The 70,229-nt window shown below is 51.4% G+C and overlaps 1 protein-coding gene and 2 long non-coding RNA genes across 4 annotated transcripts; 1 reads left to right on the top strand and 2 right to left on the bottom strand.

The window, feature by feature from the left end:
• Positions 1 to 2,672: 2,672 nt before the first annotated feature.
• On the bottom strand, positions 2,673 to 9,640 carry LOC128778266 (uncharacterized). The gene is made up of 2 exons (XR_008423750.1): positions 9,188 to 9,640; positions 2,673 to 3,433 (listed from the first exon to the last, which is right to left on the bottom strand). It is a non-coding gene; the product is annotated as an uncharacterized LOC128778266 (long non-coding RNA).
• A 5,509-nt stretch (positions 9,641 to 15,149) lies between these two features.
• NEURL1B (neuralized E3 ubiquitin protein ligase 1B) lies at positions 15,150 to 53,956 on the bottom strand. Of its 2 annotated transcripts, XM_053907099.1 has the most exons (6): positions 53,760 to 53,956; positions 43,911 to 44,030; positions 35,425 to 35,970; positions 22,791 to 23,510; positions 20,512 to 20,637; positions 15,150 to 20,126 (listed from the first exon to the last, which is right to left on the bottom strand). In XM_053907099.1, exons 1-6 carry the CDS (start codon positions 53,788 to 53,790, stop codon positions 19,882 to 19,884), a joined length of 1,788 nt encoding a protein of 595 aa, XP_053763074.1. In that variant the 5' UTR covers positions 53,791 to 53,956; the 3' UTR covers positions 15,150 to 19,881. The 2 variants fall into 2 exon arrangements, with proteins under 2 accessions (XP_053763074.1, XP_053763073.1); XM_053907098.1 differs by lacking the exon at positions 43,911 to 44,030 and having other exon boundaries at positions 53,760 to 53,955.
• Positions 24,590 to 29,979, top strand: LOC109267506 (uncharacterized). Its single transcript, XR_002080135.2, has 2 exons — positions 24,590 to 25,590; positions 26,017 to 29,979. It is a non-coding gene; the product is annotated as an uncharacterized LOC109267506 (long non-coding RNA).
• Positions 53,957 to 70,229: the final 16,273 nt, after the last annotated feature.

The raw sequence follows: 70,229 nt of genomic DNA, 5'->3' as shown, positions 1-70,229 counted from the left end.
AGGGCAGACTTGTCTGCAGGGCCATTTCTCAGGTTATGGCGCCCTCTAGTGGTCCGCGTGCAAAGACGAGGAAGGCCTAGAAAGGAGAGGCTTGAACAGGCATTAACTAAGAGAAGGGGGTAGGGCTGGAGGTGGGCATCTGGTGGAGTTTTAGGCGGAAGGCAGGGTGTATGCAAAGGTCTTGAGTTGGGAAGCAAGCCTGGTGCGTGAGCCGGCTGGATCTGGGCTGAGTGGGGCAGATGGGAGGGGGACAGTGATGGGAGACTCTGGAAGGGGCAGGCCCAACCTCACAGGACCTCCTGGGTCTCAGTGGGAAATTTGCTCATTTCCTCCAGTGCATCAGGTGTCAGGGTTAAGGTGTGGGCTCTGGCAACAGGCCTATGTGGATTTGAATCCTGTCTCTGTGTTATGCCAGCTGTGTGGCCTCTGGCAAGTTGCTGAAGCCCTTTGTGTCTCAGTTTCCTTCCTTGGGTGATTGGGATCTTAATGAGCTGCCCCTGTAGGGCCCCCGTGAGGAGTGAGTCTGCACAGGTAACAGAACGGGAACAGTGCAGGGCCCTTGGGCGTGCCTGTGACTGCTGGCCGATACTATGCTGCTGTTCTAGTTCTTGGAGAGTTCTGGGCGGAATCCCAGTGGCAGAAGGACTGTGGCCTCTGAGGAGGATGGCTTGAAGGAGAGCAAGGAGAGCAGGGAGGGGCTGTTGTAGCCCATCTGCGGAGAGATGACGGGCACAAGGACCAGGGTGCTGGTGGGGAGGAGAGGACACGTTCCGCGTAAAGTGAGGAGGTGAAATCAGCGGGGCTTGGTTGATGGATTGGATATGGTGGGGTGGGGGGTGTGAGGGAGAGAGCGGGTCCCCCATGACTCCCGAGACCCAGCCCTGCACCGCTGGGTGGAACTCGAGACCCGGGGGTTGTTATTTGATCAACTGGGATTGAGTAAGTGACTGGTGGGGGGAGAGCTGGAGTATGCAGGAGGTCCGGGGTTCGTTTGCAATCCGGGGTTGGGTGATGGCCCTGAGGAGCTTTCTGGAAGAGGATGGCTGTAAGCACAGCACTCCAGGTGAGAAAGGGATTCTGGATCACCTGCCCCAAGGCCGTCATTGAAGCCAAAGTCGGGGAGGCCATGATGAGGGAGAGGACGCAGATGTGAAGGAGGCCAGGCCTGGTTCTGAGCACCAAGGAGAGCCCACCGGCAATGGCTGGTTAGGGAAGGGTGAGCTGGAGAAGACTCCTGGACCTACCGGCAACTGGCCCAGGAAGGCACATCTCTGTCTGCCAGGCCTGAGCTCCATCCGCCATGTGCATCCTCCCTGTTTCTTTCAAATGCCCCTCCCCTGCTCCCTGTCCTGCACCACGAGGTCATTCCAGGAATGCTTTCTACTCCCTTGCCTCCCCCTCTCTTTCCATACCCGTCCTCTGTGCGGCCCCAACAGCCCACATAGTGAGGGTCTCACCAAATGCCCTCACGCTCAGCTCCTCTCATTGCTTCCCATTGTCATTTCAGTCATTTTTCTTTTTCTTGAAAAAACATTTTTTTAATGTCTATTTATTTTTGAGAGAGAGAGAGAGAGTGTGTGTGTGTGTGTGTGTCAAGCGAGGGAGGGGCGGAGAGAGGGAGACACAGAAACTAAGGCAGGCTCCAGACTCTGAGCTGTCAGCACAGAGTCTGATGCGGGGCTCGAACTCACAAACCGTAAGATTATGACCCCAGCCGAAGTTGGACGCCTAACCGACTGAGCCACCCAGGCGCCCCTTCGGGTTATTTTTCTACAGTGTGCTCGGTGAGTTTTTATTTGGATTTGGTTAGCTTGGAGGTTGTTAGCATTTCTTAAAACTGTGTCTGGAGGTCTTTCATAACCTTTGTAACATTTTTAGCCACCATCCCTTTGAACATTGCTTCCACTTTTCTCAGTATTCTCTCCTTTTCGAGAACAGATCTCATGTATGTGCTGAACTGTGCCCCTCTCTCACAGATTCATAGGGGGAGTCCTAACCCTGAGTACCTCAGAATGGGACTGTGTTTGGAGAGAGAGCCTTTAGAGAAGAAACTAAGGTAACTTGAGGTCCATAAATGGAGATTCTGCCTTCCTGGGGCCCCCCAGGCAGGTTCCCAGATAACTCCCAAGCAGAAGCAAGAATGGGGATGGTATACAGTAAGTGCTCAGTAAATGGTTACTGGGCAAGTGGTGACAGGCAGCAGAGGGAGCATTGGGGAGGGGGGCGTGTAACAATCACCTTGAAAGGTAAAGTGAGATGTGTACTTCAAGAGTTTTTTTTTTTTTTTGTAACGTTTATTTATTATTGAGAGATAGAGAGACACAGAGCGTGAGCAGGGGAGGAGCAGAGAGAGGGGGAGACACAGAATCTGAAGCAGGCTCCAGGCTCCGAGCTGTCAGCACAGAGCCAGGTGCTGGGCTCAAACTCACAAACCACGAGATCATGACCTGAGCCCAAGTCAGACGCTTAACCGACTGAGCCACCCAGGCACCCCGAGACGTGTACTTCAAGAGTTTAAGCGAAATAAATTCTAGATGACTCTATTACCCAAATGTTTGTTACAACCACATAAATGTCCTAGAAAATAACAGGTGGACACTTATATAATCTTTGGATTGAAAAGTTATTTTAAAGATTCACACCAAAGGCAAAAAAACAAAGGAAAGGATTGATAGCTTTGGCTAACAAATTATAATTTTTCTCTTTACCTATGAAACATCCAAATAAAATTGAAAGTCAAATCATAAAGTAGGAGAAATATTTTCAACATATCTGGCCAACAAAAGATTGTCATTTTTACTAGCATTCTTACGATGTGGCAATAACTCCTGTCAAAAAATCAGCAAAGGACAAGGAAAAGCAATTCACAATAAGATAGGCAATACTCAAACAATAAAATGTAGTGGTTGCCAATAATAAGAAACGGTAATTGCGACATCAGTGAGATGCCTTATATTTTAAGTATCCCACGGATTGAAGATGAAAAGTAAATCATACCCAGGGTTAGGTTATAGGGAAGTAGATATTCCCACGTTGCTGGGGAAGTTGTAAATTGTTTCAGTGTTTTTGGAGAGCCGTTTGGCAGCAGAAGTCTAAAGCCTTAGATCTTTGCATATTTTTTGACTTAACTTTCCTCTTTAAGGAATTTCTTCTATAGAAATTGTGAGATGAGCAAAAAGAGCTTCAAGGATTGCATGATAGTGCTGTTAATAACTGGGAAATTTTGCATACAATTAACATGTTTATTAATAAGGGAACGATGGAGGCGCCTGGGTGGCTCAGTCAGTTAAGCTTCCAACTCCTTGATATCTGCTCAGGTCATGATCCTGGGGTCATGGGATCGAACCCCGCGGTGGGCTCTGTGCTGAGTGTGGAGCCTGCTTGGGATTCTCTCTCTCCCTTCCTCTGCCACTCTTCTTCATTTGTGCTCTCTCTAAAATAAAAAAAAAGGGGGGGGGGAGGTGAATAAATTGTGGATCATCCAATCAACGGAATACTGTTCCATTCTTAGAATTGCTGATAAAAATACATGGTAGCAATTCAGAAAACGGCAAAACGTGGTATGAACCCTGGGTAGCAATTGGCCTAGAGGCCACCACTCAGCTGAGGGAGCCTCAGGGCCACAGGAGCTGAGCAGGGTGACCGCCCATCTCCCTGTCAGACCTTCGGTGATCCCGCCATGCTTCCCAGCCCTCCCTCCCAGCCTTCCGGGCCTTCCTTCTGCTTCCAGACTTTCACTGGGGCCTGTAGCACCAGTAAAACCCCTCAGCTGGCCCGATCCTGCCCACCCCCCTCTTCTCTCTCCTTCCCTCCCTGCCCCCTGTCGCTCGCACAACACACACTCCCGCCTCCACTCACCCACCCACACACCAACCCTCTCTTGCACACCTCACACTCACCCACCCACATTCACATACTCAACACTCCCAGAACCTCACGCCCACAAACACATTCACGCTCACACGCAGGGACACTCAGCTACCCATATATTCAAACGCACTCGCACACTAACATGCACACGCACTTTCGTGCCCGCACTCAGCACATCCTTACACCACCCATACACACGCACATCACTCCCACCCACATAGTTGCACACTCACACTCACCCCCCCACATATTCGCACATGCTCACACTAATGCCCTTTCACATACGCTCCTGCACTCACGCTGGACACAGGCACTCACGTGCACACTCACGCACCTCCCAGCCCCCGTTCTGTTCTATCTGAGATCAGGGGCTGCTGCTCTGAGCAGTTGCTTCCTCTTCTCCCTGCACTGGAGCCGGGATGCCCCTGAGGACACGCTCCTACTTTTCCACACTTCCACCGGGTTCCCGGGGGGCCAGGGATGGGATGGATCTGTAGATTCCCAGCAGGTGCCCCCCTCTCCTTGAGATTCTGTCATCTGGCTACACTGCCGTCTCTCCCACCTCACGGCTGCCATCTGCCACTCCCCTGGATGCCCCCTAATTCACAGAAGACGGGACCTCACGTGGGGGGACTTGGAGGCTCGCGGGAGTGGCTCACCCAGGCCCTGAGCGTCACCACCCCCCACCTCCCTTCTCTTCCTCTGCCCCTCAGCCGCCTGACCCCACTGCACTGTAGGGACCCTGTTGTCCTCAGACACTGCTGCCTTGCAATCCTCCCGTGGTTCTCTAGGTTTTCTGTCCAGTTCTGAGAACACAGTTTCCTCCTAGCTGTCTTTTCTCAAGCCCGACTTCTTTCCTCGCAGCTGATGATCTCAGCTCATTCTTCGTGGAGTAAAAGAGGTCTCTAGGGGCAAAGCACACATTCCCACCACCAAACCTACCACCTTCCCTCATCGTAGACACCTTCTCGCTCCTGCCACACAGTAGATGTCCTTCTCCCCACCACGGCCGCCTTGCCTTTTGGGCTCTGGATCCCCTCTGGCTTTCTCGGGAGTCTTGCTTATTTGATTTTTCCTCCATTCAACATCATTGACGTCTTCCTTTTTGGCCGATCCACCCACAGCATGGTGGGGCAGGGGGCCACCAACTGTGACCCATGGGCCAAATCTGGCCTGCCAACCTCTGGAGTGCAGACCACCGCCATTTTTGCCCTGGACCCCTGCGGTGGCCGGGCACATCTGCCTGGCCTCTCCCCAGCCCCAGGTCATTGCCCACAGCTTCTCCAAAGATCGATTGAGCTCTTACTGTGTGCCAGGTGCTGGGGATAAAAAGTGAGGACGGTAGACCCGTCTCTGCTTCCGCCCAGCATCCAATGGGGTGAGAGAGAAAGCAAACCGACAAAAGGTGATAAATGCTCTGAGCAACATGTGCTGAAACAGACATCTGCAGAGTGTGGTCTTGAAGGGTATTTCTAAGTAAGTGACATTTACGCTGAAACTTCGACGTGGCAAGGCCTTGCGGGCCCTGGTGAGGAACTTTGGGCTGGATGGCAGACTCTCTGGAGGGTTTTAAGCAGAGGGATTCTATAATTTGGTTAATGTTTCGAGAAAGTCCCTGCAGCTGCTGTGTGGATGATGGAGGAGGTGGGGGGAGGTCAGGAGAGGTGGGAAGCACTGATTGGCCAGGCCGGGTGCACAGCTCGCAGCCAAGGGAATGAGACCAGCTGGCAGGATCCACAGGGGTGGAACTGGGTAGGATTTTTTCCCCCCGAGGAAAATTGAGGTGCTGTTTCCAAAAGAAGGGGAATGAAGCCTAGACCAGAAAAAATAATAACTGTCCGAAGTCAGCAACCAGAGTGGAATGGATCAAAGGGAATATCATGGACGTGAAAAGCATAAGGAAGTAAAGGGCCGTTTACACCTGGGACGTGTGGAGGCTCAGTAAAAGTTTATTGAATGAAGAGTTAACATAGGTAGAAAACAGGGAGGGCCGTGCACTCTGGAAGGAGAGATCTCTTTTCCCTGCTGCTGATTCAGGTGGAGATGGCAGAAGGCTTAGCAACATTCTATGCGGTTTCTTGAGGGTGATCAACCTTATAAAGGTCCACCAGGTCCAGTCTGAGGGAAGCCAATCTCGGCAGCTATCAGAAATAACTCCCTCTTGGACCCCTTCGCCCCGTCTGTCTTCCTCACCCACCGGGTAGTCATGTCTTTAAGTGGAGAGACATCTGGGGGTGCCTATGAAGAGGTGGGCACCGCTCTGGGCACCAGGGATACGAGAGTGGATTCGATCCCATCCCTGCCCTTGAGGAGCTAATGGTTCACCAAAGGAGGCAGAGACGTCAGCAAATTAGTACAGATTAACCCAGCCTGGCAGTGCAGGGGGGAGGGGTGGGGTCTGCCAGGGAAGGCTTTCTGGGGCAGGTCAGGTGGAAACTGTGAGGTTTGAATGGAGAGCAGGCGAATAGGCATGACCCAGGTGCAATGTGTGTGAGTGGATGTGCGTGGAGTGGGGGCGGGGGGACCATTCCAGTGGGGGAGGGAAGCTTGTATACAGTGGGCATGAATCCCAATCCGTAAACCCAAGCGAGCATGAAATGAGCTTATTTTCCTCACAACTTCATTTCTGTTTTGAGACCCCATTCCACTGGGGTGCTATCCCTTTCCCCCAAAGTCATGGCCAAGTGGCAGGGGCTGGTATCATGCCAAGATGTGGATGCGGGGTGGGCGTAGGACTCAGGAGCCGTCCACACAGTGACCCAGACTGGCCCTAGAGCATCTGTTACATGCTGACTGCTTGCACCCTATCTGCTTTTCGCCCTGTGACATCTTTCCAGTGAGTACGGAGGGGAGGGGAGGAGAGGTCCCAGGTAAGGGAGGGAAGTGCCAGGGGTCAGGGAGACTCAGTTAATATTTAAAACCTAAGTAAGAGCCTTCCACTTTTGTAAAGGTGGCTTACTCTGGCTGGGGCACAGAGTGCCCCAAAGTGCAGAGTGGGAGTGATGAGGGTGGGAATTGTAGGGGGACAACAGAGGGGCAGAATTGGGGTGGACCCACATATCCTCTCTCTTTTCTCTATGAAGGAGGAGTGGCCTGAGCCTGATAGGGTTACTGTTCTCTCTAGCAGAGGTGGGTGGGTTCTCGAAGGCCACCGGTGGGGGGGGGGGGGGGGTTCATAGTTTCACTCTTCCCAGATCCTGCAGTGAGAGGTCTAGGTGGTTTGGGGCTATTGCATGACTATTATGTTACTATAGAAACCAAGGGTAACAAGTGCCAATCACTTTGTTGGGGTCATGGAGTTAACAGAGGCCACATCTCAGCCCCCACCCAGAACACAACTCCCTTTTCCCTTGCAAACCAGTAGAGAATGATAAACAGCCCTTGCAGACTCACTGTCCTGATTTAATCTGATTTAACTGCTTAGCAGTAGTTGGGCAGTTTTGCAATTTATCAGTTTTGCAACTGCCACTCTGGGGAGGTGCTTAACAGGTGAATCAGGGCTTCGGTGTTTTCTATTTTATGTAAAGGAAGAAGGAAAAATAGCAAGGATTATTTAAAAAGAAATATTCAAAAGCTATCCTCAAGGTGGAGAATATATCCTCTCCAAACCAGCTCCTTGATGTACTTTTTTTGTTGTTGTTATTATTAGCCTAATGAGTCACCGAGGCCGGAATTAAGCTGCCTCAGGGCCTTTGCACCCACTGTTCCAGCTACCTAGAAAACCTTTCTTTTTCTGCTCCACCCAGAGACCATCTACTCCCCCTTCAAGATGCTCCTCAGGAGTTGCCTCCTCCCAGAAACTTCCCTTGATTCTCTCAGTCTAGATCAGGGTGCCCACATTGTCCTGGGTTTACCCTGGCCCCTCTCTTGTAACATCAACATCCATTTCTGCCCCATTCCCTGGTGGCAAGTTTGGTGAAGCAGAGAGCGTGCGGTGTTAGATAAACTTGCTCCCTGGACTGGGCTCTCCTTGGCCAACTCTCTAGACGGCCACCTTGCCTTGTCAGATCTCTTTTCCCACTCTCCAGCCCCTTCCTGCATTAAACAATAATAACGATATTTCCAGGATTCGTATGTTGAAATTCTGATCCCTTAGTGTGACTGCATTTGGAAATGGGCCTTCGGGGAGATAATTTAGGTTAAATGAGGTCATAAGGGGGAGCTCATCAAGTAGGACTGCCGTCCTCACAAGAAGAAGAGACACCTGAGATCACTCGCTCTGCGTGTGCACGGTGGTAAGGCCACACCAGGACACGATGCCAAGGCAGGAAGAGAGTCACCACCCACCCGCCCTGCCAGCACCCTAACTTTGGACTTGCAGCCTCCAGAACTGTGAGAGGATACGTTTCTGTTGTTTAAGCCCCCCAGTCTGTCGTATTGTATGGTGGCCCCAGCAGACTGGGACACAAGTGTATGGGAGTCACCCCCCGATGGCCACAGAGGAAGTTTTAGCAGTACTCCCATTCCTCTTCTATATTTGGGGATTTTTTTCCAATTAAAAAAAAATTATGGTAAAACACGCATTAACCATTTTTGAGTTGTACAGGTTTGTGGCATGAAGTACATCTTCATTGTGCAGCCATCATGACCATCCATCTCCTGAACATTTTTCATCTTCCCAGACAGAAACTCTGTGCCCGTTAAACTCTAACTGCCCCCTCCCTCGGCCCCCCGTAGCTTCCATTTGGCTTTCTCTCTCTATGAATTTGTTTTTTTTTTTTTAATTTTTTTTTAACGTTTATTTATTTTTGAGACAGAGAGAGACAGAGCATGAACAGGGGAGGGTCAGAGAGAGGGAGACACAGAATCCGAAACAGGCTCCAGGCTCTGAGATGTCAGCACAGAGCCCGACGCAGGGCTCGAACTCACGGACCGCAAGATCATGACCTGAGCCGAAGTCGGCCGCTTAACCGACTGAGCCACCCAGACGCCCCTTTCTCTCTATGAATTTGACTGCTCTAGAGACTGCATGTAAGTGGAATCGTATGGTAGTTGTCTTTTGTGACTGGCTTATTTCACTTAGCATAATGTCTTGAGGGTTCCTTTTTATTGCATTTCCCCCTACTTGTTTAATTTCAGTGTGCCTGACACACGGTTTTGTGTAGGGCTTAGACTGGGCCAGTCAGCTCAGTGGCCTGAGATGTGGACCAGAGTTAGGGGCCAGCTAGCACCCTCCTAGGACTGCAGGGTCTGGGGGAGAAACTTGTCAGGGTCCCAGCCCCAGTCCATCCCCACCAAAGCTTCAGCCCAACCACAGGCTCTGATGTAACCTCAGCCGGGCCGCAGTGTCACCCTAGCTTGTCCTCCTCAAGCTTACCTGGATCCACAAGGCCATTCGCAGGAGTCTGGATTCTCAGGTCATCTGGTGACATCTCAAGGATCTGCTAAAGGTGGGGTGAGGGCAGCAGGCTTAACCAGCGCTTGAACCTTGACGGCCTGTCTGGCAGTTTCTTTCTCTTCAAGTCTTTGCACCCTCTCCCAAGACCACTAGAGGACGACAGTGCTCCATCTTCTGCAAAGAAACTGCCAGACCCTCCCAAGGAGGAGCCCAGGGAGCCCTCTTCTCTGGACCTGGGGACTTGGGCCTTAAGGTGAGAATAGGGAAATGTTAGTCCCAACGGAATGGGGCCCTCACAAGATCATCCTGCTTCCTGACCCTCTGCCCAGGCAACTCCACTGCCCTGTGCCCTATCTGGGGCTCCGGAGTAAGCCTGCCTAGGGGTCACTACCCAGCAGAGTCCTGGGAACCTCTTGGGGGAAAAGAGGTTGGTTGTAGCAGAAGGAAAATGTCTCCTGGGGACCTCTGCCCGGGGCCCTGGTCTGCTTTTCCAGCACAACTGCCCTGAATCCTCTGTGTTGGGGCAGCTCCCTTCTGCAGACTGTGCTTGGGCCGGTCTCTGCTGGCCGACTGCTATCCACCCCCCAAGGCCCAGTTCTCGTGTGACCTCCTCAGGGAAGCCTTGTTCAGTAGCCTGGCCTCTGTTAAGAACAACTCCAACTGAACCCCTCCCAGGGTGGAAAGAAAGACTTGGCCAGGAGGGATGGCCCTGGAGTCAAATCTAGATGGCCCTGGGACTACCTGGGACCATCTCTCAGAGAGGGCAGAAACTGAAGGAAGATTAGAATTGCTCAGAATAATGGAGAGGGTTCTTTTTTTTTTTTTTTTTTTTTTTGAAGGTTGGGGGTGGGGGGAGGTGGCACCAGAAAAGGGAGAAGAGCGTTAGCTAGTAAGGGAGACCGGGGTGGATGGGGAAGGCCAGAGACATCGCACCGGGAAATTTCTTACATTTCTGTCCTGGGGTGGCAGGGGGCATCTTCTATGCCCCACCCCCTTCCTCCAATCCTCCCTTGTGGGGCAGATCCCCCTGGGGGGTATGGACGTGGGCATGGTCAGTGCTGAGGCTATGAGCGTGGCCAGGCTGCAGGCAGCTCCCCACTCAGCTTAGCTAGGGCAAGGCCTGGCCCTTCCCACGCCCCTCCTGGAATGTAGGGCTGCTCCTGGGAGTTGAGCAAAAGTGTGACTTTCCCTCTGGAGTCCGAGGTCAGTCAGCCTCCCAGGCCTGGGCCAGCATTCTTGATGGGGAGCCAAAACAAGCAAGGGGCGAGGGGCCGGGGCAAGCTCAGGGGCCTGGCAAGCCCCCGCCATCTGATTGCCCCTTGCTTTCATTCCTTGTGGGAAGGAGGTGTGCTAACGCCAGAAATTGCACCCTGGGGGCGGGGGATATAAATACCGCGGTTCTACTATTTGGTAGACCCTGTGCTGGTCACCTGTAGATGCTGCTGACAGTGTCGCGGGGCCACCTCCTGAGGCAGTACAGGACCTGAAGGAACACCCAGCCGGGGTGGGGGTGGGTAATGGGATGAGGAAGCGAAATGGCCTCTAACACTGGTAACAACAATAACCACCATTACTGAGCACCCCCTAAGTGCCAGTCACTTTCTGACTCAGTTGGTTCATCTTGACAAGCCACGAGGGGGCTGAGATCCTCTCAACTCAGAGATCCAGAAACTGAGGCTTAGAGAGGGTCAGTGACTTGCTCGTGATTCCACGGAAGAGGCAGGCCTGGACCCCAGGCTTGTCTGTCTTCTGTGCTGTACCTCATCCCCTCACTTCCACCCCACCTCCCTGTTAGGCACCAACACACTGGAAACAGCTGCTCCAAGCTGGGATGCCAGGATGCTGCCTCCCTGGGCGAAGGTCCCCAGGGGACATTTTCTTTCTGCCACAATCAGCCGCTCTTCCTCCCTCTGCGGGCTTGAGGGGATAGTCCTGCAGGCCCCACCTAGAGGCAGGGAAGTGAGACCTACGGGAGGTAGCTCCTCATTGCACAACTCCAGGGGCCACATCCACACAAGCTTTGGGATGAACAGCACCTCTGGAGGCCCCTTGGGGAGGCCAAGTGGCCTTGCTTGTTGGGGCAGAGTGTGGACATGAACTCAGGCCTGTCCTGCGGGCTCCGAAGCAGGCCCTTTGGATTCCTCAGAGGATGGCTAAAGCCTTTCCCCTGGCAGCTGGGAAGAGGCAGGAGAGGGCAGTCTGAGGCTCTCTACCCAGGAAGAAAGGTTTACACCTGGGCAGGCCCCAGCCAGGAGGGGAGAGGGCTGAGGACAGAAGACTAGGCTGCCCCAGGCACTTTGTATTGATGTAGCAGCCCCTGGGCTTCTGGAAGCTTCCCCTGGGTGCATTTAACAGCCAAGGTCGGGGCTCTGTTCCTATTGTGGATGCCTGGAATAGTCATGTTTTCCACGTCCTTGTGTGGGAGCCAAAACCAGTTTCCAAGAGCCAGGAGAATTGAGCCTGAAGGGAGAGGGGAAGATTCCCTGGCCCTAGAATTAGACTAATGGTCATTATGTAAGTCAAGGACCCTGATGGGCGGCTTTCTCTCTTTGTCCTTCTAGACACACAGCCTGATTCCCTCCCCCCCTCCCAACCTTTCATCTCTTTTCTCCTCCCCCTCCTCTTACTCCTTCCCCCCACAGCCTCCTTCTGACAATTTACCCACAAACAGTGATGCTGTGGAAAGCGTCAGACCTGGTCAAATTCTGACTCCACAGCTCACACCTGTGTGATTTGGGGCAGGTCACTGCCCTCTCTGAGCCTCTTTCCTCTTGTCTGTAAAATGGGACTATAATATCTACCTCACGGGCGGTCTGTGGGATCAACGAAATCACAGTGCCTATGTTCCGGGACCCTTTGTCCCTGGAAACCACTGGGTCTCGATCCTGGGAACTAAGAACAAAAAGAAAGAGACGAAATCCTTTTGTGTTTGAGAGGCCATATGGAATGGCATGAAGTTGCCTAATCTGAAGTCTTGGTTTCCCCTCCTGCAAGATGGAAGTAATGATACTTCAAAGAGCTGTCGTGAGGATTCAGAGATGTAATGGAAGTCCTCACCACATAGTATGTGCTCATCAGATGATATTATCTCTGTGGAGGATTGCTTGTCTGCAGGAACCCAGGGAAAGGGGGAAAGAAAAGTCTCCGTACAGAACTCCTCTGAGGCTGGCTGTGCTTCAGGCAGCAGGATGGCAACGGTCAGGTGGTGGTGAGGGTCAGGGCACAGGCTTCGTACATTGAAACCTTAGAGAAATATGATGTGCCAGGAAGCATGACCCAGGCATCAGTGAAAGCCTGAACAGCCAGGAGAAAGAAGGATGCTTAAATTATATCCCTGAATGATCTACAGCCTTTATGTCTTGAATTTGATCTGTCCTGGCAGCCTCAGAACCACACGGGTCTGAGCACTCTGTTTATGAGTGTTCCCCTCTGGATTGGTTGGTCTTTGAGGGCAAGGGTCATGTCATACTTGGTTTTGTGTCAAGCGTGCATATGTGACAGAAAGTGATTTAGGGGTTGGGCTTTTGATTCAAGGGGTCAAAAGAAAGACACCCTGGGACTTTTCCTGAAAGGTTTTTAAAGGGTCACTAAGCTGGTATGATATGAGTGAGGAGCCACTGGAGACCATCTTGGTTCACAAAGGAAGAGCCTGCCTGAGAGTGATGTCAACTCAGAGGAAAGCAGAACTGAGACAGAGGCAGATGCCTGATGATATCATGTGGACACCTAGATCCAGCCATTCCTGAAGCCAGAAGTTGACCTGTTTAGTTGTGTGAATTGTTTCTTAAGATGCCTTTTTAAAAAAATTTTTAAAAAATGTTTATTTATTTTTGAGAGAGACAGAGACAGGATACAAGTGGGTTAGGGGCAGAGAGAGAGAGGGAGACACAGAATCTGAAGCAGGCTCCAGGTTCTGAGCTGTCAGCACAGAGCCTGACGTGGGGCTTGAACTCACGAGCTGTGAGATCGTGACCTGAGCCGAAGCTGGACGCTCAACCGACTCAGCCACCCAGGCGCCCCAAGATGTCCTTCTTGAGTTGAGTTTCAGTCTCTTACAACCCAAAGTCTAGATTAGTATGGCCTTTCCCCCCCTTTATTAAAAAGAAATCTTGATGGCACCTATGAAAATGTCCCCTGGCCTAGTAGAAATGGGTGAGATCTTTCAGAGGCACATTTTGCCTTAGCTCTGGAACGGGCCCACCTAGGGTCCAATCCTTCTTTCACCTTGGAGGGACCCTGGTTCCCTCACCTATAAAATGAGAGGAGACTGACATTGTTGTGAAGATTCATTGAGAGAAGTACGAACATCCTGGTTTCTTCTGCTTCATAAATGCAACTTAATTTCTCTTACCCCATTGCTCCCAAAACTCAGTGTCACCAACCCAGGCTGTTTTGGCAAGCCGGGAAAAGCAGATCTGGGCAGCTCCACCTTCTCCCTCCCCCTCCCCCCCCCCCCCCCCCCCCCCCCCACATGCCCCAATCCTGATATCACTGCAAGGCTCCACCTCCAGAAATCTGGGCCCTGCAGCCCCGCCTGGAGGAAGCCCAACCAAACTGGTCAGCCTGGCCTGGCCTCCACTGGAAGCTTGTAGGCCTTTATCTCCACTGTGACTAAATTTGGATCTCAAACTCCAGACAATCAGCCTGGGAATTCCTGAAGAATTCCAGCAAGGGCTAGCTGTTTTCATCGGTTTTTGCAGAGAAGGGAGATAATTTTTCCGGGTAACAAGTTTAAATTAAAAGTCATAATTTGTCGTTAGAGAGAATTTAGAAAACCCGGTGGGGGAAAGTCAAATAATACCATTATCCAGACACAGCCCCCCTGGAGATTTTGCTTCTTTCCTGTTGGTCATTCTAATGCACAGTCAGGTTTGGGGGCTGTTGGTTCTTGTTTTTAATTCCATGAGATCAGAGTGTATGCACAACTTTATATCTTGATTTTCCCACCATATTTTGACATAACACGTTCCCGTGTTACAAACTCCTTGCCGAGTGCCAGATGCTGTGCCTAGCATATCACCAGCGTGATCTCAATAGCTCACACCCATCCTCAAATCAGGAGCTCTTCTTATTCTTGCTTTGCAGATAAGGAAACTGAGGCACAGAGACCTTAAGTGTCTTGCCCAATGTCATGGTGAGGACGAGGCTGTCTAGCTGCACATGTATACTAGTAACTGGATCCACGTGTGTATCATGGTTCATTCAACGTTTCTCAGAGAAAAGCTGGGTTGTTCCTGCCTGCCCCACACTCAGTCCTCACTGTGCAAATTTCCCACAGAGACTGCGATTCCCAATTCAGTTCTAGGGTAGCAGCAAGGGAGTTGAGCGCATGTCCTAGGTGGCCAATCAGACCGCTGTATTTCCCTGGCCTCTGTGATTGGCTCAGGAAGGGACATGTGATCCAGGTGGGCCCACGCAGGGGAGGATAGGGACTGCGTCAGCGCTGTGGCTAGCTGCGTAGAGAGCCTGCCTGAGAGTGGCTCTGGAGGGCAGAGCGAGAAGGGGGAGAGACCTGCTCCGGCGTTTTAGATTCTGGATCCAGTTGTACCTGAAGTGGGTTCTTGGGTTCATGATACTGGACTTTTGAGTTAGCTGAGCTTTTTAATCCCTTTAAACCAGTTCGAGTTTGGGTTTTGTCACTTGCAACCAAGAGTTCTGGCGAGTTCACTCTGGCTGTTGGAAGTTAGGGTGGCTTATGTAATTTTTTATCATTATAAATACTGCTGCAATGAGTATCTTTACATACAGAGCTTATCCTTGATTAGAATTCTTTCCTTGTGATATTTTCACAAAATTAGGTGGCAAAAGGATCAAACATTTTCAGGACTCTATGGGCATTGTGCAAGATGTTTCCTCAAGGTTGGCAATGCTTTGTATCCCTCACCTTCACTCCCCAACGGTATGTGCAGTTGTGATTTTTAAAATTGAGTACTGAAGAACCTTTCTTTTTTAACAAGCCAAAGTTGTATTTGTTTTTTAAACAGAAAAATTATGTTAATATAAAACAGATAAAAATAGACAAAAACCAAAACACACAACAGGCAAAGCACAACACACAGGACCAGTGCAAACCCTTTCCCAACCACACCCCCAAGTTTTAAAACCTTTATTACAGATTCCCAAAGATTAGATTGTATTGGAGAAGTCACAGTATTGAATCAGAAAAATAAGAATAAGAGACATTTTTAAAAAGGCCTGTACACAGGTAGTGGGGGGATGGGATGAGAGACGTATACTTTATCACTCCTACATCAAAAACATAATGCAGAAGGGTTTAAGTGATTAGCACATATTTCTAGAACACTACCATGTATGCTAGTCCCTTGCCCACTTTTTAACGTTGCTTTTAAAAAGGATAAAAAGTGCACAGACACTTTCATAAGGCACAGACAGATTGTTGTACAAGTCATTTCATTAGGGCTTGGAAAAGACACACAGTTAAATACTGAGAAATGCCAGGAGGCCACGTGTTCCTGAGCGGGCGTCCCTCTGCCAAAACTGGGGCAGAGATGGGATCGAGCAGGGGGAGGTTATTGCCTCTCATTCTCCACGATTTTGTGCAAGCCCATTCTCAACTGGAACTGACGGGGTTGTCTGGGGACTCGGGGATTGATTCCAGCATCCCGTCCCGCCTGAAAGGAGCAGGTAGGCCTCTCCCCACATGTCTCCCTGGTGGGACTTGAAGGTAATCATCAAGCAGTGGAACCTTTGAGGGTTCTGCCCAAGGCCATTTTGGCGGCAGCTCACTGACTGCAAGGTGCCTGGCATTTCTAATGCGGAGGAGGCTTCTGGAAGCATGCAGGAGGCTCTGGGTCAGGAGAGCAGTCGTGGGCACTCACCAGGATAAATCCCCAAAGGCAACAGAATGGCCAAGAAACCCCAAAGGATTGTGTCCCGTGTCTTATTATCCTGTTAATGCCTCTCCTTCTGAAGGTAGAGCTAGGGCTATCCTCTCAGCTCTTCATTCCCAGCACCCCACACCTCGTAGGCGCTCAGCAGATGTTTGTTGAATGACTGTGTGTGTATGTGTGAGTGTGATGTTTTACCAACCCCCTGAGCACTCATAACTTGATTTCTGATTCCTTCAGTAACCTTTAATGAGTACCTACTACGTGCTAGTATAGGCCCCAACACCAGAGGGATCAAATAAAAGTTTACACATCTGTCCATCTCCTGCTCTAGACAATCTGCTTCCTGCAGGCTTTGTCTTTAGTCCCAATTCCCAACACTGTGTCCAGAAGAGGCCATGCTGATGAGTGGGTGTTGAGCAAAGTGTTGCTGCACTTAGGGGAGCAGCTGCCCTGTGAGGCTAAATCCCAGAAGACTCCCAGTTCTGGGAATGGACTAGAAAAAGGAGGTTGTTTTGACTTGGAAATGGCCCAGCTTCTCTGATGGCTCAAAATAGGCACAAGACCACAACAAAGGAGTGTCTTCTGGTCTCCCCCTTCTTACCCCTGGAATCCCTGCTTGAGGGGGTGGTGGTGCTGAGGCCCAGGAAGGTGGCGGAACAAGGCGCTCGTTTGCTCCCCCAAGCTGCCTCATGTGTGCGCTCCTGTGTAACAAAAGGAGGCCTTCAGGTTGGACTCGGGACCTCACGGAGCTCAGCTCTGCCAGCAAAAGGTGGGCAGTGGGAAGATGAGCCTGAAAGGAAGGACATGTGTCCTTCCAGAGTATGGGTGGCAGAGGGACCACAGCCTAGAGCTGGAACTCTCCATACAGGTGCGGGTGCCCGGGCTCTCCCCAGGAACTGCCCAGAGAAGTTTCAAAAAAGAAAACTCAAGGCAGTCTCAAGCTTTCGGGGGCTGGGGCCAGGCAGTGGAGAGTGTGGGAGTCAGCACCAGATACTCCTATGTTTGAGTCCCAGCCCCACCACCTAGTGAGTTTGATCCTAAGTCACTTCATTCATAGGGCCTTGGCTCCCTTACCCATCAGGTGGGCATAACCCCGCGTTTCATCAGTCCTAAGTTGCACGGTTTTTCCACATTTCAAGTCTCTGATTAGAATGAATTGTATAGCTGTGATATCTTGCAGTTAGAATTGGCAGCCTTTTTTTTTTCCCTTAGCAGTACATAAAATGGTGTATTTTATAAACAGTGGTGTTTTGGATATGCCTCAATGGGGTAACAAGACCTGCCTCACAGAATTAGCGCATGAAGATGCCTCGCTAGCCCAATGCCAAGGCACATAATGATGTGAAAGAAAAAAGTGGGGTTCCCTTTCCTCTTTCTTCTGCCATGTGAGGGCCATGTGAGCAGCTAGTTCCTTTATAGCACTGAATAAAACAGTTTAGAGCATCAGGAAATGTCTGGTTTTTAGAAGATAAACACCCCCTTAATTCCTCTTGGAAACAGGGAGTCTATTTATAGCAGCTGCAGAGCAAGTTAAACAGGCCACTAGCTCTCCTTTTGTTCCAGGTAACAGGTCACCAGGAGCATGGCCTGCTCCACCTCAGGTCCAGGCCCTCGGTCACTGGTTTCCTGACGGTGGCTGTACATGACCCTGGCTGGAACCCAGGGGAGATAGTCAGGAAAGGCAAGTGGCAGGAAAGACAAGCTGCCTCCTGCTAGCTTCTGAGACCACCAGAGCTTGTGAATGGCTCAATCCAGTCAGGGGCACTGCTGCCTGGAGAACCAGTCCCGTAGGGGAGGTCATGAGTCCTCTCCCACATGGCCTGTGCCCACATCACCCATGGGGGAAATGGAAGGCTCCTGCAGGCCAAATTCAGCTGGGCATTGAGTGCTGCCTAGTCTTCCCAGCTCTTACACTGGCAAACTCTGGGGTTCCAGTAGCTCCCCCAAAACTTTCATCACAAAAGTAAAATGTGGGCATGTTTCCCAGACTCACTAGGGGAAGATAACCAATTAGGGGTTCTTGCAGGAGTAAGAGTGGGCGTTCTGAAGTTGAGATCAGGTCAGAACACTATGACCACTTCTGGGCAGAGAAGCAGGGGGCCCAAGACCTAGAGCATCACGGAGACCACCTGGGCTTATAGGATTTGATTTGACAAGGGCCCAACTGGGGTGGGCTCTGGGTCCCCAGAGGCCCAGCAAACATGTGTCATATGAATGCAAAAACTCTCTGGATGTTCTTTCCCAGCCATCATCTGTTCAGCAGATGAACAGATTAGGAATTGTCATAAAAATGATACCCATTCTTTGCAGGGTGTCTTGGACTTTTTACATGTTATACTGGGCCTCCCAGGGGTTCTGCAGTGGGCAGGTACTGGGCTTCATCTTGGACGGATCGGTAACTGAGAATCAGAGACGCCCAGGGGCTTCCTAAAAGATACAGCACGAGACTGGGCAGAGGTTGGGCCCAGAACTGGGGACAAAAAGGGAAGAGAGGGCTCGGGCCGGCCCATCAGCCCAGAGATGGTCTGGGAGTCTGCAGAGATGGGCCTAGGCAGGGTGAGGAGGGTGGGGGACAGGGGAAATGCCTGCAAAGAGTCCTGGGAAGGGGGAAGAGTCTCGATGTCAGCATTTCAATATCTAAGCTATTAGTTAACATCTTAATGGTCAACTAACATCTTAGTAATCAGCAGCAAAAGAGAAGCTGAGAGTCAGAACCGGTTGCAAGTCTTTTCCTCCTCCCACTTCACCAGCAGGTTGCCCTGGTGATGCCAACAGCTGCTGGTGAATGCCAGGCCCGGGGAATCACAGCAGGAAATGTGGAGAGCCGTCTGGGAGATGGAGTGGCCTTTCCAATTCCAGGTGAGTCCTCTGCCTCCAGGATTCTTTCCCTCCCCCAGGCAAAGAGAACCTGCTGCTTGTCTTCTCCTTGGTGACAGCAAGGGGTGGACCAGGTGAAAAGCATCTAGGGACCAAGTCAAGGTGCACTGTGCTTATTATTAGGCTGTCCGGGGTGAAGGGGGTGAAGAGGGTGAAAAGGCTTCTGGGGATGACACCACCCGGAGCTCTCAGTGGGCCGTAGCACCCATCAAAACTCCCCTCCAGGACTGAGGAAGAAACTAAAAAAGCAAATTGTTCTTTTATGTTCTTCACCCACCTTCCCCCCTAGGCGTTGCTGCTTTGGAGCTGTAAACAATGAGCTATTTTTGCCTTCCTTTAGAAAATCTGAGTGTCCCTTTTCTATACCATCCAAGGGAGTTCTGTTTAGGTGCAGGCTTCATACATTCAAAACCAGCTGACGTGACAGCCCCAGAAAGTGAACAATTTCTAGTCACGCTACTGTCTGGGCTCTGGATTGCACATTCCTTAGTGTTAAATAACCTCCTAAAGCCAGGATCCCTGGATAAATACCTACGCGTTCTCTCTCACTCATTCTCTCACACATCCCTCTCTTCTCTGTCCACTCCCTCCCCTCACCCTCTCTCACACACACTCAGCCCAACCCCAGCAAAAAGCATTGCACAGAGAATGCTGCTTCCCAGCTGAGAGGTCACCGAGGGACAGGGTGGTCTGCTAGGCAGTTCCTGAGCTTGCTCTTGGGACGGCCTTTTTGGGGGCAAAGCACTTTTGAGCCAGAAGCAGCCCTTGCCTGGGCTCAGACCCCCAGGGCCTCATCTCCATGACTGTCACGCCTTGCCCACTATTGGAGAGTGGCAGACGGGATGGCCACTGCCCTTGGATTCCTTGGCGGCCATGGTGGTTGCCTGGCCCAGGGGCCTTCAGAAAGGTGACCTTGCTCTGGCCAAGGCCCACTGGCAGGCCAGGCTACGGCCTGTAGATCTTAATGACATCCTTGATGGGCCTCCGGCAGATGGGACAGCAGGCCCGGGCCTGCCTCTTGAGCCGCAGGCCGCAGCTGTGGCATAGGCACATATGTCCACACGTGTAGATGACTGTGTCCACTTCACCGTCAAAGCACACTGTGCATTCGCCATTCTTGCTGCCTGCCGGCTCTGGTGGGGAGAACACGGGAGACACTGGGGGGCTCAGCGGGGAGCTGGGTGCCGTCACTGTAGAAAGGGAGAACAAGACAGACCTCAATAATGTGGTTTTCAGGTGGGCTCTGCTGGGGTAACCCCAGGAAGGCAGCGCTTATATGGCCGAACTTGTGGGGAAACAATTTTGTGAGACACCAATTTGGGGTTTTTCTTCTGGGCTTTGTTCCCATTCCTTCCTTCCTTCCCCCAGGAAGCAAGCCCCATCATTAGCCTTTGGGATACCAGAGCTCGATTTCTCCTCCCTCCAGGTGAATGTACAGCTGAGACAGGAGAGGATGCAGGGAAGAGGAGGGGGAAAGGTGGCCATCCTTGCTTAGCCTCAAGAAGGCTCTGGCCCAGCTGAAGGAGCTGGGCCGGCTGCCAGCCCCTACCCCCTCTAGGGCTTATACCTCCTTACCCAGGGATGACTCAGATGCTGAGGAGGACTGGTTGACACTGAAGGCCATATCAGAATCACTATCATCCTGGGAGCCGCTGAGGGACCCTGATGGAGACGTGGTCGCAGGGCTGGACTGCAGGGTGCCTGAGACCAAAGAGACTCCATCAGGGGCAGTGTGTGTGTGGGGGGTGGTGAGCCCTGTTCTGCTAGTCCCCGGCTCCTCACTCTTGCACCTTACCTTCCCCATCTGTCTAATGGGGGGATAAGAGTTACCTCCCAGGGTTCTGCTAAGGACTAATGGAATCATACATGTGTGGTGGACATCTGTTCTTTGCCTGCCCAGCCTCCATTCCTGTCTATTTCAGAAACAATACCAGGATTTTATTTTGAAGCACTTACTTCACCCTCACTCACATGATTCAGGCCAGGCCAATAAGATCTTCCACCCCTGCGTCTCAATGATGGTTCAGTTAAGGCTACCTAATCCAACTAAGGTCAAAGAGGCCTTCACTAAAACACTACAGGTGTTGGGAAGGAAGGCACCCACCCATTGGGAGGTAAGCCTGGCACTGTAGAGAGCCTGCCTGAGAGTGAAGCCAAGAGAGGAAAGTGAGCTTTGGGATGGGATCCCGATTACATGCTTTCAACACCTACATCCGGCTGTTCCTGAATCCATCCAATACATTCCCAGACTTTTGAGGTATGTGTAACCATACATTTCCCTTCTGGTACAGGGCACATTGGGGTTTTGTCACTTGCAACTACAAGATTTCTGCCTAGTAGTGTTCGACACAAATGAGTTTTCTTCCTTGCATTCACAGCTATTGAATGCAATAGCTATTATTCAGATAATAATGGGTTATTTTTTAGGTGAGACAGATGTTCCTTCCCTTACCCTGAGGATGAATGGACAGATAATGCAGTGCTGGGGCTGCTGTCAGGTAGAAATCAGGAGGGCAAATCCCTGGCCTCCAAAAGCAGTTGCCTCCATTCTACCTTCTCTTCCTGACCACTCAGGGGCTCATCCTGGTTCCTCTGGAGGTGCTGGGGAGGAGGGCAAGAAAGACTGACTCTAGGCTTAGTTCTTGCCAAAGCCCCAGTGGGAACTTAGGCAAACTCATCTCAGGGTAAATGATGACTATGGTCATCCCTTAAACCAACAAATGATGACCACTGTTTCCTCATTCTTCCTCTTCCTGCAAACAGCAGTCATTGTTAATACAACTTATTAAACATGCTGTAGGTGGCAGGCACCTGCTGAAAGCATTATATACAACTCATCATTTCATCCTCATGACAATGCCAGGATGCAGGTAACTACTCCCTCCCTACACAGAAGGAAATCGAGGCTCAGAGAGGGTCTGTGATTTGCCCAACATCTTCATGGCTGACCAACTATGTGCCTGGGAGAGTCAGTTAATCTCTTTGTGCTTCAATTTTCTTATCTGGAGATGGGATAATGATATTGGTTTCATAGAAGCATCAGGAGTGTAAAACTGTACGAGATGACACGAAATGTTCACCGTTTCTGTACCCTTTGGACCTACTTCTTGAATCATGAAAACGGAGCTGTGCTCTCTGGGAACCTTCCCTTGGCCACCACCCGTTTCACCAAGTGGGAGAAAAGCCACTCAGCGGTGGCACACATCACACAGTGCAGCTCTCCATTCAGCTGTGTCTCTAAGCTCCTCCTATGCATGGCCTGCGTCCTGTCCTCTGCCATGCCCCATCCTGGAGCCCAGGGCCTGGCCCACAGCTGGTGGGTGCTCGGTGTCCATTTGTGGCATGAATGAAGGCAAGAATCATTTTAAAATAAGATGGCTCAAGCCTCCATTCCATTTTCTGTGGGCAGTGTTATTCTTATATCCCCTTTTAAGTATAGTTGTATTCACTTTTTCTCCTACACTTAATACGCATTACATATTAATTTTATGTAATTGTAAAAGACAAATAAGTGATATAATAGAACAACAGAAATAAAAATTGTACCGGTCATTTACCGACTGCACAAAGCCTTCCAGGCCCTGACCCCAGCGGGAACTTAGGTCGGTGGGGGCAGAGTGGGGACTGGGGCCGGGGGGGGGGGGGGGGGGGGGGGAGGGCAGCCACATGGACATCCCTGGCGCACTGTCAGAACCACATTTCGGGGCCGCCCTACTGAATCAAGAGACTAGGTGGAGGCAAGAGGGCGCTAATGCGCGCTCCAGTCTGGGCTCCTGCGGTGGCTAGAGCTGCCCAGCGATACCCTCGGGCTCCCGGGGAAACCCCGCGCACGCGCGGTCGGTCGGGAAACTCACCGAGGAGGCGCAGCTGGCCCGCGGCGCCGCCGCGCACAGCGAAGAAGGCCCAGAGCGCCTGCGTGGTGTCGACGCACAGCAGGCGGCCGCGCGGGCGCCCGTTGACGCCCAGGAGCACGTCGCCGCCGGGCCGCAGCGTGAAGCTGAGTGCGTCGCCACCGTTCGGTACGGGCCCGGCGCGCGCCACGACCCAGTACTCCTTTCGGTCGAGCAGCGCGTCGGGGTCGGCCGGCAGCTCGGCGGGCCGGAGCCCGCCCGGGTCGCACGACGTGATGCCGAAGGCTACCGCGCCGGGCGCCGCCAGCCCCGGGCGGCCCACCTCCACGAAGAGGCTCTCGCCGGGTCGCAGCGGGCGCTCGGAGAAGACGAGCGTGCGGCCGCCGTCGGGCCGCGGGGCGCAGGCCACTTTGCGGTCGGCGGACAGGCTCACGTCGGGTCCGCGCGTCGCGTGGAAGCGCAGGTCAGCCTCGAGCAGCGCCGGCGACGACGCGGGCCGCGGGCGCTCGCGGGGCCCGCACGGGATGGCGGCGGCCGAGGCGTCGGCGGGCGGCGGGCCCGGGGCGCGGCCCAGCGCCAGGTGGCCCAGCTTGGCCACCACTTGGTTGTTCTCGAGCTCGTTGTTGTCGAAGTTGGCGGCGTCGTGGCTGCTGGGCGGCAGGCAGGCGCTGAAGCGGGCCTGGCTGAGGCGCGCGGGCGTCAGCGTGTCGGCGAATGCGCTCTCTGCGCCGGGGCGGAAGGGGGGCGGTGAGGGTGCGGGCAGTCAGCGGGGGAGTCTCCCCCCCCCCCCACGCCGCCCACAGGCCTCGGTCCCCTTCCCCCCCCCCTCCCGCACAGCCCCTCACTTTTCTAGTTCACGTGTGTACTGACTTAACAACCGCAGGTGCACGGAATCTGATTAAGCATAACCCTTTTGACTTTGGGATGGGCAGATACAGCCCTTCCTCCGTTTTTCCCTTCTTTCCTCCTCCCTTTTTTCTCCCTCCCTTCTTCGCTCTTTTTTATTCCTCCCTCCTTCCTTGCCGCATTCCAGAGGTTTTCACGTTTTGGAAAATCTGAAAACCCTGTATTGTCGGCCTCCCCAACTAGAACATAAGCTCCAAGAAAAAGTGAATGCTTTTGCTCTTTATTTGTGGCCTTTTGTGACAGGTGCTACTTTAAGCTCCTTTCATGTGTTATCTCAGTCCTCATACAGCCTGTGAGGTATGTTCCGTTATTACCAGCCATCTAGCAAAGAAGGGAGGTGAGGCACAGAGGGGTTAAGGAATGTGACCAAGGGTCACACAGCAACTGTGGCAAAGCCACAACAAAGAACCCTGGCTCTTCAGCACATGCTGACTCTGAAAGAAGGCAGCGCGGAGCCCAATGCCTAGGTGGTGCACAAACATGGAATGTGTAAGAGATGGCCTCATTTTATAGGACAGAAAACTTAAGAGTTTTAAGTCCAAGTCCTGAAAATATTTTTGAATAATTTTTAGTGATAGGGAAAAATGTTCACGATACTACATATTATATAGTTAAGTAAAAGGAACAAAAGTAGTGTTTCATTTAGGTAATACAGGTCTTTATACTTTGGTAAATTACTTGTTGATTGTCTCCCCAACTAGAATGGGAGCCCTTGCCTGTCCACCAACACGTTGTCAGGACTTAGCAGATTGCTGGGCAAAGAACCTTCACTGTTTATTGGATGAATGAATGAATGAGGTCTCTGAAAGACACTGATGACCACTCTGAATAACAAATCAGGAGAAGAAAGAGTCATTAAAGTATTGTGAAGTTCTTGTTTTAGAACTTCATATTTAGAAAAATATTCTCATTAACCATAATAGGTAAAGCAAGAAAAAGTGTTTTTCAAACTTCTCTAACCAGCCCCCTCTAAGATTTGTTAAATGTTACCATTTTGTAGTTTATATCATGGAAAAAAGGATTTCTTTCTCTTTAGTTTTCCAAATATAAAATTAAGTCATAATAATGAAGATGATTTTTCAAAAAGCATGCCATAGCCCCTAGTGAGAATCTGTTATGTTACTCCCTACCCCACCTGTAAAAATCTACAGGTTTTATAAACTAGCCATCCAAGTTCAGACCATGGTTCATAGACCTGTCTGTGTAGCCTACTGGTGTGTTAACTGATACTTCTACGATAAATATGTATACCACAAAGTCTTATCACCAGAAAACCTATATTTTAAAAAATCGTTTTCAATTATTAATGTGGCAAAACACCCATTATATAACATTAAGTGAACAAAAGAAGATCTAAAAGTGAATATATTATTTGATTCTAACTGTGTGGGAAATGTATGTATAGGGTGCATAGAAAAAGTACAGAAAGCATATACATAACAATCTGATGCTGGTTATCTCTGGATGGAAATTTGCTTTTTATAAAGTTTTTAGATTTTTCATTTTTCTCTAATGAACATGTATTGGTTTTGTAATCAGTAAAACAAAGGCATGTGTGAAAATCTAAAGTATTTTTTTGAAAAGGTATTTTAGATAGTGGATGTTTCTGGTGTAGACGTCAACTTCTGGCAAGAGCCTCTGGGTGTGGGATGTGATACGCTTTCCCAGGACTCTGCCCCACCCATCCTGCTAGGCTAAGCCTAAAGGCATTGGCTGTGGCAGGCCCTGGGCCTGTGTCCTTGCCAGTGTTTGCTTCGTCCTCCACTCCAGTGCTCCTCCTCCTTGCCCCTGACAGCTCCACATAGGAGCCCATCCTTCAGTGCAGTATGATTAAGAGCATGGCCTGTGGAGATGGTTCAAGTCCTGGCTTCAGCCTTTCCTGGCTATGTGACTTGAGGTAAGTCACAACCTCTCAGAGCCTCAGCTTCTTCATTTTAAAATGGATTAATCCTGGTCTCTGTTGTTACAGAGATTAAAGCAGATGCTTTTATAAGGAGTGTAGCACAGGGGCGCCTGGGTGGCTCAGTCGGTTAAGCAGCCGACTTCGGCTCAGGTCATGATCTCACAGTTTGTGGGTTCGAGCCCTGGGTTGGGCTCTGTGCTGCCAGCTCAGAGCCTGGAGCCTGCTTCGGACTCTGTGTTTCATTCTCTCTCTGCCTCTCTCCTGCTTGTACCCTCAGTCTGTGTCTCAAAAAAATGAATAAACATTAAAAAAAATTTTTTTAAATAAAGGGTGTAGCACAGAACATGGCACAAAGTAAGTGCTCAAAACATGTTAATTATTATCATTATTTCTTCAACATTTTTTGATCAAAACGTATAGAGTACTTGCCATGTGCCAGATGCTGTGCTGGGCACTGAGTGAAGAGCAGTGAAGAAGCAGACATGGCTCCTGTGCCGGTGGAGCTGCTAGTCCAGTGGGAGAGACAGACTTTAGGCACGAAACCGTGTAAGTACAAACTGTGATGAATGCTACTAAGAGCCACTGTCCTCCATGGCTCTGTAAAATGGGCATGTTTCAGTGGGGGAAAGTCAGACTCTGAGATGCAGAGTGAGCTCCCCCACGTCATGCAACCAGGGAGTGTCAGAACTGGGGTTCTTTGAGACTGTGTAAAAGGTGGACTTGATCAGAAGTGAGGCCTGAGAAAGGGTCAGAACAGGCCTCCCTGACGGTGACGATGGAGTGAAGGTCTGAAGGCCAAGGAAGTGGTGCCTAGGAAGTGGGGTGTAGCCATTGCAGACAGAAGGAATAGATTGTGTGAAGGAACAGCATCTCTGAGGTGAAAGCTTAGTCTGTGAGGCTGGGGTGACAACATACGTGACAGCATTCAGCCTGGTACCTGGCACACAGCAGCCCTTCAGAAAAGGTTGGGTCTCCTCACTGTATGCAAGGAGCTTTGTCCCCACGAGGCGTCTCTGAGTGAGACAGTCCCAAGATAGCACAGTGCTGGCCTAGGCCTGACACTTGACAATCCATCTCTCAAGAGATTCTCTGTGGAGAACCAGCTGGTGACAGGCAGAAATGCCACGATATCTAAAGGCCACCAAGGGAGCTTATCAAGATTTCTAACCTGTGACCCGCTCTCTGGGCCTGATGAAAATACACACAGCCATTTTTTTGAGACACAATCTACCAGATGCAACTCCATGCATTATCCTCATCAATCCTCCCCATTATCCCACACAGCTCTATAAGATGGGCACTTTTCACAGTTGGAGGCTCTGAGAGGTGGAGTGAATTAGTCAAGGTCACACAGCCAGGGGTGATCCCAATAATGAGATTCCCTCTCAGGCTACGTGACTCCAAAACCGACCCCACGACCACTAGCAGTACTGCTTCCAAAGTTCAGCTGTCCTTGTTTAGCTCTTTGAGCTGCCAGCATGTGGACTCAGCCTCAGGACAAGTGGCTCTTGGAGTTGCAGTCCCCAGGGGGCCTAATGTGACCCCCGAGGGGAAGAGTCCAACCATTCTGCCCCTTCCCCAAACATCTACGGAGCAGCAGTCCCAGGCCAGGCACAGGGAGACTGGGGTGACTCGGATTGGCTCCCCAACCTCCCACTCTCCCTGGACCTGGGAGAAAGCTGGGTTCTTGCCTTTCTTTTCTTTCCCTAGCTCTCTCAGGTCAAATATGTCTGGGGCTGGACGTAAAGCAGAATTTATGTCCCAAGAGAAACCCCATCTTTGTGTGAAGATGAAAATGAAGGAAGGCTAGAAGAGTTAAGAGACAGAAGGAACCATCCATCAGTCACTTCATTGTCTCCAAAGGACTGATTCAGGACATGCACTAGAGGCAGAAGAGCCAGGACATGCTGACAGAATGGATGCAGGGCAAGGAAAAGAGGAATCAAGGATGACTCATGAGGTTTTGGACCAATCAACCGAGTGGGTGGTGCCCTTCACTGACAGTGGGGATGGCTGCCTGAATGTGTTGTGTGGGATGCCTTTTGGATGCCAGGAGGAGATGTGAGTAGGTAGAAGGAAGTCCGGACTTCAGGGGAGGCGTCAGGACTGGGAATATGGACCTGGGCACCAGCAGCCTAAAGACGGGATTCAAGGCCCCAGTGATGGGCTCGGATCATTGGAGAAAGAGGGTAGGTGGAGAAATGGTCTTGCTTTAGGATGGTTTGTTAAACTCCACAGACGTTTTGTACACTTTTCTACATGCGTGTTGTATTACATGATGGAGAAGAAAGCTGATGATAGAACCCTGGGGCTCTCAGCATATGGAGACAAGCAAGGAAGGAGCCAGAAAGGAAGCCAAGGAGGAGCAGCCAGGGAGGCAGGAGTAAAACTGGGGGCTTGTGAAGCCAGGAGGCACAAGCAGGTGAGAGAGGCTGGGAGAGATCACCTGTGCTGAAAGTGAAAGGCCGGGAAAGAGGACGGGGCTGAGCTGTGGATCTGGCAGCGTGGAGCCGTCAGAGAGCTTGCAGGCTGAAGTGTGGTGAAATGGTGAGGACAGCTTGGTAGCAGCCAGATTTCAGTGCATGAGGGAGGAATTGGATAAAATCGTTGTGAGGTGGTACCTGAGCACCAGCCACCCCACTTGCCACTGTTACAGTTGGGAGCAACCTTCTTCAAAGTGTCTGGTGGTGAACTTAACCCAGAAGATGACATTGAAGGACTAAAATGCTGACAGAGATACTGGTCATCAAGGTGGAGTCCTGCCAGATTGGGTGATTGCTGACTGCATTGGTAACTGGTAGAGACCAAATTTTGAACCTCCTCAGCATCGACTTTTTTCCTGTACCTATTAGAGCCTGCAGAACCTAAGTTGGTTTTGGTTCAACTTCAAGAGAAAGCCTTGTTTGCAGTGCCTAAAAATTACAAGCTGGTAGCTGTACCATCGTCTGAATTGTATGACAGTGCATCAGGCTATCGACCCATCATTTCTTGTCTCCTTCAGCTTCTGATTGGTTCAGTTTTATACACAACTGAATTCTGTGCAGTGGAGAAGTGAGCACACAGCCATACACAGCGTAGAATAAACATGGTATAAAAGTCTTTCTGAGGTTTATCCCTTTCATACTTCCTAAATTGCTACCCACTTTCTATTGTTTGAATAGTAAAGTTAATGTGGAAAACTCTATTATATCTGACCATATGTATATATGTAAATGGTGTAAACAAATGTATAATTTACTACTGGTTCTCCTCATACTTTGTACATTAAAGAAAGTGGACCTCTATTTGCATTTTAAATTTCACCCTAAACCTTTAAAATTAAATACAGATCACTGGGATGAGCTGAAGAGGGAAGTGGAGAGGGTGGCATATAGATATTTTTAAGAAAATTTTGCTCTGAAGAGCAATGAGAAAGTAGCTGGTGGAAGAGAGTGTCAAGGGCGTTTTTTTGTTTTGTTTTTAATGGAAACTACTGGACCTCTTTTGTGTGCTCATGGGAATAATCCTGTGGCGAGAGAGAAAGTGAGGCTGGAGAAAGGGAGAAATGATAGGAGCAATGTCCCCAAACAGGCAGGAGGATACAGGAGCAGAGCTCTTTCAGTCTTGGCCACAGGAGGGCAGGCAGCAAGGCAGGGGTGTTGGGGTTTAACAAAAAAGGGTGTGAATGCCAGGTGTGTGGGCCATTGAACTCATGCTTTTCCAAGCAAAGAAGACTGAACCAGGAGAGACAGACCTGTTGGACCCTGGCCAGTCCTGGATGTGACCTCAGTTTCCATCTGCAATGTAAGGACCCTCACCCCTGTCTCATAGACCTGTGGGGAAAGTTAATGGTAGATCTGTGGTATAACAGTGTTCTTGGCACTGTGCCTGGCACAGAGTAGACTTTCAGGAGTCCCTAATAGGATATGCCAGTGGCCACAGACTGAAGATCTCACCCCAGACTTGGAAAGGAGACAATCCTTCAGGCCACCTTGCCAGGCAAATGCCTTACTATTGGGGCAGGGAGGTGGGTGCTGGCCTGGACTGTTTGGAAAGAAAATATTAACTGTAAAAGCCAATTACTTTGTGCTGTTCCCCAGTGAGGCTCTGGATGTAGCCACCTGTAGCCATTCCCCCTCTGCATGATGTGGGGTGCTCACAGGTCCCGTGCTGAGGCAACTCCCAGGGTCTTGAGCCCAACCCCCTTCCCTATCATGACCACTTATCAGCCGGGTGACCTCAGGCAAGTCCCTGCCTCTCTCTAGGCCTCAGTTTCCTCACTTGAAGCATGGGGTGGTACAGTTGATCTCTAGGCCCTGCATCTGGATCCATAAATGCAAGTCCTTGTCAAACACTTTGTTCATAACACTAATACACAATAAACACCAACTCTAGTACCACCAACTGTTAGGTGACATTAGCCAAATTATCCATCCATGCTGATCTGCAAATGGGGGGTGATGCTATTTCCTGCCTCATACTGTTCTTATGAGGACTGGAAGATAACACCCAGGTAAAGCTGGCAGACGGGGCTCAAGGCTTTCAAGGGTAAATTACTCCCCTGCAAGGCCTATACAGAGCTGTTGTTTCTGGTTGCATGGCATCTGACCCCTTTTCTGGTTCCAGCACCCAGCTTTTCTTCTGAGGGAACTGCCTCACACCCACCTCCCACTTCCACAGATTACCTTGAGAAGGAGGCCTTGGCCACTCTATCCCATCCTTCTGGCAATGGAGAGCAAGGAGTCTAAACCTTGAACTTTAGCTAGACCTTGTGGGAGAGCAGCTCTCTTGCTGGATTTATTATGGTGGGACATGGTACTGAAGCTGCTGGTGTCCTGCCCATCCCCCCCCCCTCCCCCCTCCGGTCCCCAAAGGAGAGCTCAGCTGAGAATGATGCTAACAAAGATGATAGGAGGGTAAGAAAGGCAGGTCAGTATTTCAGGTGCTGTTCATTGGGTTCCTGCATCAAGCCAGACTTACAGGCAGGTGTTCCCCTGCATTTTCAGTCATGAGACATCTTGTTTTCCTTAAGCAAGATTGAACCGGTTTTTGCCACTTACAACTAAGGTTTCTGACAACACAGCCTTCAATGCCATGGCTTTAGACTGGTGTTGCTTATTTGGTCTGCCACAGCCTTCCACCACTGGGCAGAGGAAGGACAAAGGGGCTGTGACAGTGACCACTACTGAGGTGTCTAAAAGAGGGACAGAGCTGCCTCAGGACAGCATGGGGCCTAATTCCAGAGCTCCAGGAAAGAGCTTCTCAGAGGAGCCAGGGAAGGGAGGGGGAAACCTGGCCAAACCTTCCTCTCATGGGTCTAAGAACTACTAAATTCAACAGAAAGTCACTTGCCTGGGCTCAGCCCCTTCTCTTTGGCTCGGAGGAGTAGAGAAATCACAGGTTCTCAGGATGGGACTGCTCCAGGTCCAGCAAGGCCATCCTGGTCTGTCCCCCGGGGAATTTTGGTAAACGCTAGGGCCACAATGCAGCCCTGTGGGAGAAGGCACTGCAGTGTAGTTTGCTTGGGGGTGGGGAGGGATGCGGGTACCTGGTGGCACCTAGTCCATTAGTGTGGAAGCTGCTAGGGAACAAGGGACCAGACAGATACACAGCAGCACAGATAAATCTGAAAATGGGGCAAGTGGAAAAAAAAAGAGTAAGATTCTTAGTACAGTCCCATCCATATATACATATGAAACTATACATATTTTTTAAAGGTACATCCAAGGACTTATACTGAACACCAGAGTGGTGCCTATCTGGGCAGGGGATGGGGTGAACGGGAGTATAGAATGGCAGCTGGGCATGAAGCAGAAAAGAAACGAGAAGGGGCTTTCGTGGTCCAGTGATGACACCATGCCTTGAACTGGCATGTCTGAAGAACTCAGCTTGGCACCCAGCCGGGAAGAGGAATAGGCACCAGTGCAAAGGGGACTCTCGTGATCACAACCAGAGCCTTAAGAAATCTAGATGCCTGGGGGCCACTCCCACAGGTTCTGATTGAACTGGTCTGGTGCACGCTGATAGGTGGGGTTTTCAGAGTGCCCCTGGTGATCACCATGTGCAGCCACAGCTGAGAACCCCTGAACCACAGAGATGGATGCACCTGGGTTCTAATCCTGGCTCTGCTACTCACAAGCTTGGTTGTTTTAGGCAAGTCACTTCCCTTCTCTGAGTCCTGAATTCTTTATCTAAAAGAACTAAATCACCCTCCTTTGAGGAAAGAGAATGTCAAGAGAGTAGGCACACCAGGGTCTGGTCACATAGATGTAGCTTTTCTCTGCTGCAGTTGGACCCTCCCCGCTCCCCACCCCCCATCCTTGCAGGAGGAAGCTGGGCTAGGAACATAATTCCATCAAGTAAGAGAACTATGTGAAGCCTATGAAGGTTTTTATTTCTCAGACTTCACATTAGGTCAAGTTCCAGGGCAAATAAAGGGTCCTCCTACCTCACAAGACCGGGAGGATGCTTCTCAGATGAGGGCTGCCAGATAAAATACAGGATGCCCAGGGACATTCAAATTTCAGAAAAACATTCTTTTTAAAGTATATCCCAAATATTGCACGGGACATACTTGCACTAAAAAATTATTGTTCTGAAATTCAAATGTAATGAGGTGTCCTGTATTTTTATTTGCTCAATTTGACAACCTTACTCAGTGACACTTTCATTTGTTGGTTTTCAATCTTGTGAGGGAGGGGTGAGGGGATCTCTATTCTGGAGTTTTACAGCTGACAGTCTCTAAAGGAACTATGTCACCTCCTTATTCCTTGTGAGGAAAAGGAAATCAGAGAGTTCTGGATTACACAAACACTGGCTCCCTTGTGTTTATCTACTTGTTACCTTAGACACCACCATTAGAAAGCTCAGTTCACCCAAGAATTGGGAGAGGGAGATCCCATTTATGGTGGAATTTCTGTGGTTCTCATGCTGCCTTTCCTCATGCTGGCAACAGTAGGGTACCTGTTGCCTGAGCTCAAGCCATAAAAAATCATGAAAGCTTAGCTTATTTTCATTATAACTTTTTTTTTCTGATCATGAATCATTGGTAACTTTGGTGGTGGTGGGGGGAGGGAATCACCCATAATCCCTTTACCCAGATGTACCCAATGTCAATTTGCTCTTCCCCTGGGAAGGAAACATTCAGCCTTGATCACATGCTAGAAACTTCCCCATTATCTCCTATAACCTTCCGAAAGAAAAAGAACTTTATTTCCCTTTCTGATTGTAAAAGCACCATAAGCTCTTCACACACGTATATATATATTTTTAAAGGTAATTCATAGAGGTATAAAGACATGAAATCCACCTGGACTCCTATCACTCAGAGATGGAATTCCTTTGAATCTCACTTGTGAACCTGGTCCTGGGGCACCTGTACTACAGGTGCTTCCTATCAACCAGCACATCTCAGGCCCTACCTGAAGATAAGGAAACTGACTCACGTCTGCCACATTATACCAGTGTTCCAGGGGGGGCTCTCTCCTTTTCCTCCATGGGGCTTGAGGCATTGGAGGGGCTCAATAAAAGTTTGCTAGGCGAATGGGGGAAGAGTCCATGACTCCTCACAGGTTTATTCAGATTCACTAAGTCACCAAAGGCTGCTTCCAGTTTGTATTTTCAAAAAACCCCAAGCCATTTGCATTGGTTATTGGGTGACTGTGATTTCTTGGCTGTTACCTCAACACATGGGCTATGTGAGGGAGCAGGTGAATGAGGAGTGATTGTTTCTCTGCTCTGTAGGAATAAAGAACTCCAAAAAAGAGTGACAGGAGATCTAGGAGGCTTTAGAAGTCTACATCTCCTGGAGGTGAAATGCAGAACCTTCCATGGAAAAGAGTGTGGGGGAATATGGTTAAAATGCCCAAGTAAGGTCCCAGCTTACAGGGTGGTTAGCTATTCATAGTCTGGTCTGCCTAAGCATGGAATTCAGACATGTGCTTCCTCCTACATGCAAATGGGCAGAGATTCTGATTTCTTAGATGTTATTTCTTAAGTATCTTCTATGTGCCAGGCACTGAGCTGTATCCCTTTCATATATCGTGTCACCCTGCCAACAATGCCATGAGGTGGTGCTACCATGAACCCATTTTATGGATGAAACTGAGGTACATAGAGGTTCAGTCACTTGGCCAAGCCCACACAGCTGGCAAGTTGAGAGCCAGGTATAAAACAGAGGTCTGTGTGACTCCCAACCCTCTCTTTTTTTTTTTTTTCCTTTAAGGTTATTTATTTTGAGAGAGAGAAAGAGCGCTCATGCACACACAAGCAGGTGAAGAGCAGAGAGAGAGAGAATCCCAAGCAGACTCCTTGCTATCAGCAGAGCCCGATGTGGGGCTTCATCTCACGAACCATGAGATCATGACCTGAGCTGAAATCAATGGTCGGACACAACCAACTGAGCCACCCAGGTACCCCTCAACCCTATCCTCAGAAGTTCTGCTGCCTTCCTTCTTCTTTGGAAGGAGGGCACAGCCGGGATGCATGCATTTTCCCTCCTTGCCCAGTGGTGGTATGGGTGGCAGTGGTGGCCAAGGAGCCCGGGCTGGAGTGTTCGTTCCTTCAAGGTGCAAGGCAGAAAACCCAGAAACAGCCCAGACATTCAGATATACCAACCAGGGTACATCTATACCCCAGAATACTACTCAGCACTTAAAAAGGAACAAACTACTGATTTACATGGCAACAACATAGATGATTCTCAAAAATACTGTGCTTTGATGAAGAAGCCAGGCAGAAATGCATATATACTGTATGATTCCATTTATATGAAGTTCCAGAATAAGTGCAACTAATCTGTGGTAAAAAATCAGAACACAGGCTGCTTCCAAAAGAGGGGAACTTTCTTGGGTTATGGGCAGGTGTATAAGTCTCTCAAAACTCAAACTTGAGATCTGTGTATTCCCTGCAAGTAAATGACACATAGGGCTACGTCCAGATTCTCTGAGCAAACTGATCTCCCTTTACTGCCCCAGAAATCCAGGCTGGGCTGGCTCACATGTAACCTGTGAGTTCAAGAGCTGAGGTCACAAATAGCAGGTCAGTGGTCTCCAGGGGCTGGAGGTAGGGGAGAATGAGGATATGGGTCTCCTTTGGGGTGATGAAAATGTTTTGGAACTAGAGGTGATGGTTACCAACTGAATGCCACTGAATTGTACACTTTAAAATGGTTACTTTGACATTATGTGACTTTTAAATCATTTTAAAAGAAAAAAAAAAAGTTTCAAGGTAAGGATTTCTACGCCCAGGAATTCTCACCACCAGATTTCAGCATTAGTGGCTGCCTCCTCTGTTAGAGTCAGGCCTAGCCTGTCTTGTCTGCCTGCCTCCCGGGTGGACCTTGAGCCCCTGGCAGTGGACACTGTAGATGTGCGAGGACTGGGCCATAAATTTGATTGCTGAGTAAGTGGATGTGTTAATGACTGAATGCATGAGTGAGCGAGCAAACACATGCATAAGTGAGTGAATGACTGAGTGAGCAAATGAACAGGGAGAGAAGGAATCAGCAAAGGAATGGGTAAAAAAAAAAAAATGAGTAAATGCGCAAGTACCTAATGAAGGGGTCTGAATGAACCTGGGCCAGGACGTGGACTCTGGACCCAACCCGTGTGGGTTCCAGTCCTGGCTTTGCAACTCAAGTTATTTAACCTCTCCGTGCCTCAGTTTTCCCATATGTAAAATGAGGATGGTGGGTTGTGGTAAAAAAAATAAAAGTAAAAAAAATAAGAGTGAAAATGCGTCAACCGGTTAGAACAAGGCTTGGCAAAGTAAGCCCTTCCTGTTTGTGAGTATGAAAGAAATACACATCCATGCACACAGAATTACTGCTTGGTCCAGACCGTGACCTACCGAGGAGCTGCACCTCATCCGTGATGCCATAGACGTCGATGAGCGCCCAGAGCGGGCCGCCCACGGCCACGCCACAGTGGAAGAGCACCGGCTCACCGTCGTTGACGCTGTAGAACACGCGGCCGTGACGGTCTGCCCAGTAGGCCAGCACGGTGTCACGCAGCGCCAGGTTCTCGGGCAGTGCCTTGGCCCAGTAGCCAGGTCGCGTGACAAGGTCGGGGCAGGCGTACTTGGGGATGTCCTGGGCGCTCATGAGCGACGGGTCGTGCGCCGTGAAGCCAAAGCGCAGTGCACCGCTCCAACCCGGGCGCACTGCCACCAGGCGCAGCCGCACCTGCTCATACAGTCGGATGGGCCGCTGCGTGAACGTGACGCCGTTGCAGAAGCTGTTACGCCGGGTGGCCCGCCGCGAGTGGCCATCTAGTCGCACGTTCTTGCCCTTGGCCTGCGCGTGGAAGCGCGGCGCTTCGCCTAGGACCGGGCGCCGTTCCGGCCCTGGGCCACAGCATGGGCGGGTGGCCAGGAGGCGTGCCGGCGGGCTCGGGTCTGCGGGAAGAGACAGGCAGCAGGGTTAGGGCCTCTCAGAACTTTCACGGCCCCAATTCTACTTTTAATAATCATTGCCATTTTAAAGTCTATCTTCATTAGACTGGTAATTGATAAACTTTGGGAAGGTTCCAGCTACCGCCAGCCTACCTATGACTATCACACAATGTCACAATACCCACTCCACAGATGAGCAAACTGAGGCTTAGTGTGTGTGTGTGTGTGTGTGTGTGTGTGTGTGTGTGTGTGTGTGTAGTGAAAACCTTTTCAGAGCTGTTTCATTCCCAGTAGGGCCAACACCAATGAATTTGTCACAACAACCAGACTGGGGTCAAGTGACTTCTCTGTCCCTATCAAATCTCCAAATCTAGAAGCTTCCTCCAAGGGCCACTTTTGGGCTGTAGAGTCCTTCCAAAGGCAACTGGGGCCTTGGGTTCTTAGGGGAGTAGTGGGGGTCTGGCTGATTTTCTCTGTGCAAATTTTGTTCAAAAGCAAGGCAGAAAAGGCAATAGAAAGAAGGCAGTCTTGGGATCATTCCCCTGACAATAGAATAAAAGGCAATACAGAGTGCAGCCTGGAATCCCAGCTCTCTAAGCACTTCCTGGCTGTGTGACATGCACTAGATCTTGTCACTTCTTTAGCCTGTTTCCTTGCCTGTAAAATGGGAACATTGTTTAACCCACACAGCTGCTAAAAGGTCATGAGGATGAAGTTCCTAGAATACTGCCTGGCACAGTGTGATAATATGATCAGAATACTGAGGTTCCAAAGGAAACCCAAGCCAGGATGCTGTGACTTCCCCTCCCATTCACCCACAGAAAATGAAGGCATTCTTTATAAACAAGGTTAGCTTTTCTAGAACATGCACCTTTCAAGATTCATCTCTAAGGGAATTTTGCCCAGGGGACCTGGAGAATCTTGGGAAGGTCTCTTTTCAAAGGAGCTGGTTGCTGGCCACAGACCCAGGTGGCTTAGTATTGAGGTGGGAGCTTCATCCCTCCCACCTGTCCTCCATCCCAGGGGCAGTTCCTGCGAGGCTCTGGAAGCCTGGGAGATGGTGGGGTGGGTAATTACTGCACGAGTCTCTGCTTCTCATTCACAACAGCAGCTGAGTACAATTTTCATGGCAAGTGCTTATAAATTGCAGGCAACCCATAGCACACAATGGTCTGTAGACGTGGGAGAAGAACAGCCATTCCGGGGAACGAGAATCCACTGCAGGGACTAGTCGTCCCACACCCACCCACGGGGTTCACTGTGCTCTGGGCACGTTGCTGGGCTTTCATTAATGTTGAGCCTAGTGGGAGTGAGGACTGGGGAAAATGAAGAGGGAGAGGCGATGATGAGGCAGGCAAGCCGTGGCTCCCCTCCCCAAGCCTGTGGGGAGGGACGCCCCAGTCACGGAGGTAGACAGCCATGCTGGGAAGCTGGAGGCCCCCCTCCAAACAGAAGCCACAGATCCACAGAAGAAAGTATAAGAAATGAAGCCAAGGTCCTGCATAAGGAAAAAAAAAAAACTTAAGGGACTTAAATCATTCATTCACTCAACAAATGTTCAGTGAGCACCTCGTATATGCTAGGCACTGGAAATACAACCAGTTACCATGGGGGATGAGGCTCCCACTCTGATGGAATGGGCATTCCAGGGGCGGGGGGGGGGGGGGAAGCAAAGTTAGGCAACAAGGAAAACCTACTCTACCTGGTAGGATGCATTACAGAGAAAAACGTAGTCAAAGAAGCAGGGAAGAACGAAGCATTAGCACTTCCACGGAGGGCCTCTTTGATGAGTGACTTCTGAGTCGAGGCGAAGGGAGTGAGCCACAAGGGTATCTCGTTCCAGGCAGGAAGAGCATTCCAGGCAGGGGTAACAAGTGCAAAGACCCCGAGGTGGGAATGTGCTGGCGTGGCTGAGAAACAGCAAGGAAGCCAGCTGGGATGGTGTGAGCAAGTAGGGGAGGTGGAAGCAAATGAGAGCAGAGCTGGAGCCGCGAGGGGGTGGCAGGTGGGGAGGAGATCCCATGGTTGCTGCTTGTTTCTTCCTTAACTAATTTACTCCGAGGGAGAGGGACATTACTGGAGGTTTAGAGCAGAGAGGTGAGACTGCTAGGCTGTTGTGTGAAGAGGGGACTGCTCGAGGGGCAGGCAAGGAAGCTGGGGAGGACAAAGGCTACTGGATTATTCCAGGCAGAGATGATGATGGCTGACATCGGGAGGTGGGGAGGACCTGTAAAGGTGGTGAGAAGGGGTCAGATTCTGGTCCTAGAGATTTGGAGTTTTGAGGTTTTAATGAGATACATTCAATATACTTGCCTTGGGTGTATAAAATATATGCAATAAATAAGACAAATAATGGATACTTAAAGGGGAGGCGGAGAGGTGGTAAGGAGGGAGAGGAAGACACCAGGGCTGGATCCTGGAGGGCGGGGGCTTTTCCATTTCATCTTTGATTTCCCCCCCATGCTCAACAGAGGCCTGACACTTACCAGGCACCTGATAAATGCCAACTGTTGCCTCTATTATGTTAGAGCTAGAGCAGACCTCAGAAATCCTCTCTGAGAAGCCCATTTTACGGGTGGGGAAATGGGCCCAAAGAGGGAGAGGGGCCTGCCAAGTTGAAGTTCAGTAGGGGTTTGGGGAGGCCACCTCTGATAAAGGAGACAATGTCACGGTTACTTCCACCCGAGGAGGATAAGGAGAGCCCTCTTTTGTTTATAAGCCGGGTTGGCTTGGTTTCTCATATTTGCAGCCCAAACTTCCTTGATTGATAGGAGTTCCTCCGTAACCTTGAATGAGACATGAAGGAAAGGGAGCCACGAAGGGCTTTCGGCAGAGCAGGCCAGCACAGCCTGCCAGGGAGGGGCCCCCAAGGCAGTGAGGAGGGTGAACCCAGAGCCAGACTGTGGGTCATCTCCAGAACCACAAGGATAAGAGCAAGGGCCCACTGGAGAGCTTTTTGGAAGACAAAAATGAGATAAGTAAGGGAAGTACCAGGTGTAAACCGTCAGGAGAGGCAGCTCAGGGACCACAGAGCCTGCATCCTCCATGCATGCCGTAGCCTTGTGCGAGCCGCTCAGCTTCTCTGGGTTGCAGCTTCCTCCAGTGCCCACAGGCCGAATTCTCCCCAAGGTCCCCATAGCTGGCAAACACTCCAGGAAACATTAAATAGGACCACAGATCAAAAGCCCTTCTGAGCACCAAAGACCACAAGCCACTGTTATGTGATTATTTTTCTCTCCCCTGCCATCGCTGTTGTTTTCCCAGCCTTGTCTCTCAATCCGAGAGTTTCTTTGCAAAACAGCTTGGGAATCCTTACGTAGATAATCAGTCAGAGTGGCCTGGCGGTTGAAATGAACGCTGGCTGGGGAGACACACAAGGGGAAGTTTCCTGTAAAACCAACTATATGTTAGGACAAAATCTAGCCAAGTGACCAGCGGAGTTTACAGACTCGTTTAGCCTCGATTAAATGATCCAGCTTCCTTCGGGGAGTGAGGGATAAACACTGTTTCTACCCCCTCAGAGGCCAGCGCCCTGACGTGAGGCAGAAAGACCAGACTGAAAAAGTGTCTAAAGAGGATGTGTTATTTATGCAAATAGAAAATGCTTAAGGTGAAAGAACAGTAATAAGCAATCTCCAAATTGTACACCAACGTCCGCTTTTAGCTTGGCTCGGGGAAAGTGGCTTCTCCAAGAAAGAGAAAAAATGTCAGTGTGGATGGGCCCCAGGGGCCCTGCAGAACATCCTAGTTCAGAGAGGTCGACGGAAAAACTGAAGTTTATCACTTAAATTACTGCAGTAAACACCACAGCCACATTATGGAAAGTTTGGCAAGGATGAGAAAAATCCCTCCCTTCTCCCTGCCTTCACACCCTAACTCCCACGGCATTTTTCATCGGCCCTGCCCGGCCCTTATCCACGTAAGGACCATTGGCTGTGCCCTCGCTGTGTGCTGTGGCCTGGGCCAGATGTTCTCCATTTGGGGTTGTGGCTAATTCTCCAAATGAATCTTCACCTGCAGAATTGTTGAGGTGAAAAACAAAGCTCCAGGCAGTGGAGACACTTCCCTTGGCTGCAAGAAACAGTGTTGAGACGTAAACCCAGCAATGTCTGACTCCAAACCAGCGTTCCTTCCTCCTGTCCCAGCTTTCTTCCATAAGCGGTGCGGAAGTACTGAGCACCTTTTCCAAGTTTGTTGCAATCAGAGCCCCCATCCAGTTTTGCTTCCTGTCTTCTCTTTTCTAACTCAGCATTACATAAAAAGCATTCCTCCCCCCCCCCCCCCATGGCTCTTGAGCATTCACAGTGCTTGTGTTTCATGGCTGCAGAATATTCCATCGAGGGCCAAAATGTCCCCCACCGTTCCCCTCCTGGGGATCACTTCAGCTGTTCCCCCAAATGGCTAAGTCTGTGGGCACAGAGGTTCCTAGCTGCCAGGACCAGATTCAAATGGGCACACTGTAACTGGTGAAAAAACCTTCTGCCAGGACGAGGCCCCATGCCCCCTTCCTTCCATGGAAGGATGAGTACCCGCCGGCTTGTGAGGGGGGCCACCTATGGCCAGTGAGCCCCCTCTTCTTCTGGCCAGGAATCGGACCTGGGGACTCTAAGGACAAGGCAGGGCAGAGGGAGTCTTGTGAAGTAGGAGACCTCTGTAGCAGCCCATCCCGGGCGTAGGAGGGAGCAGGAAACAGTCCTGGCCCAGCCTCACAGTTGACCAAAGGCTGCTCCAGCCCCGCCAAGGTCAGAGGGGAGGGTCTTTCCAGCATTTCATCAAGGAAGCAATGCCTGGACTTTAAACGCATGGGCCAGAGATTTGGGTGTGGGGTGAGCACTGAGTGGCTGTGGATGGTTAGGGAGGACGGGACTCTATTCTGATTAAATGTTGCAACCCCCCAGCCTTGCATGAGTCCTTTGGTGAGACAGGTGGACAGAAGAGCAGTTCTGGTGGTGGCTCTGTGGTCCTCCCGCATCAGTGCCTTAGAACACCCCTCCTGGGCTCTGAGTTCGAGCCTGTGCTTTGCTGCTCGTTTGCCTTGGGTCCCTGGGCAGTCAGGTCACTTCCCAGGGCTGCAAGTTTTCATCTGGAATGGTGTGTGATCTTAGACCCCTGTCTTGGGCTGCTGAGGGGCCATGAGAGCATAGAGAGAGCCTGGCACAAATCCTGGCACACAGTAGATCACTAAACATTTCCTTCCCCGTGGGAGGCAGCAGACCCAACTCCTAGGTGAGCCCTCACCTCCAGCTCTCCCAGAGTTTTTTTCTAAATCTCAGTTTGAGAGGCAGTGAAAAAGAACACAGGCTTGCAGGCAGACAGATGTGGGTTTAAATTCTGTTTTGTCATTTCATAGCTGCGTGATGATTGTAAGGTCCATGCTTAATTTCTCTGGGTCTCCCCAACCAGGCCTAGAAAACTGGTGAGAGTCCTTACTGCCCTGCGGGACTGCTGTGAGGAGTTTTGAATTGGTGAGGTAAATTCATCAGACAGTGCCTGGCACTCAGTAGGTGTTCACTAAACACCTGATCCCTCCAGCCACCTTCGTTCCTTTGACAAGGAAGGGTTTCCGATGTCCTCTGACACCAGAGACATCTACTTGTGGGTCTGGGGGAAAACATCCGGACATGTTTGTCCATGGCGGGCTAGTGGTGATCCTGGCCAGGAAAGGCCTCTTGAAAATGCTGGGGTCACCTTCCCTTGGTGACCAAGGGCAGAGGCCCATTTTTAAGCCATCCCAGCAGCGTCCCCAATATGCACTGTGCCACCCCCTGAATGTTCCCCGCTCATCACCCCAGCCCAGTCCCTCCATTGATCTAAAAAGAGCCGGAGAAAATGGCATTTACCGCCAAGAGGACAGCAGGAAGCAACACTCCAGCTTCTCTGGCCGCCGAGATGACAGCTTCCAGCATTGGCAGCTTCCAGCAGATGGCATTCTGGCTGAAATTGTCAGCAGATTCCGCTCCACAGGGAAAGGGAGAGCGGTCTATTCTGTGCCCCTCCTTTCACAAGCAGCCTTTTACTGAGCCCCTGTTACGTGCCGGCACGTGCCTCTGTTTATTTGATTTAGTCTGTGGGACAACCATGGTTTTACCACCTTCATTTTCCAGTGGAGGAAATCGAAGCCGCCAAGCTGGGCAGTGGCAACCGAGGGCCAGGCTTGGGCCCTTCTTCCCACAGCCCACCCCTTCTCCAAGGCAGTCCCTTGTGACCGTCGGGATCAGGGGTCATGGTCCTTGTTAAGGGTGATGAAAGCTATATGCGCCTCTGTCCCCCCCAAAATACCCACCCTCCATGCACATAATTTGGCATTCAATTTCAGAGGCTTCCTGGGTGCACATAACCTCTAACCTTAGACTGTGTGCCTCCAGCAAGAAGTTTCTGGTTCCAGTGACATTTGCCCAAGTCCACAATGTAAACCAACGCTGTTGGCTGTCGGAAGCAACGTGGTGCGTGTGTGTGTGTTAGCGTGTGCTTTAGAGAGGAAAAGGCAAGGCTGGTATTTGCCAAGGCTTTCCTCCACCCAAGGCAGGATGAGAATATCAGGCAACTTTGGCAACAGGAAGTACCTTTGCCATTGGTGGGTTTGAAAGTGGGGTAGAGAAAAAAACAACCAACCTCCCCTCACCTCTGCCAAATGGGGCAGTGACATGCTCCCAGGAGACAGACGCCAGCGTAATGGGACTTTGTTCTCTGTTTCAGCGGCCTGGGAGGCCAGCGCCCAGGATGGAAGGGGGCCAGCCCACATGGGAAACCGCCACCCTGCTCCTCCCCTCCCCTCTTCTTTGCAAACAAAACTTCCTCCCCTCTTCTTTGCAAACAAAACTCGGTCACCCCAGTGCAGCCGGGAAGGTCCCACACTCCTGTCAGCAGCTGCAAGGAGCCTGGGGAGGGGAGGGAGGCCAGAGGTCAGGCGACACCGCTTGTTGGGAGAAAAGCCTGCTCCTTCCAGGCCTAAGTGGCAACCCTCTTTGCTCAAGTGGGCTCAGATGCGGCAAGTTCCCAGGGGGTGAGGTCATCCCAACTCCCCCTCGCGTGCTCACTGGAGTCAAGATTTCCTGGTCCATTCTGACCCTCTGCTGGGCCCCTGCGCTGGGGTCTCTTCTTGATAAACTGCCCCAGGAAACTCTGACCTTAGAGGTGCCAGCTCCCACAGTTAGGGCCTGGAGTGGGGGATGTGCCCTCATTCTTTCTCAAGTACATCACTTCCTCCTTCATCTGACATTTATGGAGCATGCGCCCCATGCCAGGGCCTGCATTGGCTGCAGGGACACGTGCACTGACAAGCAACCGCAGTCCCTGCCCTGCCCTGCCCTGCCCTGCCCTGTAACTGAGAGACCAGCAGGGGGACGGACGCAGACGCCAGGACAGCAGAGGAGCCACTCTGCAGACTGAGGCAGAAATGGCTGGAAGGAGGGTAGGGATGAGAAAGTGTGTTTGATGCAGGGGGAATAGCACAGGCAAAGGCCTGGAGGTGAGAATGAATGGAATGCACTTAAGGAACTATAAGGAATATAGGGCAGAAGGGAGCAGGGAGGCTGGAGGAGGGAGTCAGGGGCTGCATCACAAAAGGTCTTAAAGGCCGCGCTGAGGGGGTTAAATTCCTCAGGGGACCACTGAAGTGTTTGGAGCTGGTAGGAACCCTGAAGGATCCACCTCTCCCAAGATCCACCTCTTCAAGCCCAGTTTCTTCCCATGGAAACTGTCCCTGTCTCTCTTCCTGCCTATCAGAATGACCTAACATGGCGGGAGTAAGAAAACAGTCCAGGTTTCAAATGTTGCTGCCAACTGCTGGTACAGTCTTGCCCCTCAGCACCTGCTTCTCCTCCAGGCAGCCCCTGGCACCTGCCTGCTGATAAGCTGGCTGAGTCTGCCAACTTTCTCCTCTGCCTTGAGGGCAGCCACTCTTCTGGCCTGGGTGGAGCCCAGAAGCCTGACTGCTCACTAACCTGTAGGGCCCCATCCTGACTTTGTGGAACAGTAGATCCACTGGTCCTGCTTCTCAGGGTCAAAGCGATGCTGGAGAAGGAGGAGACTCTCCTTGAACCATGCTGTCCTGGCTCCTAGAGCTGAGGAAATGTTCCTCGTGAGCCCCACCGCTGGGCAATGTTTGCTGGCCCTGAGGGGCGGGGAGCCCAGCTCTGGCACAGTGAACGTGCTTGCCATGTGGTCCATTCACCCCTCACCACCTCCTGCCGGGTGGCTTCCAGAGGAGGAAACCGAGGCCCAGAGAGGTGGACATCCTCATGAGGGCCACCAGCCTGTGAGGGCAGGGTCTGTTTTCAGATCTGGTCCTGACTCCAAAGGCTGCATCTTTCCTGTTTTATGCCTCATTCCACGCCAAGGTCTCTTGCTTCCCTCTGGATATGCCAGAAAAAAACTAGATTATGTACAAGCAGCTTAAGCCACCTTCTGGGAAAGAAGTGTAGTGATGCCCTGACTTGGTTTCAGGGAGGGATGGGGGGGTGGTGGTATCATCAATCAGCTTGTTTTGAGCGGCTCAAAGGCCACAGTTTGGCGGAACTTGAGATGAACAATAAGCAGCATCTAAAAAAGGAAAGCGGGTGACTGATTACAGCAGGGCAGGGAGGGAGCCCCAGTGCCTAATGTCCCCAAGGCCTCAAAAAGGAACTGGGGGTGGGACCTGATGAGCGAGACAGACCTCCCAGGGGGCAATGCAGAGACTGAAACTTGGCCTACATTCACCAGACCTCCTGTGATCCTTCTGGGTGAGGTAACTGCTACCAGACCCATTGCCAGTGAGGCAGGGAGGCTCAGGGAGGTTGGGAGAGCTGCCCAAGGCCACACAGCCAGGAAGTGGTGGAGTTAGCATTTGAACCCCTACTAGCCTGGCTCCACAAAGCTAGGAAGAAGAGGCTATGGCTGCTTCAGGCAAAGCGTAGAAGTCGTCCCTGCGGGGAAGGAACAGAGCACGGTGCCCCGCACACAGTGTGGGTCCTCAGCTAAAGTTTCCTTCCCTGCCATGTTGGACTCTGAGGCTCGCCAAGAAGTGACTCTGGAGGGTGCCTCTGCCACTCTGCTTCCTTCTCTGAAGATCCAGCTTTCTCCTTTCCCTCCACCTCCTCCATCATGCTGACCGTCCTCCGAATCCCCGAGGGCTCATGGGAATAGGTGAGTGAGGACTGAGGATGCCGCAGGAAGCCTATGTGGCTCCGGAAAGACCTGGCTCAGGATTCCACTCAGATGGGAAGCCAAAATCCATGCATGCCCTTGACCATTATGCAGAACTGCTTCTCTAGCCAACCAGTGGGTACTTCAGTGATCTATCACGGGGACCTGAGAGGAACAGGACTAATGGTCCTACCGTTCCTCCCCACCCCAGCCCCCTCAACCCCGTCAATTTCAGGAGCGCAGACCCCTTTGCCTTCAGGGAGACTTCTGGAGCCCTTGTCTTGTGTTGGGCTCAGACTTCTCACGCAGTTCCCTATCTGTACCTCATTGCCTGACCACAAAGGAGGTAGCATCATTATCCCCATCTTAGAGACAAGAAAGTGGAGGCTCAGAGAGGGAAATGACTTGCCCAGAGTGACACGGGTTAGATACAGTAGAACTATTTGAACTCAAGACTGCCTCCAAAACCGTGCTCTTTCCATCACCTCTCTTGGGATTCCAGTCAAAGACCTCATCTGTAATTGCTGTGTGACCCTGCACTCTGGTCCCGGTGTCCCTATCTGCCAAATAGGAAGTAGGTTCCAAGCTCCCTCCGGTCCTAGGAACAGAGTCCCTGGGGGACTTCTCTGCAGGGATGAAGGTCTGGGCCATCCTCAGAGTCAGGGAAATTCCGCTGTCCCATCTCCTGACCTTGAATTGCCCCCAAACCTTGAGGGGAAGGGAAGCTCTTGGGTGGAGTGGAAAGTTACCAGGCAGACCCAGCTTTGAAGATACAGGGTATGCATGTGCCCACCCAGCTCTTAAATCCATCATCCTTGGGGGGAAAAGGAAAGAAAGCACGTGCCCAAGGGATATAACTGTAATATAAACAATGTGTAATGTTGAAGGCATAAACAGAATACACTTGTTAATAGCTGTGGGCATCCTGCCAAGTGCCAATCCTGCCCCAGATACCCCCACTCACCCATTTCCCCAAATGGCTTACTCATAAAAGAACTTTCTCCCCACCGCCCAGAGGTGAGGCAAGAGGCCAGCTGAGTCCCAGTAGTAAGAATGCAGAGAGAAAAAGAAACAAGGGTGAGCTGAGACTGATGTCCAAGGACGACTGTCCCAAACCCCCTCAGAAATATCTGTCACCGAGTCTGCAAAAATGCTGAGGCTGGGAGACTAGGGGTGCGGAACAGACCCAGGCGAGGGCAGGTGGCTTCATCTGTCTGTGCCTTACTTCCTGAGCTATAAAATGGGCCCAAGACCTTCCAAGCCACAGAACTGTCAGGAGGATTATATAAATGAAAGATTGTGAAGGGGCCTGCAGGCGTTCAGCAGATGAACAGTGGATAGCACACCCCATAAGACCCCAAGGTCAAAGGGCACCTTCATGAACAATTCATCCTGGATCCATGTGATGCTCAGTTGCTTCTACAATGTCCATCTCAAGTCCCAGCTGGGCTAAACACCAGTGCCACTCCAGCAAAGGGCACTTGTTCCTCACTGCTCTCATTCCACCTGCAGACTGCTTCCACAGTTAGAAAGTTCTTCCTTTGACTCAGCTGATACCTGCCTCCACATGATGTCCACACACTGGTCATGTCTACATTTGATCCACAGTACCGTTTCCCATCAGGTCTGCTCTCTGACCTCAGGCTATGTTGCCAGGGATTCTTTGCTCTCCCCAGATGACCTGGCCCTTGCTTTGTTGTCTAGAAAGCCCTCAGGACATCACCTGTCCCCTGACCTGCTTTGAAAGGGGGTTGGAGATCTACACAACAGACGTCAGGGAATATCAGCTGGGATCGTCTCAGTAAACCCACAGGCCACCTGGAGACTGTCCCCACCCTGCCACGCCTAGAGGCAGGACGTGAGACAGACAACTACAGAAGTAGGTGAACGCACTAACCGACCTGCAGGATTTCTAAATGCTTACAGATTTCTGCTCAATACTATGAAGGCTTCTAGTGCGAATATGAACCGCCTCCCACCTGACCCCCCACCCTGACTCAGCAGTCACCCTTCCCACACAAACATCCTCTCCTTCTAGCAGGAATCCTGTCGGACTACCCTTGCTGTGTGCCCTTGGGCAAGTTATTTCCCTCTCTGTCCTCTGTTCCCTCAACAGTTGTAAGGGACTAACAGTAATAGCTCTCTCATGGGGCTTGTTCGGAGGGTCAAGTGCAGGCACCTACTTAGAACTGTGTCTGGCACAGACGGGCTGTGTGATACAAGTTAGCGGTCATTGTTCTTCTGAGTCTGTCTCCCTCAGGAGCACAGGGCTCAGCATAGAGGAGGGGCTTGTGTCCCCAGGAAGCCCATAATCCTAACAGGCACCCCATGTGAGCACTTCCTATCTGCCAGACGCTTTGCATGCCTGGGGCTACGATTAAGACGAGGACATGGGACCAGGACCACAGCCTGTGCTGTTACCAACTCTGCTGTGGGTGGATGACAGCACAGCAGGGAGACAGGATGCTTGCTCCTCACCTGCAGGAAAGCCTGGGTGCTGGACGAGGAAGGGTTCTCGCCCTAGCCCCGTGCCCTTGCTGACTGATTGGTGGGGCTGCCTCTGGGCGGGAAGGGCCTGTGAATAGCCGGACTCAGGGGAGAGGGTGTGGGTGCACCGTGACCCCTGCCGATGGCAGGTGGGAGTGGCCGACTGCAGGCCAGTTTTTACCAGGCAGAAATATCAGGAGCCTAAGCCTGGGGGAAAGGGTGCGGAGCTCAGATTCCCCCTCCTCCAGGGCAGGATTCCCAGAGGTCAGCTTTTGAGTCTCCAGGCCTGGAGGGAGGGAGGGAGGGAGGGAGAGGTGAGGGGGATGGACCTTTTCCACGGGCAGCTTCATTCTGTCCACGGGAAGGACAGCTTGAGAGGGGTGGGGCTCAGGATGAGGACAAAGGGCAGCAGCCCCAAGATGCCTCGAGGGGCAGTGCCCCTTGGTGATGGAGGAGAAGGAGCTTTGGAACTGGGCAGGCCTGCGGTCAAATTCCACTCTGCCAACTTCCTGGCTGCCTGTCCCAAGGCAGGTCTCGTTTCTCCTCTGAGCTCAGTTTCCTCATCTGTGAAATGGGAAACTACTTCTGGAAGGCTGGTCCTGACGGCTGAAATAGGAATGAAATAGATAAAGGGCCCGGTATGGGGCAAGCATGCTGAAGATCTGAGCGCTCTACTATAGCCCAGGTGAGCGCTTACTACCTACAGGGCTGCACCCAGGCCTCCTTCCTTTCCCCTCTCTGCTTGAAGCACAGCCCTGGCTTCTGGGCTTCTATTTTAAGCCCTCATAGAGCACCACTAAATACAGAAAACGCTTTGGTCCAAAAGAGGGCAGAGCTGACCCTTCTTGTCTGCAGGGAAGATTAAACAGTCCTTCCAGCCAAGCCCAGTGAAAATGCTATGCCCCTGCTGGCAAACTCAGCACATCATCCCGGCAGGGAGCGTGGCAGCTAAGAAATCTAAGCCTCCTGACTGCGGGCTGGCCTGCAAGAAACCATCCCCTCCTCTCACATCGCCTCTGCCCGCCCCTGACTCCACATACCACCCCGGCTTGCACTGGGACCCCCAGAATGCCACAGTTCCCCCCCATATGCCCTGCTCTCCCTCCATTCGGGCCTCTGTCTTAAACAGCTTTCCTTCCCTTGACTAACTTCTCTGCTTTCTGGTCTCACTGGACAGTACCTCCTCCAGGAAGCCTTCCTGCCTCCTGTTCTGGGCTATCACGGCCCCCAGGGTCCCCCTCCCCCACTTACTATAACTGCTCCGTCCTTGTTGGTCTTTCCCACTAGACCTCGAGTCCCTAAATCCAGACTGTGACCCCAGGCTCAGCACAGAGCCCAGCCTGGAGGTCTGGTGAACAAACGAAAATGGCAAAATACAAACTGCCAAGAAGATTCTTCTCGTCAGAAATCTGGTGTCCTGGACAGAGCTGAAGAACGCTTAGGAATTGCTGCTGTCAGTATGCATGAAAGGGACGCCTCCTAATCGGGCCCCTGGATTCAAGGCTGGTGGTCACCTGGGACAGAGCTTTCAAGGCAGGAAGTGAAGGGCAGCAATAACCATGATAGCAAAAGCCCCAGGCATTGTGCCAAGACTACCTGCCATATTCCATTTAATTATCGCCGCCGCCAATTACGAGGGAGCTACTACCCCCGTCGTCCCCGTCTCGCAGTGAGGAAACTGAGGCACAGAGAGAGACCTTGCCTGAAGTCACTCCCCTAAGAAATGGCTGAGCTTAGATTTGAAACCAGGCATCCTGACTCCAAGATCTGTGTTCTAGACCCAGCACCAGACCTCCCACTGCTGTAGACCAGTGAATGGTCTCATCACAACTCTTAATCACTGCAGCCCATGGAGCCCAACACACACACATACACACACACACACACACGCACACACACATGCACACACAACTGAAACAAAGTTCATGAAGCAAAAACACTCCTTACTACCTCAATGCACTTGATATGTTATTTTTTATTCTGTTCTATTTTTAAAGCTGGTCAGACATGACCCCCAGTAGACAGAGCACTTGGTCTGGTGGCCAGGCCTCATTTGGGGGCACTGGGCACCACCCCTCCCCCTCTGAGGCACAGGGTAGCAACAGCTTGTGCTCTCCATCGAGACAACCAGCTACTTGTCCTATTCTGTTAGTGCATCCTGTATCCTCTTCCACTAGAGGCCAGCTCGATGGGGACCTCCAGGGGCTGTCCATCCCATTCAAGCTGAAACCCCAGGGCCTGGGACGTGACAGGTGGCTAAAAGATGTCAGCTGAATCAGTGAAGGTGCACACTCCGGAAAATGCAGAGCAGGACAGACCCCAGAGTCCCTCCAGCTTGGGCACATGGAGAGATGTTGCCTCCCTGTAAAATGGGGTAACTATAGCCCCTCTAAAGGGTTGTTACAAGGGTTTAAGATAGATAACGTGGGTAAAGGCCCTGACTCAGAGTTTGGCACAGAACAAGGTCAACACACGTCCTTCACTCCAAGCTCTAGGATGCCTAACAATTGAACTAACACTAAAAAGATCCATTGACTTGGTCAAGCACAGACCAACTTAATGATTAAACCCAACTGGCAGTTTGAATTCAGTCTCTTCTCCAACCAGAACTATGAGTGAGCTCCAGAGGCGAGCTGAGGGAGGGGTTGCAATGAACTGGTAGAAGAAGGGGGAAGAGCCCCCCGCCCCGGAATTCTAGTCTCCTCTAACCCCACTTGTTTATACTCTTACTATTTTTCTTTACAAAACCCAGATTAAGGGAAACGGAATCCAGAGAAAAGGGCCAGGTGGTATTAGGAATAAGACAGACCTGGGTCTTCTAACCCCAGCTTTGCCACTGCCTAACTGTGTGAGTTGCATCGAGTGTTGGTAACCTCTCTGTGCCTCAGTCTCCCCATCTATAAAATGGAGACGAATGGCATCTTACTTTGCAGTACTGAACTGCAACTAGTAAGAGAACGGGTAACGCACACAGTAGGAACTTAGCAAATGTGAATTCCCTTGCTGACTCCTGGACCGTTCTATTTATAGGGCATTCCTCTGAATGTGCCCTTTGTGAAGATTACCAAGGGGCTTCCCTACAGCAATCATAAACGACCTTCCCTTTCTTTGGCTTGTCATCACTGCACACAATAACATACCATAATTACTCGGGGGGCCCCAACCGATGTCTGAACCATGGGTTGGGGGGATACTGCATGTCAGAGGAAGAATGCAGCCCTTTGGAGCTAAATAAACCTGGATTCCAGTCCTGGTTCTACCAACTGGATGAGCCATGTGAACTGGGGTGAGTCATTTTATCTCCCTGAGCCTTAGTTTCCTTATCTGTAGATGGAGATGATGATCTCTACCTTGCAGGGCTGTTGCAAGAATTAAATTCATCGATTCATTCAACAGATATTTACCGAACAGCTATGCACTAGCCACTGCTCCAGGTGCTGAATATACAGCGGTACATAAAACACACAAAATCCTCCCTGGGGAGACAGATGATGAAACAGCTAACTACACATACAGTATAGCACATGGTGGTCATGCTATGTAGAAACACAGAGTGGGGGAAAGTAAGTGGGGCGTGCTGGGGGCAGGGGCAATGCCAGGACCCACATGGGAGCAGGGACCTAAAAGAAGCAAGGGGGAAACCATGTGGAGGTCTGGGGGAAGAATGTTCCAGGCAGAAGGATCAGCAAGTGCAGGAGCCTTAAGGAGGAGCATGCTTGGCATGTAAATGAAGCCACATATGCAGGAAGCCTGGCATGGAATCCAGGTGCTTAGCAAATGCCAGCTCTCTATTTCAAGTCCCATAGAAGGAACCCCACGCATGTGTCCTTTTCCTGAGAACGAAAGCACCAGGATTTCTACAGGGCAGGACTGAGCCAAGCATTCTTTCAGCCTAGGATGCAGGCAACATGTGAGCTCTACCACCGGTTTTTGAGCCCCTGCCAGCCACTAGGCTCTGGGTTGGGCAACCAGGGATCCAAGATAATCAAGACATGGTTTCTGTCCTCAGGCAGCCTCAAGGCAAGTTGTGGAGAGGGGCGACGGCAATGCAACGTGGTCAGATGGACAAGCAGAGACTTAAGAAGGTATCTAGGTAGCCTAGCGAAGGGTGGGATTGGGTGTGGGTGTTCAAGGAAGGCTTCCTGGACACGGTGACAAGTAAGCTGAATTGTAAGAGATGGACTAGACAAGAAAGGCTATTCCAAGTGTGCGGAGCGGCATGTACTGATCACAGAGTTGTAAAGAATGGCCCGGTGTATGTGAGAAACTAATTACAGAACAGGTTGGAAAACAATTAATGGCCCTTCATATTCTCAGCGCCAGCAACCAGGAATTCCAGTTCGCTCCCCTTCCTCTAACTCAGTGCAAGCTTCAGCCCCGTGGGGAGTTTTAATTTTTCACACTTAGCTACTGCAGCAGGTAATAACCTCAACCCCCCCAGCTCCTTGCCCAGGATGGCCCAGTCCACACAGCAAGAGCCCAGTGGGATGGAGAATATATAAATCTCAAGCTATTTTTAGCCTGCCTGGCTGTGTCTGTCCCTTCACCCACCCTAAAGCTGACCCACAGGTGGCACAATGTTTTTTTTGTTTTTATGGGACTAGAACAGCATCAGTATTTTTTATTAAGAAATCCTACAAAGGGGCCCATGATGCAGCCAGGTGTCTTTGTGGCCAGGAGAATATCTGCTGCCACCTTTGTCGGCATCCCTGCATACCTCCGGACTAGGTGGGTGGACTCTCCCATCCCCATCCAGCCAACATCCCTGCTCATAGGAGATCGAGGCCACCCTCCAGTAAGTGGACCTGGGTTCAAACCCCACCTTTGCCTCTGGCTAGCTGACGACCCCCTGCTGGTGACTTCACCTGGCTGAAAATCTTGGGGGTTTTGAGCACAATGGCCCTCACGCTGCCCAGAAGCTTAGAAAGTAGGAGTTGGCTCTTCTTCCATAAAGCAACCTTGGGAATCCTGAGCACAGCACCACCCATTTCAATCCCCTCCAGGGGAGGAAACAATTATGTTTTGATATAAAGCCTAGAAAGGGGGGCTATATGAGAGTGTTAGAGCACAAACCAGTGACATGTCTCTGCTCCTAAAACCTCACACTAAATTTGCCCCACAGCCAGATGATTTGCTACCCCACTGAGCTGGGCCTTTGTACTTTAAAAATACACATATCTCTCACTTTGTGCCTAAAGGATGCTACCAATGCCCAGCCTTAAGCCAAAATAAGGGCTTTTTCTAAAGACTTGGGGTGGGGGGATGGCAGGGCAAGGAGAATGGGTTCAATCCAGATTACCCCCTCTTAGCGGTATGACCTTGGGTGAGTCATCTCTCCTCCTCTGAGCCTCAATTTCTTTATTTGTAAATTTGGGATAAATATCTTTATAATGAAAAGCTACTTTGTATGCCGAGCTGGGGTATGCAAAGCGCTGGACACAGAGCCCCCTGGCACAGTGATCTGCTTCCCAAATTACCAGGTATTCTCTAGTAAGGCCCCCTCTGCTCCCCATCTCCCACCCTCCCACCCCCCCACCCCCCTCCCCATCCCCTTACTCTGGCCCGGAGATTCTATGGTGATGTTAACTAGGGGGCGATGCGCTTTGCAGCGGTGACTCTGAGGGACTAGAGAGCCCCCAGCTGAGCGGACACCAGAGGGGGGCGCAGCCGGGGTGCGCGTGGGAACGTGGCCAAACCAAGGCAGCATGTGCCGCGGGGGCGCTGGCGGCTGGAAATTGGGGTACCCCTGCAAGCGCCCCCCACTTTCAGCAGCTGCAGTCTCGGCACAAGGGCTGGCTTCTGGCCGTCGGAAGCCCTGGGGATCCCTACTCCAGTCACCCCCCAAGGCGCCCCGGGCTCCCTCCTCAGCGCCCTCGGGCTGAAACAAAGGCGAGGGGGCGCGCGGCATCGCCCCAGCGGCCCCTTCGCGCCTCTGGCCAAGCAGAGCGATCGAGGACTGGGGTCCCCAAGGTAACCAGGACGCGGTACCCGTCCTCCCGGAGCGCAGAACCCCGCCGAGGGGCGCGCGCTAGCCGGGGTGCAGGAGGCACCGGAGACTCCAGCCCGCTGCGCGCCGAGGGCTCCGAGGGGTGGGGTGGCTCTCCGGAAGTCACCCAGCGGGTACCCTAGGGAGAAGAGAACCCCAGCGCCCGCCTCCCAGGCAGGGCTCCCCGGCGTACCTGGCAGGGTCCGGTGCACCGTGTTGCCCATCGCTGCGTCGGGGCGCTGCGTCGGCGGCGGCGCGCTCGGGGCGCACGGAGGCTAATAACGCGGTGGGCCGGGCACCCGGGCCGGGGTCGGGCTCCGGGGCATCGCGGCTGCACCGGCGAGCCGGCGGGCTGCAGCTGGGGCGGGCGCCTGAAGGGAGGCGGCGGCAGCGGGAGGAGGCGGAGCCAACCGGCCCGAGCCCGCCGGCTCCGCCTCCGCCTCCCGCCGCCTCCAACCAAGCAGGGAGGGGCGGGGCCGCCGCCGCCGCATCTTTTGAAAGTTTGGACCGGGCGGCGGGAGCAGAACCGCCGAGCCTCCCGCTCGCGCGGCTCCCGCGCCCTGGGCGGGAAGACGCGCTGGCAGCCGGGTGCCTTCGGGGTGCCAGGCCCGTCATCGTGCTGGCCTGTCACTCGTTTATTCCAACACTTCGAAAAGGCCTAGTGTATGCCAGGCCTCTTCCATGCTCTGGGCCATAGGGAGCCAAGCTCTCACCCTGGCGGTGCACTAATGCGGGGTTCGGGGGTGGAGAAGTACAGGCAGGCAGAGGAGGTCGCTTAAGGCAGTGTAAAGATAACCCAGTCGGGGTGGCCGCGGTGGGGGTAGGATCACGGACCTACGAATAAGAGACACCTAGGCAGTATCCAAAGGTTGGGAGGAGGGAACATAGTAGAACACGTATTAAGTATATGCCAGGCGCTGTGCTGGGCACTGTAGATACAGACAAGGCATGCAAATGGTGAAAACAGAAATAACAAGCAATTTAGATCACACAATATTATGATCAGAGTCAGCAGGGAAATAAGATAACTGTGACATTGTAACTTTGTTTGAGGGGCTTAGGGAGAACCTAGTGGCATGCCTGTTCCATCTGATGAAACAGCAAGGAATCAGCCACGGGAAGAGCTGGGGAGAGTGTTCTTGGCAGAGGGAGTAACAGGCATTCCTCATTCATTCATTCATTCATTCACCCCCACAGGTATTTTCTGAGCAGCTCTCCTATGCAAGAACCCAGACCAAACTCAATGGGAAGTGAAGCCTGCTAGTTCCTGCCCTCACTGGGCTCCATTTTGCAGATTGGAACACTGAGGCTCAGGAGATGCAATGACTTACCCAAGAAAACCCAATACTAAACCAGGTTGTCTCCCCCACCCCCCCAGCTCTACTTCCCATGCTCTAGTATCCTTTATGAAATATGTATTATTACCCCACTTCACAGATAGGGAAATTGAGGCTCAGGGAACAGAAAAGAGGTGCCCAAAGTCTCCCAGCTGGCAAGGGGCAAAGGTGGCCTGGAGCTATGTGAATGAAATGGGGGTATCCAGGGGAGAGCCCCCTGGCTCTGTTTCTCCAGTGCCTTCTGCCTAGGGTTCCTGACCCATCCCAGAGGGTTCTCATTCTTCAAGTTAGCTCAAAGCCTCCGCCTCTGGGAAGCTTCTCCGTACCCCACCCACCCTGACTCCTATATATCTGGACATAAGGTTGCCTTGTATTCAAGTTGCTAGTTTCTCATATTATAGGTGCTCTCTCAGTTACTTAATTTGTAAACACAAGTCCTGTTTGGGAAAGGTACATTAGTTCAAAACACCCTCAATCCATGTGGGTTTGGGATGCATATAGAGGTCAGCCTTATTGTAAAAGGAGTCAAGGAAACGTTACTCACGTAAAGCAATGCAGTGTGAATGGGACTTTGGGACTACGAAGGGAAGGTCACAAAGGGTGACTGCCAGGGAGATTAGTGTCAACAGACCTTTTAAAGGTACTTTCAGAGCATCCAACTAGGAGGCTGTGTTGTGTAGACCACAAATGCTTACCTGCAGCAAATGAAGCCTCAGCTGCCCTAATGTTTTACAGATGGTACCCGCGGAGGGGACACAGTGTCCAGGGGTCACTGACCTGTGTATCTAAAAGGGCTGTGTTTTAGCATCTTGATCCCTGTGAATGAGATGTGCTGTGGAAAACTAAAAAAGCACCCACAACCACCCCCCCCCCCCGCCCACCACACACACACACACCAGATGATGGGGACACTGACATCAAAGCCACACACAAAGAATTTGAACCAAATAGTTTCTTGAAATTTGAGAGTGGACAAAGGCAGTCTTTCCAAATTAATATTTCATGTAACAATTATTCAAAATACGTAGGTCACACTAAAAAACTAAACATTGCAAGTAGATATCTATTTCAACTCCACCCTTTAAAGGTTAGACTATTCAGCTCTATGGTGCATCTTCTCATTGGGGGAATAGAGGTTGCCGTTGACCTTTATTTGGGTTGCCTTATATTTGTGCACGTACGGTAGCTGCTCACCCCTCCGAGGTACCTCTGCACTTTGTTCTGTCCCTCAATTATACCCTTAGGGCAGGTGCCGTAGCTGTTAGCCTTACATCCACTCCACTGGCAGATGGGAAGCCACCTGTGGGCAGGACCCTGGTAGTATTCATTTATACATCTTCAGTGCTCAGAACAGGACTGGCTATAAGCAGATGCTCAATACACCTTTGAATAAACTGGCCGCAGAGATGCATTGCCCTGAACTGGGAGAAGAAAGGGAAGAAGGAGGGAAGGAAGGGAGGAAGGGGTAGGAAAGAGTTGTGAAGGAATGAGAATTAGTTGATAGTAGCCCTGGACTCTGGTGTGATCAATAGTGACATGTGTGGGGAGAAACAAACAAAATAGGGATGCATTAACAGAAGTGTAGCCTTAGGACAAAGGAGGGGCTTGCTGCTCCAGTGCATGCTGATTAGACCATTCGAGGAGAAGGTGCTTTGACTCTGAGCACCGTACTTGAAAAGCAGGCAAAAGTGATCCATAAAGGTGGGGACGGTGGCTCTGGGAGCAAGAAAGATCCCTGTCACAGGAGACGTGCGAACAGAAGCAGGGGCTAGGGGAGCATCCTTGGGCCAGGGTAGCAGCCTCTGGCCATAACCTCCCCTGGGGTTTGAATTTCACACCTCACCCCCCCAACCCGTTCCCTTAACCACGCCCAGAATCCCACAGACTAAGCCACCCTCCCTTAGCACCAAGACCTGTCTTGGGCTGCAGGGGCCCCTGGGTGGGGCTGGCTCTCTTGATGTGCAGTGTTGGCACAGTCTCCTAGGGCAGTGGGGAGAGGGAAGGCCCTGGCCAGGCTCGTGGGCACTGCTCCCTCAGGGCAGGCCCTGGCAGGCCCTGCGCCATGCAATCACAGGCAGTCAGGTGCACCTCATAAAAAGGGCACACACTGAGCTGGGGGGGGGGGGCGGTGTGTGTGTGAAAAGACCTCTTCTTCCAGGGAGCTGAAGGGTGTTTGCCTACACTCCTCCCCGCAACTCACTCAGGAACAGAAAATCCAGGTTGCAATCAAACCACAAAGCTGGGTTTTTAAATTGCTACAGGAGGGCTCTACTTTCCAGTGAACTCCGCCTATCAAACCCTCAATTTCCAGACCTAGCGGGTCTTCACCCACAAAAGCGACATTTTTCAGTTCCCGGTGACAAAGCGCCTCCCGGGTAGTGGGCACCAGGCTGTGCCCTGTGAGCGACCCTCCTCACAATCAAACAGCGTGGTTAGTAACACAATTCCCATCTTGCAGGAGAGGAAACCGCGGCAGGGAGAGAGGAGGGAACTGCCCCGTTCGCAGGACCAGGAGGAGGCAGAACCCCGAAGGTTCTCTGTTCTCCCTTTTTACAGAGGAGGAAGCAGGCTCAGAGCACTGAAGCCACTTGGTGAGCAAATCATGTTTGTGTGGATCCGAATCTGCTGCACATTCCTTGGCAGCTAAGGCAAAAAGGGCAAGGGACTCATCCCGTGGCCTTCCTTGTCCTGGTTTTTCCAGGACGCACTTTTGGTGCTGGAGCAAGGGCCAAAGGGGAGCTCATCCTTGGTGCATGGGAAGTCTGAGTGGGTGGAATCTTCCTCCGAGTTTGCCCCAAGACACATCAACAACGTTCTGATGGATGGATCCCATGCTGGCCATCAGAAAAGATCAAGGGCTGACAGTTTTCCTGGAATCCAGCGGAGGCAGCTGTGTTAGAGGCTGGGGTCATAGGGGCCCAGAGCTCAGCTTTCTCGCAACACAGGGACAGAGCTGAGACACTCTGGAACACGTGGTCATTATGGTTATGTCACAGAAGCCCGCGGCAGGGGCTGAGCTGAGATTAATTTGTTCTCCCGATAACTTGCATTTACTGTGCAGTTACAATGAAAATTATGACACAGTAACAGCTAACATTTATTGAGTGTCAGACGCTGTTCTAAGTCCTTTGGATGTATTAAGCTCACAGCAGCCCTAGGTGGTAGTGCTATTAAGAGGCCCATTTTATAGATGGGGAAACCAAAGCCCATAGAGTGCAGGGGCCACCACCACACAGGCAGAGAGCAGCCTGAGTGAACATATGAAGTCCATTTACTTAATCCTCATAACAACCCCATGAGCTAGGAAGGGAGTTAAGGGTTAAGGTGTTGCCTCCCAGCCCTTGTATTGGTTTCTTTTTAAGACCTTCATCTCCATTCTGTGGGGCATGTCGTGAGGCTCAGAGACGTGACATGGTTTGCCCAGGCCTCACAGCCAAGAGGGTAGGATCAGGTTGGAGACCCGCCCTGCTCTAACCTCACCATCTGCGCGCCCCTCCTCTTGGTCCCTGAGGTGGCCGAGAGCTTGGCGAGCCCAGCCCATCCTACCTAGAGTGACCTGCTCCAGTTCTGATCCATTTTCGGAGTCCAGTGCCCAGCCGTGGCCTGGCCCTCGGAGACCCTACCATTCCCTGCTGACTTCCTGGAGCTGTGGAGACCCCACCCAGGGGAACAGGGACTTTGAAAGAAAAACTGGAATCATGGACTGTGAAGCACTTAAGAGCCCGGCTTCAAATCCTAGCTCGGTTCTTACTACCTAGGCCACCTTGGGCAGTTTCCATGTCCTCTCTGTGCCTCAGTTTCTGCATCTGTAAAATGGAGCTAATAGGAGTCCATATTTCGTAGGGTATTTGGAAGAGTAGATGGTGTCAGTCAAAGTGGCCTGGCATATCGTAAATGGTCAGGCTAGGTGAGCTGGGGAAGGGCCCGTCTTTCTCCCTGCTCTCCCACTCCTAAACTCACCCATCAGGCCCACAAGCTGGTTGAAGCCCTTCTTGGCCTCAAACCATTTCTACTGCAGAGAGGGTCCAGATAGGGCCAGAGCGGGCTGAGTTCAAGTCCTGGTTCTGCCTCTTCCTGGTTGGGTGGCTCCAGGCAGGTCATTTCACACCCGTGGAGCTTCACCTCCTCCTCTGTAAGGTGGAGAGATCATCTGTAAGCGGGCCAGACCTGGCTGGACACACCAGGTGCACTGCCTCCTGGCCTGGCCTGCCTGCTCACGTTAAGCATGCTCCAATGCTACTGAGCCTCTCATCTTGCTGGCTGTGTGTCTTTGCAGTCACCTGCAGAACCTCTCTGAACATCAGTTGCCTGATCTCGAAGTGGGGAGGGTAATAATGCTGACCTAATACTAGGTGATATAAACTTGCAGTGGGATGGTCTTCGGAATGTGCTTGGCACAGAACAGATGCCCAATAAATGTTTAATGATGGGGCAGATGGGCGGCTCAGTTGGATAAGCATCCGATTCATGACTGGGGCTCAGATCGTGATCTCAACGGTTTGTGAGTTCGAGCCCTGCGTCGGGCTCTGGGCTGACGGTGCAGAGCCTGCTTGGGATATTGTCTCCCTGTCTCTCTGTCCCTCCCCTGCTTGCTCTCCGTCTCTCTCAAAATAAATAAAAAGAAACTTTTAAAATAAAAAAATAAATAAATGTACGTATGTATGTATGTTTAATGAATGAATGGATTGATGAATGGTTGGACGGATGAGTCCCAGGGGCAGGAACTGGGTCTCACTCACAGATCATGAGGTATTGGCTAAGGGCTCAGGCCCTGGAGCCAGGGGCCTGGGTTCATTGTCTGGCTTCCCTCTCATCTAATTGTGTGACCTTGAGCATCTTACTCAACTTCTTTGTGCCTCACTTTCTTCATGCATAAAATGGACCAATAGTACTAGCCTCGTAAGATTTCTTTGAAGATTAAATCCTTACCTGTCAAATGCTTAGAACAGCACCTGGCCTGTGGTAAATACTTAATGAAAGGAAGCCATGATTATTAGTTATTGATTATTGTTCTTCCTGGGGTCAGGTACTCAGCAAAGAGGCACGTTTTGCTAGAGGAGGGGAACAGAGTGCAGAACTCTGGCTGGGCGCGGTGGGAGAAGCCTCCTCTCTTGGCTCTGAAGACTGCAGTATGTCTTTATGTCTTGGGGCAGCTCCTCTGGGCCAGGCCAGGAGCAGTCACATCTGGGGAGCCTGCGCAGGGGACCAGAGGCGTCATGCCAGCCTGGGGCTGATGCGAGGAGCGGGTCACGCCTGGCACGCTGGGACCCTTGGATGCCTGTTGTCCTGTGGTCTTTCTAGCAGTCTCAGTTGCCCCCAGCCAGCCCTGAACTGGCCCAGAGCATTAAGGGAGTCACAGAGGCACCAGGGCAGTGCGAGCTCAGCAGGAGCCTGAGTTGGGGGATCCCAGGTTGGCCAGGATTTGAAGCAGCCTGGCATCCCAGGCAGGTGGGGACATGCGTGTCTTCCTAGACCACACCTTAATGTGCTGGGTCATATTTGTTCAGAGGGCAGGGCCACTTGTACCACGGACACGTTGGGTTCAGGTGGGCTCCAGAGTGTGGGGCAGGCACAGGGCTTCCCCCAGCTCTGGCAGGTGATGCTACAGAGGGGAGAGTCCAGCTCTGGGCCCCTGGCTTAGGTGCATATCCAGCCTGCTACTGACCAGCCTGGGGAGGGGGGGGGGTCCCTGAGCATGTCACGTGCCCACTCTGAGCCTCACCTTCCCCATCTATAGAATGGGGACAACGATACCTGGTGTGGGAACGGGATGAGAAGCAGCCTGGAAAGGGGTCAGTGCAGAGTGGAGGCTCAGGCCCACTGCCTGAGGTTAGAATAGCCTCACATTTAGAATAACATCCAGTATAAAGCACACCGTTCCTCCAAAACACACGTGTAGTGTAAAGCAAGATCCGGCTGCATTTCTCAAGGCCTTGCCAGGAGCCAGGGTGAGGCTGTTAAAAGGCCAGAGAACGGAGGCATACCTCAGTGGGACAAGCTGACTCAGGGGAAGGATGTGAGCCAGTGGGTCACAGCAGGTGCAGCCGTGTTTGGTTTGGGCCCTGGGGCTAGCTGGCTTGGGTTCAAAACCCCCACTCTGCCCTTCCCCGGCCATGTGGCCTCTGGCAAGAGACTTTCTTCTCTGAATCTCTGTTTCTCCCCCTGAAAAATGAGAAGAGTGGCAGGGTCTGTCTCCCTGGGTATTAGGAAAAGTAAATGAGGCCAGGTGGCCCTTATGTTGCCTCAGGGCCTGGCATGGAGCCTGGCACAGAGTAAGCCTTTCAGCTTCAGGAACCACCATTACTGTCCCAGGAGGAGAAAGGCTGGGGCCTCTGTCTGCTTTCTGTGCTGAGGGACCGCACTTCTCTTTAGGGACCTGAGAACCCCCCCTTGCCCGTGCTGGAGCCCTCTCACTGCTGCCTGGCTCACGCTCAGAGGTTTCTGTCCTTCATCCCTGCCTGTGTGGCTCAAGGAGAGATGTCTGTGCTGTGTGGCTAGGAGAGCTCAGGCACTGACTGGGACATGGGAAGCCCAGGATCAGCTCGGGGCTGCAGCACTTACCCATGAGGGGCCTCAGGCAGGCCTCAGTGTCCTCGTCTGTAAAATGGGCAAGAAAAAAAAAATCAGAGTTGTAGGGTTGTTATGGGGATCAGCTGGGATTCGACGGGGACCATGACATACAAGCTATGGGTGTCTTAACCCCACAGTTGGATGTACAGGGCCAAGTAGGCAGTCCAGGTTTTGGTCACAAAGACCTGGGTTCAAATCCTGACTTTCCTTCTTAACTGCCCCGTGACTTCTGTCTTATGTGCGTTCGTGTCTCAGAGCGACGAGGACTCAGTGACAAGCCAAACTTTTGCAAAACCGGGACCTTCTATAAATGAGGGCCATGAATGCTCACAGAGATCTAGAAAGAGAACTGCCCTCTTCTCTCCCACCTCTCCCTGACGATTTCCGGTCCCTGCTTGCTCTGCCGCCACTGGGTGAAGTCTTGGGAGGGCTCTTTAAAACTCTATCCCGTGAGCATCCTGGGGTACCTGTTCTGTGCCAGGCCTACTGTCAGACCCTGGGGACCACAGGATGAGCGGCCGCTCCTGCTGAGCCACCAGCAAGGATTGCCCATTGCACCCCAGCTGGTTCCAGAGAATCAGTCAGTCAGTCAAGGTGGGGTGGAAAGAGCTGAGGTCCTGGGCTAGTGGGGGTGGGTGCCTGGGAAGGAGCCGCCTTCTTCCTCCAGCCCCCAGAGCTCATGCGGACAAACCCTCTGTGGAAACCCAACCCTGCGAGTGCTTTCTGGTTCACAGAATCATTTCCCTTTCATGGTCTCTCCGCCCATTTCACGATGAAGAAAATGAAGCTCGGAGGAGTGAAGGATTCACCTGAGGTCGCGTAGCTGGATGTGGTGGACTCAGGCCCATCCCCGGGACCCTACAGCTGGGTGCCTCCCTCTCTCTGACCCCTCACTTCGAGAAGGAAGAGCCTCTTTTGGTCAAAAGAAAGGAGCCCATGAGAAGTGGCAAGAGCGCCTCCAAGAGCCAACAGTATCCCCCAGCTTGGGCGCTCGCAGGCTGTGCCGTAGAGCTAGTGACGTGACCTCTCTGTGCCTCAGGTTCTGTATCTGTAAAATGAAGTAAATACCAGAATCTCCCTAACAGGGTTATGAGGATAAAGGAGTTAACAGGCCTGAAGCATTTACACTGGTATCTAGCAATAATTAGCCCTCAAGAAATACGCGCCCGAGCAGCCACAGTTGCGGATTCTAACTCTTGCCTTAAACTACTCAAAAGCTTCTATCTACACTCTCCCGGTCTGGAATCCACTTCTAAGACTCTATCCCGAGGATGTAATCCTAGACGGATAGAGACTAAGCTACTAAATGCCCAGAGATGTTCCCTGCCCGCTCCGTGCACCTGCACAAAGTTACAAAATGATTTCTCCTACCGGAGCGTAGGAGTAAATAGGCCTCGCTCAACAGAAACTTACAGAGCTTCTGGCCGTGGTGTTTCCAAAGAGTTTATGGAGTCACAGGGAAGAAGGATTGTATGTTAACGTTAAGTAAGAAAGGCTGAACACACAGAACTGTAAACTCAGAATGATGCCAAGCTTGTAAAAACAAAATAAGCAAATACACAATGTGTATAGAAACGGGATGAAAGGAAATGCATCAAAATATGAGCAGCAATTATCTGGTAATAGGTAATACGGGTGGTGTTTTGTCCTTGTTCTACCTGCTGGCGATTTCTAAATGTTCTCTAATAAGCATGTATAACACTTTAACAGGGGCGAATTCAATAAACTGCTTTTCAAGAACAGGGTTTTATCTGGGAGCCGAAACACTGCCTGATCTGTTCTTGGCATGTTGGCGTGGATTGGATGATCAGCTTTCTAGCAGCGAGTTGAACGCTGTGGGATGGGAGTATGACAGGTAGTGTTCACTGCGTCCATATTCCTTAGGCCCCAGCTCTGGGCCTGCTTTGGAGTGTGCACAGGAAGTGGGTGTGGGCAGAGGGCCAGACATGGGCACAGCTTGAAGTATTTTTGATACTAAGTTGGCTGGGGGTACAAAGAAAACATTCTGGGAACATTGCTGTCTTCATGATTTTGCCATATCCAAATGTTGCCTGCACTATTACTCACTTTATAGTTAAAAAAAAAAATCGGTTGACCTAAAAATACTCAGAAAGCTATAAAATATTATTGAGAGGAATCTCAAAAGGCTATACTAAATGGAGGGGCATACCATATGCATGGATGGCAAGACTCAATATGGTAAAAAATTTAGTTCTCTGCAAACTGATTTATAGATTCAGCGTATACAACCCAAATCACAATCTTAACAGGCGTGTGCGTGCGTGTTTGTCTGTGTGTTGTGTGCGTGTGTGAGAGAGTATAACTTAGAAAATGGATTATAAAATCTATGTGGAAACGCAATGGGTGAAGGATAGTTTTTTGAAAAAGAAGAACAAAGTGGGAGCATTTGCTTTACTGGAGACCAATACCTACTATAAAGCTTGGTAAGCAAGACAGCATGGCATTTTTGCAAGGATAGACAAATAGACCAACGGACTAGAAGAGAAATGCCAGACATATATACGGACACATATTTTATGACAAATGTGACATCACAGAGCAGTGGGGGAAGGACGATCTTTTCAATGACTAATGTTGAGTCAATTGGAAATCTATATAGAACAGACGTAAAACTTGATTCCTACCTCACATCATTCGCAGCATCAATTTTAGGCGGATTATAGATCTAAATGTTAAAGGGAAAATATTAAACTTCTAGAAAGTAACCTAGGAGGATATCTTCATGAACTCAGAGTGGGAGAAAGATTCTTTAACAAGATCACAAAGTGCTGGCCATAAAAAGGATTGATAAAATCACTAGATTAAATTTTTTTCAAAAGACACTACTAGGACAATAAAAAAGGAAGTTACCTAGAGGGCAGAGAGATATCATACACACATCCCACCAAAGGACTTAACTTGTTTCCAGGATAAACACAACTACAAATTGGTATGAAAAAGACTAACAACTCAATATAAAAATGAGCGAAAAACAGGTGCTTCACAACAAGCATGTTCCAATGACCAAATAATATCCAAAAGGGCACTGAATCTCATCAATAATCAAAGAAATGAAAAAGTAAAGTCACAACGAGACAACACGGCACCCCAGCCAGACTGACTAAAATGAAACATTTTGACAATGCAAAGATGTGGAGCAGGTGATGCTGATGGGAACATAGTGTGCAACAATCACTTTGGAGAAGTATTTGGCAGGATCTTTTATGGTTAAACCTATATCTATCCCCATGATCCAGCAAAACCACTTCTAGATATATGCCCAAAGAAACACGTGTTCATATGAACTTAGATACTGTTTGTGATTATTCAGAGCAGTTTTGTTCAACATAGCCCCAAACTGAGAACACTCCAAATGTCCACCAACAGTGGGATGGATCAGTAACTCGGGCTATACTCCTACAATGGAACACCCTACAGTAATGAGAATGAACAGAGCAGACCTGCCTGCTCGGTGACTGGCACCTGGATGCCTCGCCAACTCGATGGTCTAGGAAAGAAGCCAGGCACCGAAGAGTACCTACTATGTGACTCCATCCATGTGACGTTCAAACACAGACACGTACAGGTGTTAAAACTGTGCAGAAAGCAAGGAATGGCCGTCCTAAGACTCAGGAGAGAGGTCCCCTTTGAAGAGGAAGGAGGGGTACGAATCAGGATGGACCCAGGGCTTCTGAGGAGCTGCAAATGTTCTATTTCTTGACCTAGGTGTTTGGTTTTTGATAAGTTATCGAACTGCACATTTTAGTTTTGATGTGAGCTTTAGCCACACACAATGAGTTCTCTCTCTGTGTTATGGTTCTCAATAAAAAGGTTGAAAGGAAAAAAAAAAAAAAAAAAACCTTCCAGGGCACCAAAGGGAAGGGAATGTGGAAGAGTCTAGCTCCTGAGGGAGCACCCCTGAGGCAGGGAAGCAAGATGGTGTTAGTCAGAAACAAGAAGCCACCAAAGCCTCATTTCATCCAGGAGTCACATGTCTTATCCATTTTCCAGTAGAAATAGAATTTAAAAGAGAGGGTTCACACGTATATCAGCGTGTTTACAAACTGAAAAATAAACTCCTAGAGTGTATTGACTAAAAGTCAGGCTGACCTGGCTTCGTGGTTTGGCAGAGAAGGTTGACTTTGCTATTCAGTCTGCATGATGGAGTCTTCTGGAAAATGAATGAGCAGAAGCTTTGGATGAGATTTTATTTAAAGCTCTTGTTCAGTGTACAGCATGCTGGCAATTATATCCTTTGCAACTGTTTACATTTACGGTAAACACATTTAGATGCCAATGAACAAATGCGCGATGTGTGTAGCTTTGAAAATTCTTGTGAGGGGCTATGGGAGGCCCAAATTTGAAGACCCCTGTCTTCATAGATGTTCTGAGTGGACTGTCAGAGAGAGAGGGGCAGGAAGGGCCCTTTGGAGGCCCTGGGCATAGGAAAAGGCCTGGAAGCCAGACTAAGACGGGAAGGATACAGGGGAGGAAGGAGAGAGGGTCTCTGGCCTGCCAGGGAGCCCTGAAGGGTCCCCCTGGAGGCCTGTAAAGGGAAGGGGAAGAGGCCCAGGACCTGGGGAAGTGTAGCCCACGGGGGCTGGCCAAAAAAAAAAAACAAAAAAACGAGGGGCTGGGAGCCTTCTGAGGAACAGGTGGTAGAGCAGGTGTAAAAGAAGAAAGCAAAGAAAGGAGGGCATCCATGGCCCCCCATTGTGTGTGGCCACAGCTCCTGAAAAGACCCAACAAAGCAGGCCCCCTATTCTGGCAGCTGCCTTGAAAAGGCCTTGTGCCCACCCATCTGCCACCAGCTCCCATCCCCCACCATTGCCAGGGTCTCCCAGCAACATTGGCCCCATCCTCCCCAGATGAGGGGTGGGGAGGGAGGTGGAATGCCACCCTGCCACCTGGCCCTCTGCCTGGGGACAGAGACTGCTGGGGGCCACCCTGTCCTTTACATCTCTCTTCAGAACATTGTCAATACCAAAGATAGTAGCTATAATAAAGATAAAAGGTGCAAATAGTGCCCAAGTGGCAGAAAGATCTAAGTGAAATTGCTCTGTCTAGAAGTCTCCACTGTAGGCAGTTTGCTGTGTATTCTGGTCCTCTTGGTATCTCTTGTCAAATACTCCCCAAGAGAAAATAGCCAGGGCTTCAGAGTCCGCCAGCTGGCTGCATCCTAGATCTGTCACTGCTGTGTGACCTCAGACAAGTTCTTTACTTCTCTGAGCCTTACTGCTTTATCTGCTAAATAGGGTAGGACTGCCACCAATCCTAGAGTATGGATGCAAGGGCTCAGGGTCCACCACAGAGGGAATTGCCTTCGCCTATCCCTCCTCCAGCAAATTTGAAGGTAGTAGGGAGGTCCCCACCTTGGGGAGGACAGCAGGACACTTTTAGTACTGTCCTCCTGCGTCACCACCCCCCACTATGCGCGCGCGCGCGCACACACACACACACACACACACACACACACACACACTCAGAGGCAGCTGAGGTCCCTGCCCTAAGGAAGGTCCAGCCTGGTGGGCGAGACAGACAGGAAACCAGATGTCGAGTATAATGTCGGGGGTGATGCGTGGAATGAGGGAAAATAAATCAGCAGTGTGTAGGGGGGAGGCCTTTCTGAGGAGGGATCTGTGAGGAGGGAGGCAGGAAGGAAGCCAGGTGGACGGCTGGGGAAGGTGCACCGGTCAAAGGGACTGCGTGGCGGGGTGAGCTGGGAGGCAGCTCCGTGTACTGCAGATGCCAAAGGTCTTCCCTGAGGGAAGGGTGGCCCAGAGGAAGAAAAGCGAAGACGCTGGTTCAAGGCTACCGAGTTGGTAAGTCGCTGAGCTGAGAGGTTTCAACCCCCGTCTTTCTGACCCCAAAGTTCTTGACCCTGAGGGTTGCACAGCTGAACACCTGCCTGATGCTCTTCATGGTACCAAAAGGTAACATGCTCCCCCCCTCCCTGGGAGACTGGGGGTGGGGTGAGGGAGGCTTCCGAAAGAGGACTTCTGCTCAGCCTGCCTTGGCAGGGCCCAGGGGCCCTCCCTTCCTCCAGATTCCTGTCTGTCTCTAGCTGCCCCAGAGCTGCACCCCAGGGGACGGGCTCCAGGACCAGGCGTCCCTCTGACCTACCCCAGCCACCCCGGGCTACTCTGTCAGAGAGCGGGGTCCCTGCCCAGCCCAGCCCAGCCCAGCTGGGGGCCCTCAGACAGCTGAAGGGGTGAATGGCCCCGGCCTGGGCCTCCTGCCAGCACCGGCCTCTCTCTGGCCTCGGACACCACAGCTGAGGACTTGAACCAGGGCCTGAGACAGTCCAAGAGCCGTTGCCGAGTACTAACGAGTGAATGAATGAATGAAAGAGGGGGCGGCTGTCTGAATGAAAGGGATGGCCAAGAAGACAGGTGACATGGGGGAGCGTGGGCTGCCAGGCCCCGGGAGGAGGTCAGAGGAGGGTGCCGCGAAGGGCCAGACTCAGGTCTCAGGTCTCAGACTCAGGGCCTCCTTCACCCCTGCCTCTCAGGCTGACGCGTCCTCTGTGAAATGGACCCACGGCAGACTCTGCGGGCAGTAAACGCCTCTCCCACCCTCCAGTTCGGTTCTGGCCTCTGGCCAAAGGCAGTCAGGCTCGGAGAGCTGCTGACCCCACCTGAACCCCTCTGCACACGAGAGCGGAGCCCCCGCGATGAGCCTGCAGTGCAGATCCCGGCCCCGTGGGCTCTGCCAGTATTTCGGGACCCATCACATGAGAACAGGCTGAGGATCCCCCTATTTTTAGCAACCAAGCTTCACATACCTGTTCCTCCCCGCCCCCCACCCCCCACTGGGAACCAAATCTCGGATAAACATCCGCTCACACCCACCAAATAATTCCTTAAATAAAATAGCTGCATTTTGGCATCCCCTGTGCTCAAAATATATGCTCCTTGGATTTTTAATATCACACGTGGTCCGCATAATTTTAACCCAAGTGCATCAGCTGTTGACTGCCTTATTACTCGAGTTGCTGTTTGGGGGCGTCAGGATAACAAGGGCACATTGGCAGGCTCGGTGGGTGTGGGGGGTCCTGGTGCGCAATCCTGGTGGTCTGTGTGAGGGATCTGGCTCTCCCGATCCTGCAGGGAAGGGCCAGTAATCATAGTCAGGTCTACCAGCTACTGAGCTGGGCTTCCTATATCCATTCTGCTCATAGCAGCAAGTCTCACTCTGTGACATGACTGTGGCTGAACCCTTCCAGTGGTGTCCCCTCCAGTGGATAAAAGCCCACTTCCTGATGCCCACAAGGCCTACCCGGATGTGGCTCCTATGGACCTTTCCCACCCCCCCTTCCCACCAGTCAGGCCTGTGCTGATCCTGGTCCCCGCCACACTAGCCGCCTTCTGCTTTTTAAGCGCACCGAACTTCATTGAGCCTCAGGGCCTTTGCACATGCTGTTTACCCTGCCTGGAATGTTTTTTCCTTTAGGTGTCCTAAGTGGCTTCACCTCATCACTCAGGTCTCAGCTCAAGTGTCATCTCCTCAGAGAGACTCTCTAGGTCCTCCCCACCCTGACTAGTTGGACTTAACTTTCCTACTCCTCCTCCCTCAGGCACGGGTTATCTTAGCACTCCGTTTTCTTTTTTTCAAAGACCTTCTGAAACCATCATGATAGGCCTACTCATTTATTGTCTTCCTTCCCGCTGGATGGTCTGCAGCATGAGAGCAAGAATCTCGTCTGCCTTGTTCACTGCTGTATCTTCAGAGTTCATGCTCACATAGTAGATGCTTAACAAACATCTGGTAAGTGAATGACTAAATGATTTCTCACAACAGCCCCCAGCAATTCTATTGCTATTTCTCCAATTGTAAAGGTGAGAAAACTGAGACCCAGAGAGGCTATTGCGGGGCCTAAGGCAAGACCCAGAGAGATTTGCCCAAGGCCACCCAATCTGTATGTGGGGATCCTCCCAGTGGGCCTGGGGTTTGGAATCCAGCACCGAGCCCAAACTTTCCTTCACTCCTCAGTGAATAAAACTTGAGGGGCATGAGTTGTAAGGCTGCGCAAAGCTTGCCTAAATCCACCAGAGCCAGGCCGCCGTGCAGAGAGGACGGGCCTTTGACCACAGCCCACAGGTGACAGGACAGGACCTGCACCCACAAGACGATCGTGTCATTCAGGTCAGCTTGTTGTCATAAAATTAGGTTATTGAAGGACATTACTGTCACCGTAAAGGGCCCTGGGATGAAGGTGAGAGAGAGGAGCCTTTTCAGAAACTTTCATGCCAACCTCCCAAATCTTTCACCAGTTCAGAGAGAAAGGAACTCACACTTACTGGACTCCTGTGTGTCAAATGCCACACTAGGTGCTCTCCTTACATTCTCCCATCCAGTCTCCCCCGGGACTGTGGGAGGCAGGAGCTGTTGTGTTATGTCAAACCTAGGACGCCATCCACCGTAAAATGCCTTCTGATTTCAGACGCACCCAAAATGTGAATGAATACGCCTTGTGGAATCAACGAAACCTGGAGTTATCTTCCTCTTACAAGGATGCTCGGGCTCAGAGAGGAGCCGCGATGATCCCTGATGGTGGCCCTCGTTCCAGTTCTCTGAACTGGTTCCAATTCTCTGTCCCAGAACTGCCTCATTCCAGTTCTCACCCTCTCCATGGGGCTTCCCGTCACCAAGCCATCCTTGCTTTCTTGCTGTTTCTTCTGCCTGGAATGCCCTTCCCTGTCACTGCCCCGCTTCAACCTGGTGAGCTCCTGTCCACCTTGCCCCTACCCAGCCCA

This window comes from Panthera pardus, unplaced genomic scaffold (genome assembly GCF_024362965.1).
Source record: "Panthera pardus isolate Hobbes unplaced genomic scaffold, ASM2436296v1 HiC_scaffold_2, whole genome shotgun sequence".
In the NCBI taxonomy this organism is placed as follows: domain Eukaryota; kingdom Metazoa; phylum Chordata; class Mammalia; order Carnivora; family Felidae; genus Panthera; species Panthera pardus.
This window is presented reverse-complemented; position numbering and strand designations above follow the sequence as displayed.

Excerpts from the sequence above, each read along its gene's own strand:
- NEURL1B (XM_053907099.1), bottom strand. The coding sequence starts at position 53,790 with ATGGGCAACACGGTGCACCGGACCCTGCCAG. Across the intron at positions 44,031-53,759 it reads GGTGCACCGGACCCTGCCAG|CTCTAGGAGCCAGGACAGCA; the intron begins GTACGCCGGGGA and ends ACATTTCCTCAG. Across the intron at positions 20,127-20,511 it reads AGCATCTGAGTCATCCCTGG|TGACGGCACCCAGCTCCCCG; the intron begins GTAAGGAGGTAT and ends CCCTTTCTACAG.